This window comes from Colossoma macropomum, unplaced genomic scaffold, assembly GCF_904425465.1.
Source record: "Colossoma macropomum unplaced genomic scaffold, Colossoma_macropomum, whole genome shotgun sequence".
Taxonomy (NCBI): Eukaryota; Metazoa; Chordata; class Actinopteri; order Characiformes; family Serrasalmidae; genus Colossoma; species Colossoma macropomum.
In genome coordinates, this window is record NW_023494786.1 from 15188741 (window position 1) to 15256517 (window position 67777).

Genomic DNA, 67777 nt, shown 5'->3' on the forward strand with positions numbered 1-67777 from the left:
TCCTAAATTTGTTCTGGAGAAAGGTCCACATCAGATTAGTGACGTGTTTTTGAACCTCAGAATTTTTCACACATTTGTGCTCTTGGGTGTTCATACATTCTTTTCACACCTAACAACAAATCCCAAACACCGGCGAATGTATTTGAGAATCTTCGTGAAAACGAAGTGGGGTTTTAAGAAGAAGTTTCTTCTTAAGAATGGTGAGTGAGGCCCACTGTTAACATCTCAAAGTGTACCGTTCATTCCCAAGTCCATACAGTCCCTGGAAATAGGGGGAATTGAGTGGCAAAAACAGTCTGGTCAGAATGAATTGGTCTTTCATGCGATGTCAGAAGAACCAACAATTTCCATACATCCGCCAGTTCAGCCTAGCACTGCCTTTTCACAGTGAAGTTTCAGCCTAGACTGCTTTTTGAATGAAGCCCTGTACAGGCAGCCAATCGGAACAGAGGTCATATAGATATATCACTCTTAAACAGTGGGTTGCCCTTGTCCACTCAATCATTACAAATGTAAAAAGAATTTGTAGGAATAATTCACATCAGATGTTTATCTACATTTTCCTTGGGTTTTATTTTATCCTCTTATGACGTTTGTGTAGGTATACATAACAAGGAGGTAATGATTGCATTTTTACCATTTTCTAACCTTTAAGACTGGTATATGTGAATGTTCTCTGCTCTGATTGGCTGCCTGGTATCGTGCCTCGTTCAAAAAGCAGCACAGGCGGAAACACTCCTTATATCTTCAGTGTGAGAGGGCGGGGCTAAAATGCTGTGTATTTAAATGAGTTGGCGATTTGTGACATCACGAAAACAGTGAATTCAGAACAGTCTGTTTTAGAGGCTTAGTTTCCAAAATGTACTATATTGATCGGCAGGTGAACAGTACATCTCAAAAATGTATCAATGTTTACATCTCACTTAAAGACAATTCAGTACAATGTAACCTCACACTGTCCATCCATATATGGCTTCTGGCTTCTGGGTGAACGTTTTGTAGTCCAGAACCTTTTCAGGACTCCATCAGTGAAAGCTGATCAGGTCGCAGACAGCACGATCTCAACGGCGGAAGGAACGGCGGAGCGTCTGTGCCATTACGGCATTTTGGGCACGCCGTGTATTTTTAGCGCTTCCGGTGCCGGAATCAGCGTCACTCTCTCTGTTTAACACTTCGACAACAGAGCGGTTTCTGTCTACTGTCTTTTGTCCTTTTAGCTCCACTCGCTATGAAGACATATACTTAGACATATTACTACAACCACAGCTCAGCCCGAGTATAAACAGGATTTAATGTAAACTCGTCTTTCGACACACTGGTGTCAATTTTCAAGAGATGTCGGAGTGAGTGGGCGGGGCTGCCGCAGCCAATAAGGAACGCCGTGGCCGCTACTCGCTCGGGCTCAGCTGCAGCAGCCAATCAGAAGCGGCACTCGTTGTAGTCGACCAGCTGCAGCAGCCAATCAGGTGCGTCGCATCGTCCCGCAGCTGAGCGGTGAGTCATCGGAGCTGCCGGAGAAGCAGCACTTGTTGAATGAGCTCTCTGTCATTCGGCGGCTGTTTGGCGGTGCAGAAACACGAAGAGCGGGTTCATCCTTAAAGAACATGAACTGAGGGTCTGCTGGACAAACCTGCAGCTGTACAACGATTCATCACCCACCGCTACGGCGTCAGGTAAGCGGCGCTGCGCGGTCCATATTGGCCTCACTGGTCACTGAATTGAAGAGAAAGTGGCCTCATCAAAAGGCTTTTCAGCTGACCACAGTGTCTGGATAACTCTGGAAGTAGGCAGAGCAGCAGGATTCATACAATGTATGCCTTCATTTTTCCATACGTGTTTAATTTTTCTGATTTTTTTTCCACACATATTTCATTTTTCATTTGATTCTGTTGTTTGTCCGTTTCATTTATTGCTTATTCGACTTGCTGTTCCACCTTAAATGTACCGCAGATCTACTCTGCGCCTGTAGCAGCAGAACGAAACTGCTACACCATTTGAGATGAAACAGAAAGTCGATAAGAAGCCAATTTCGGTCTCGTTGTTTCCTTCCATTACGTTGTTTTGTTTGTTTTTTTTTCCATACGTCTTTAATACGGAATCGTATTCGTGTCAAAGTTTAATTCTGCGATTATTGCTATTATTGATATTATTGTTTTTCCCACGTCGTTGTTCATGTTGATAATGATGGACTGCATTACTACGTGTGTTCTCACCTGTTCACTCAGCAGAGACCAAAGTACAGCAACAAGCTTGTGTTTTTGTTTTTGTTACTAATTCACCTCGGAACATGTGTGTTGTTGTGGATTCCAACACGTGACCTTAATTACATTCTTAATAAGTGTTCTTTGCGAGCACAGCCAAGCCAAATTTGCCTGACTGCAGAGCAGAGCAGAGCAGTGTCATCCCCACATGTCACATCAGTGACTACCTCATTTATGCACAGTTGTGGTCTTGCTCACTCATTATCCATCATTATTAGCCTGACTAATAGTCCGGTTGGGGTGGACGATATGGCAAAAATACAATATGGTACTTTTGTGACATTTCATTTGCTGAGGTTTGATACATTTGAACAGTCAAAAAGCAGTTATGTTTTTACAAAATGGCATCACAAACTATGAGTACAATGATTACTATTAACAATGTCTCATACTGTGCAAATGCAGTTAAACAGGACTAATTGTTCCCTCTTTTAATGCAGGTAGTCAGTGTTTCTTAAGTACTGACGCATTTTGTCACTGTCAGAACAAAACCTCATATCTTTAAATTAGTAACTACAAGAAAAGGAAAAATCACTAACATCACTAATTTGGTCTATTCATCATGAAACTCACACAATGTAAAGGGCAGCTGGCCTTTTCAAATTCCGTAAAAAAAAGTAATAAATGACAAAACTGGAGGTTTATCTGACGGCACATTTTGACGTAATGTGATGTAATTCATCACAACGTGATAAAATATTCTCAGATTACTCCCCACTGTTGTCAGGTTGCAGCAAGCACTCAAGTATTTGTTTGCATCACACGACTCATGCCTGCAGTTTTGTTTATCTGCCAATTTGTGCCTTTGTCCACGGCTGATTTCTCTGTTATTTACTAACAGTGATAGGAGTTCAGTGGCCACAAAGCTTTTGATGCTTGCTGTGCTTGTTAATTTTTATACTATGTTTCAAGATGTAGATGCCAGCCACCCACGTTGTGGTCTGGCATGCACTTTGTCTGTGTGAGAATGCCACACAACCTAAGAGACCTTCCCTGAGGACTACATAGATGATTGCATCTTGGCATTTGGCCTGGCATGTCAAAAGCTAGCCTGCCGTGTTTATATTTTTGTTAACCTTTCTGTATTACTTTCAGAAGGCTGTGCAGGAAGTTGTGGCATAGCGACTAGTCATTTCAGCAGTAGACTTCAACTGCAGTGTGTGCGCTCTCACACCAAGCTATTTAATGACCTCTTTTTTCACGGATGAGCCGCGCTCAGCCGGCTTGTCAGGTTCTCTTTCTCTATGGTCAGGGTTTGGGTGTGGTGTTAACCAGCTGTTGCAACTGCAGCTGTACACAGGACCCCTCCTGTTTCAGTAAAACCAGACCGTGTGTGGTTCACAGGTCCAAAGCACTTCCTCAGGCCTTTGTAAGAATGATGCTGAATCTTTATCTTCTTTCTGCGTCTTTAACAGATGGTTGAGATAAGACACGTGTGAACAGACACTGTTTAGAGTGTTAGTTATCTGATTTTAGTGTTCTCTCAAAATCTCACTCTCTCCTGCTGTGGGGTGATTTTTGGTCTTGTGTACATTATGTCATGTCAGTATCCACTGTGTTTAATGACTCAGTGTGTTTGTTTTGCCACCAGGACAAGTGTTTTTGATGTCTGCACGGCGACTGTCACTTTGGCCATGTTTGCACGCTGCCCTGAGCTATGGGGTCTTCTTCCTGACGACGCTGCCAGACATAACCGCAGGTTTGGGCCCCCATGACTCATTTTGAACATAAATGGCACCTCAGTTAAAGACGATAAATCCACGATTGAATGAAAATCTTTGTTTTTCTCAGCTATGATTCAGCATTCTGTTTGTAACCTTCTGTTTTCATTTTTTTCTGATTAATATATATTTACAGCTCATTTTGTGACACATACAAGTAGATACCACCTATGTTTTCTTATCAGAAAGTTTACACCACACAAGGGTAAATGTCTGATAGTTAACTCTGCTTATTTCTTCTCATTCCTCTGGGTCTTTTAGGTCAAAACTGCTCTTACCCGATTATGCCAGAGCACGTCGGCTTCTCCTGCAAGCCCTCGCCGTGCAGAGGGTTCCCTCCAAGGAGCTACATCTACTACTTCTGTGAGCCGGGCTACGCCCTGCAAAAAGTCCACCGCTCCAGGTGCCACAAAGGGCACTGGAGCCCCGGTGTGCCCTTATGTGTGGCTAACTCAGGTAAGAGCACCTGTGATTAAAGTTTCCTTGCACGACCAAGCAGTATCTTGGTATCATTGGGAAAGCAGGCTTCAGACTGACTTTCTAGAGCGTCAGCCCCGACGTCGCTGTCGGAACAGAACTTCGTAAAACACACCCTAACTTAGAATGAAAGTTCATGTAAAACCATTACTTTTGGTCTGTTCTTCATGACATTCTCACACAATGTGAAGGGCAGCTGTTGTTTTCAAATTATGTAAAAAAAGTAATAAACACCAAAAATGGAGATACATGGTTTTCCACAAAGGGCCGGTGTGAGCGTTTTCTTTTCAAACAAGCAAGAGTTCTAAACAACCTGATTCTACCTGTTTAATCAGTTAATCTGGGTCTTCAAACAGTCAATCACATGCTCTTCTGCTTTGCTGTGCCGGCCCTTTACGAATGATATTTGACATTCTTGATTCACAGCCTGGTTTGCGTTTGATAACAGAGGGTTATATGTGAATGAAAGCAAATGACCCTAGCAAACACAATCCTATTTCCTTTTTGCTTTGGTGAAGTTATAGTTCCACATTCTCATAGAGGAAGCATTCTATAGGCAAGACCTGCACAAGCAGAAACGCTAAAGTGATTGACCTACATCAGCTTTATAAGGCATAAGAGCGAAGTGCAAACCAGCTAGGCTCTTCTCTCACAGAGAATACACTTGCTTCCTCTTTCAAACTAAGCCACATAGAGGCAGGAAACCAACAGTGTGAACGGGAAGTGAGCGAAGTCACCATACTAACCAATACTTCTTGTTCTGTGAGGCATTTAAAGCCCTCGGAAAACTACTGCGTCATATAATTCAAAGGCTATAATCATCCGCTTTTGCAGACACTTTTCCTAAAGTTATGTTAACTTCCTGCCTTGATGACAATTATAGTCCAAATATAGCACAGAATCAGGGTCCGGCCACCAATGATGCTTCTTAGATTAGGGCATACTTTGTGTGTGGAATAAATGGCACAACTGTAAAATGTAGAGATAGAAGTAATGCCATTTTCTGCTGATATTTGGCTGGAAGCCGTGCCAGCAGAAAATGCTGGATCAGATATTGAAGGGAAAGAAATAATTAATCTGATTTTACAATATGGGTAACAGATCTTGTCTGAAATGCCACACGTTCACATTGTGTGATATCATACTGAGCATGATGGTCTACTTTTAGATGCTCATCTTAAAGGACCCTTTAAGATCCTGTATTTTTGTATTTCAGTTTTTCCTGTGGTCCACTTATAATGTTACGTTTACGTGACCATTTCCACCTTCTTTATCCCCATAGAACTAAACTTGTTTCTACTACTGTTATTACTTTAATACTGACATATGTAAATGAGCTCTGCTTTGATTGGCTGTACTGTATTGTGCCTCATTCAAAAAGCAGTTTAAGGTGAAACACTGCTTTTCAGTGGGAGTGGGCCGTGCTATACTGCTGAAGGCTGAATAGATGGATACATGTTGATGTGTTAGTTTTCTTGGCACCACAAAACCAGTCATTTTGAAACTGATTTAGTTTCTATATATGACCTATATGGACTGGGGAGTGAACAGTGTATTTTAAACCTTTAACAGTGTTTACATCCTACAGCAAACGTTTTTATTTAAAAACATGTGGCCCTTTAAGTGAAGTGCTTAAATTAAAAATAGTGCATTTTAAAGCTCAGTAGTTTTTAAAGAAGAAATATCAGATCAGTATCAGTATTGGCCAATACTCCAGGTTTCAATATTGATATTAGAAAGAAAAAGTGGAATTGTTTTAGCTCTGAACTCATATTCTGCTCTTCTTACAGCAGGGCATGCTAAAAATGAAGACAGAGTGACCAATTCCATTCCAAGTGTGGCTACGACTGCTGTTGGAGTGTCCATATTCCTTCTCACCACCACGGCCTGCATGGTTGTCAAGTCCCGACTGTACCCCTGCCAGTCCCAAAGGTATGCTGCCTTTGCTAAGTTACTTTACAGTGACAGTACCAGTCAGCCAAGACATGTTTGGTGTCTAAAGTTTCCTTCTTTGATTTTGTGCTGCAGCTACGAGGCTAATGTAGCTAATAAGTAATGGAAGCTTATATGTGGTTTCTGACACTGTGTGCTATTTACAAAAACATCTGCCATTGTCTACTAATCTGCTGCTACTAATTTTAGCCAAACAGTGTAGTTTTGTCTGTTTTTATATTAACAGTATACAGATACCGTGTCTGAAACCACATAAGCAAGGCTGTTTGAGATTACTTATAAACTCGACACAGTTCGGGAGTACGTGTGTGACGCTTGAGGGATGTAGTTTGCATGATTTCTAAAATTAACATTTGTGAATGATTTTTTCGTTGAACTATTCTTTTTTTCTCAGTCAATAATTAAGCAAACTGGCTGCTTATTTATAAAATACACTAATAATTCATCATTTGTGCTCAGTGTAGTCACGTTTTCCTCTCTTTCAGTAGGCGATCCTCTGATCAGCTGGACTTGGTGGTGGACGGTTTGCCCGTGTCTCTGCCAACCTATGAGGAGGCAGTGTATGGCAGTTGGGGACAGCGCCTACCACCCTTACGGGGACCCACTCAACTCCTGCTGGCCTCGTCTGAACACAGCCCCTTATCGTCCCTCATTCAGCCAGAGTCCAGTCAGTGTGCAGATGCGTCCAATCGGAGCACCGAGGCGCCGCCACCGCCTTATGAGGAGGTGCCGCTGCGGGCTGCGGATGAAGGCAACGAGGGAGAAGCGAGGGCTTCGCACATTGCACTTTCTGTGGAAAAGGACAACTAACTGACGGGCTTGTCAGCTCACCTTCAGCCTACTGATTGTCAGTCCCCTTGCACTAGAATGCCAGTGGTTTGTGCCTATCAGCCTAGGTTCACCCTCAGCTTCAAAAGATTTTTGAGTAATTGAAGTTTGTAACTTTTTTCTTGATCTTAATGAAATCGTGGAGCTGAGAGGGTGAAGATATTTAGCAAAATAGTGACAGTGTTTGCATGATGGCTGTTTTTTTTATATACATATATATCTATATATATATATATAAAAGTTTTTTTTTTTTTTAAGTGATGTGCACAGCGATGTTGATTGTGTCGATGTTTTCAGTAGAGCTGAAGACGTTCATTGTTGACCTCAGTGAGGAGACTTGACCACAGTGGTCTTATGGACTTATTTAATAACAGGCATATTAGGGGACTATGACTTTCTGCTGTATGACTGCAAATGCAGCTGTAAACGATCATTATTCTACAGGTGACACTGGAATTTGGGATTTAAATCCCATAAATGCACATATTAGTCAAAAAAATTGCCTTGCCCACTTGAGACCCTGTAGCCTGGGTGCTGATTTGTGATCACTTGGGATGTTTCTGCCCCAACAGACCTGCGACAAGCTTTTACTTTGCACCAAACCTCCCTTGGATCTCTCTCTTTAAATCCCTTCACTCTTATCATTTCAGGTTTGCCGAGACATTTAAGGCTTTTGTTTAACAGGTGGATTATTGTAAATAGCATTACAGTTGTATAAACTCATGCCTTCCACCCAAATCCTTTCTATCTGTTCCCTGATGCTGGTTAATAGGAGGATGGAGTGAGCGTAAACTTGAAGCACACTTACTGTTAAGGACATTCTAATTTTTCCCTTTTCTCTTTAACTGAAAACATTAATCTATAATATATAGATCTAATCTATGATATGTTGCGATTAAATTTACATTTTTTTAAATTGTATATAACATTTCTCAAGATATATATATATCTATACATAAATATAAAAGTATTAATGGTAAAATTGCTAAACCTTTTTGAACTGAATGTTATTAAATCTGTAATTTTTAAACTGATCTGAGTGCCTTGATTAATACATTTTAATGGTTTGTCTTTTTCTCCTCAAGCTTTTAAGCTTTACAAATGAATAAACCTTTTTGTAAAGGACAGAAGGAGTTGGCAAAAGCAAAAGAGAGTTGAGTTCTGTGGGAACATGAGCATACAGGCTTATAATGGAAGAGGATGGAGATACAATCACACCAGTGTGACAAGCCAGGCCAGTTGACCTTCAGTTTAAAGGGAACCCTACCTGTAAAGACTTGTATGCTTTAAAACAGTGTACATGTCCAATACTATTACAGTATGACATATGACCTGTTAAAAAAACACATTACAAATAGGTGAAATTCCTCTACTATTAGGCCACCATTGGCCACAGTGATGTCATATGGTTGCAGTGGAGTCAATCCTATGGAAAATAAAAAACAGTAATATTAAAAATAAAATCAAAACAGTTTTTCCTCTTGAATGATGCTATGCTCTAGCCAAAGTTGGAAAGGCTGAATGCTGGCCTATATTAAATGAGATACTTTGCTCACTGTTCCTCACCCAGTGGACAAGAGAGAGAGCAGTCATTTGATGTGGCAACCTGCTAGTAAAATGATTGTCTTTTTTTTAAATAATATTAAATAATAAAAAGTATTTTGCTTGGTTTATAAAATTGATTTAAATGGTATTGGACATGTCCATCATACTGGGGCCTTTGTATATATGTCTTAACAGTCAGGGTTCCTTTCTATAAACACTTTGGCCACGTTTATTAATGCAGTGGAAGAGTTCACATCAAAAAAGAAAGTTAGGGGATAGGGTCATGTCCAGAGGAATATTTCATATTTTTTTTTAACCATTTTCCATCTCTAGTGAGACTTCCATACAGTCTGTCATTTAGGCTTGTTCTTCAGAAGATACAGTTTTCAGTACAAAGTGATTAATTTAGCACCAAGTTCACAGAAAGCCTTCAAAAGGGTTTCCAATGACACAGCTCTCATGAATACATTTAAACCGTTTTTATTGTATTTCTGTTAACACAGTGAATACAAGACATGGTTGAAAAACTTGGAAAAACTGAAGACATACTAGGTTTTTAGATAGAAATGCAAGAAAAGTGTAAAAGCAAGGCAAGTCTAACAGTGTCTACTGTCTAACAATGTAGCATTTAGGCTCTTCAACCTGGATCTTCAATAGGGGAAGGAAAAAAAAAAAATAAAAAATAGGGAAATCTTTGAATCTTCATTTCTTTTTACCACACCCCTCCCAAAACAAACGCATGACACTGAGAACAAACCCATGAAGTAACATTTACCAAACGTGAGAACTAATTCTGTATTATTACAATCTGATCCATTAGATCAAGATCCGATGCTCTGATTAAATATGAAAAAATGATTAAATGTAAATCCTTCCCCTAATGTTCTTAAGAATTACACTAACTTAGGACTCCTCCATACGTGAGGTTCTAGCAACACAACAGCTACAGTAAAAGCACATATACTTCAAAATGCTAAGAGATAAGGCTCAATTATTAAGCTTATCTTTCAAAAGACAGAAAAGGAAAACAAAGATACAAGAGAAACTGAACATTAGATTCTGTAGTTCAACAAACAAACAAAAAAAAGACAATTGGTATATTCACTTATGTTGTATATGCAAAAGTATATAAAAAGCTATTATAAAAAGATGCCACTGATAAAGGAGAGTATTTGTTGCGTTTTTTGTCTATGGCATTGCTCAGTAATGTGTAAGTAAATTACAAAAGCTGTTTAAAGTAAGGCTCAAATATTAACCTAGATCACCAATTTCATTTCAGATGGACCAACCACAAAAATGTTTGTAGTCACAAAAGCACAGCAAAGCTGAGGCTGCCTAACAATGCTGCTAAAGTTTCATAAAGTGATGAAATGTGGTGGGATATTACGCTAAGGCTCATACAACACCAGTGTGAAAAGCCAGGCCAGTTGACCTTCATTTCAAGAAACGCTTTGGCCATGTTCACTAATGCAACAGAAGAGTTCACATAAAAAAAGCAGAAGACAGTGGTTGTCCAGAGCAAGATTGTTTAATCTTTTACCATTTTCATCTCTAGTGAGACTGAGGTCTGTGTTGTGTGAAGTAGGTTTGAGTAGGTTGTCTGTTAGGAAGGTACAAGGTTTTATACTTATCGGCCAGCTCTTTCTGAGTTTGAGGCGCAAGAACACAGTGGAAGATGTTTAGGAAGAAGTCCCCCTCGACACAAAATCTGATATTACAACCCATGATCAAGGTAAGGAGCCTTATGAAAGTCTGGTCAGATCACTCTGGTCACTCAACTGGGCCCTGGCTAACCACTCTGCTGTTTCTCAGTCTTTAGTTGGAGACAAGAAATGGGCAAGGATTTCTTCTTTCAGGTCACTTGTACACTTATTTTCAAAGTAGCTTTAACTCACTGGTGATGGATAACGGGGTTTTCTTGAACTGCATTTTGATCATTCTTATTATCTGTGCTGCAGACTTCTGGTTTGATTCTCATGCACAAGTGTTACATCACTTTGAATGTTCGGTGTTCACATCAGGGCAGAAAAGGCATGGTCAGGTCTGTGAATTCATAATAGAAAGACAGCCAAACAGGGTCACCCATAAAGCCAAGCACCATAGTTGTGGTTTAAAATGATCCACTTTTTCTTCCTCAGGTGAGGGATGAAATAGTCCCAGATATTTGAGCCCTTAAATCAGGTTTTTGCGATGTGAAAGGGTCCCTCATCAGAGCTGTTGGGAACAAAAGTATGGAAAGTATTCAGTCAAATATGCAGCATTTATAAATAAATGTCTTTGATCAAATACAAACAAGAGCTGTGCAATGAATTTTGTTAATTGTTATCAACATATTGACTTTTGCAATGTTGTTACTGCAAAAGACTGCAAATATGCAAATAAACCACCTAATCACTCCACCTATTTCATTGTGTTGTGACCATCCTGATTGAGTGTTAAATATACTGCAAAGCATATTGCAGTTGCAATATCTGACAACATAAAAGGCATTACAGTATAAACTAATGCTTATCCTGCATTATGTATCTTCCATATGGTATCAGATGAGGTGGATGTCAAACAGTAGGAATTTATCTGAAAGTGCTTACAGCTGGTTTGAAAGATCATTTGCACTTGTATGTGGCAAACAGTGCCCTCTAGTATGTACCTGATGTATTGCCAAGGGCCTGCGTCCCTCCCAGCACTGGGTCCCGGTCTGTCAGGAGCTGACTTCTTTTCCAAGGTGGAGGGTCGATCTCCTCTGATTCTGTAACCAGCAGGCCCGTCTGTTCCAAAACACACACATATCAAACACTGAGCCTACAGACATCCATCTCTTGCTTATATTGCCAAGTGTCCTTTGCGCTACTGTCAAAAATAGCATGTAGTTCTTTCCTTACCAGGGAAGCATGGCTGAGCAGAAGCTCCTCCTCTAAGGGGCTGTCTTTATGTCTCTTCTCCCGGTTGGTGGTTAAAGAAGGCAAGTCGTCATCTTCCTCCAGGCCTCTGTATAAGCACAGGGCAGGTCAATGCACAATGTTTCTCCAGTTTAACATAACTGACCATCCAGGTCTGAGTTTAAATAATAAATTACAGCTCACTATAATCAGTGGGAGCATGCACCATTTCAAAACCTTACCTTTTCCTAGAAGGTGTGGTTAGCACGTCTGCAGATGATGACTCTGCCTCAGGGAACTGGGGCAGGAAGGTGAGCTGGAAGTCATCATCCATAGAGATATACGGAGCAAGCATGTCCAGATCCATCTCATCCAAGTCCTGCAAGATCATATCATAAGCCTTTCAGTTTCTTTTTGTCTCCAGCTATGAAACCAGGATCCTGCTAACTTTACTGATGCTAGTAATTGACAAAACAGGCTACCTCTGTCAGTCCTTTCTGAGCAGTGCTCTCCTCAGGCTTGAGGGCGAAAAACTTCTCGACATCACCGGTGTCCATGGGCAACTCCTCGACTGAGCCCTGAGGGGCAGATCAACAAGCAATAATTAAAAAGGGAAGATTTTGTCATTACTCAGTCATTGAGATGTAAACAAGGTAATTCAGAATGGCTTGGTGTGAAATGACTGATAATGAAATCAACTCAGATTGATTTAGACAAGTACAGCCATTTTAGTTATTTCCTAAAACTACCAGTGAACCTACACGTGTCAGCTGAGTTTTATATGCAAATGTTGAAAATGGTAAAATGGAAAGAGGTTTCAGTCATTAAATGCTTCAAAATCAATGGTTCTCATCACCACCACTGTAAACAATTCTAAACTCAGTTTCTCCAGAAGACAGCATTTCAAATTAAATTACTCCGAAACAAACACTTTCTTTACATCTCAACCATTTAATTATGTAAAAATCTTGAGCAAATAACAGAATTCCCCTTTAAAAGACCTTTTTTTTTTTTTTTAAAAGAGAAAGCAAGACAAGTGACACAATTAAGAATATACAACTCACGGGTGAGCCAGGAGAAGGGCTGTCGAATATGGGTGAGAGAAGCTGGCGGAGCTTGGGGGTGCAAAGGTCCTTAGGACATTCGGGGACACTATCAGGGCTAGATGGTGGGCAAAAAGACAAGTCCATGTGCTCTGCATGGAGAGAAAAAAGCAAAAACAAACAGACAAAAAAGTAAGAAAGGCTTTTTATGTAACCCAAGCGTAGTTGATAAACCATGACTGGGTTTAAGGTTCACACAAGACTTCTGTAGTTACACCCAAAAAGTTAATATTGCTAACAACATGTGAAAGTCCAACAGTTAAAAAGCTGCAAATTACATAAACTTATCTTAGAATTTAATATTATTTTGTTAATTAATTGCATCTAAACAAATGTGACACATTTAAGTTGGCACTTGGCTATGACACTGATCAGTAATATGAAAGTAAATTACAAAAGCTGTTTAAAGTAAGGCTTAATCAAAATCACCAATTTCTTTTCGGAGAGACCAACCACGAAAATGTCTGCAGTCACAAAAGTTGTGGGTTAATGGTTTAAAGCCCTTAAATCAGGCACAGTTAAGTTGGCATTTTTAATAGGATTTTAATTACAGAAATTTTAAAAACTACATAGCATACTGCCACTATTCTGCTCCCTTACTCTTATTAGAGGGGGTGTTCTGGCCTTTGGAAAGCCTAAGTGTCCTGCTTGGCTCATTATCAAACAGAACTTGAGAACCTATCCGGACTACTGGGGTGAAATGACAATTCCATTCATACTTTAGGTGTTATTGCGTGATTAGAACTCAAAGGAGGGTGTGTTAATGCGCCACCTGTCAGGGGTATGATGGTATCTCCAGCAGCTGGTGCCAGCTGTAGCAGATCCTCAGGGTTGTCCTTCAGCTTGTTGAAGAGATCAGAGCTGCTGCTGCTACTCAGCTCATCCTCAGAGTCCTCCACCTCCATCACAGTCAGATTCAGCCTGTCTGGCTTCACGTCATTACGAGTCTGCTCTACAGAGAACACAGTGTCTGCATGCTCCACTCCGCTAGAAGAAAAATCAACAGATATTTAAACCTTAACTCAATACATAGAGGAGTTCACCAGTTAGCATTTGTGGTTCTTGATCTAGTGAGATGATCTCCCAACAGAGGCCAAGCAAGCAGTTGTGAGGAACATATGGGTGTAACAATGCCTCGTGACTGGGCTGAACAATGTGGGGAAAATTTTTGCAAATTTTCTGATCAATCTTGCAATTACTATCAATTCCTATAAACTGAGATCCAAGGCTACATGTGTGGTCTTCATAGACAAACATCTACCAGGTATCTTATTCTTACATTTAAAAATAAATAAATAAAAGAAAAATATTAATCACATGCACAGCACAGAACACACTGTAAAAGGCAACTGTCAACATAAAAGCAAAGTCAAATCTTGGATGTTTTAGACAATTTGAAAATCATGGCCGGATATGTTTATGTACAATCATCCTACATTATTAGATATACTATCTGTATACTATCTAATGCAACTGCATTGTCTGAACACAAGTTTGCAAACAACCATCACCAATCAACAATTCACTCCAGCACTCCTTCTGCCTCCCACCTTTAGTGTCATCAGTAAGTTGTGTAACATGATTACAGTCACGATTTTTCTTCATTTGAATTTTGTTCAAAATATTATGAGAATACTGTATCTTGAACTCAGTATCGCAAACAATCATCAAATCACCTCTGGGTTGAGTGTATTGTTATATCCCTAGAAAAAAATGCAATGAGGAAAGGCACAAGTACCTAAGGATGAAGTTGAGGCACACCACAGCCTCTGGCTGGGAAGTCTTTCCATTGTAAAGGACAGTGGCCTGGGTCTCAGACCAGACAAAGCCTCCATTTTTAGCAAGGAAGCGGTACTGGCCGGTGCACACCTGACCTTTGGAGAACACTGTAGGCAAAAAACAAAAAAACAAAAAAAACATTCATACTACCATTCAAGCTCTCAGTATGGTCTATGCTGATTCTCAGATGTAGTAAATGTATCATTGTAAGGGTCACAGTCATTAGCATTCATTGCCAATACATAGACATTGTTACTTACAGATGTGTAAGCTCTTTGTTACATGATCAAAATCCAAGGCATGGAAAAACTCATAGGCTGATCGGCCAACCAGGTCCTCAGGCTGGTATCCAACAAGTTCAGTCACCCTGTGGACACAGATGTTGGTAAAATATAGCTTTGGGCACAACTCTCATAGTCCTCTATAAAAAGATGAGTTCTATATAAAGCTGTAACTTTCAGCATGTGCAAGCATGACTGAGGTGTGTTTTAACCTTTGGGATCACTGTGTGTGTGTATCACACAGATCAAATGTGTTCCAGCACAATTTATAGCACGCCTGTCATGAGCCTCCCTGTTTGAAAAGAGCTGCTAATTGTCTGTCTCCACTTTAACCACAAGAGGGCGATGCTGAGCAGAGACAAGGGCACATGACAATGCATGTATTTCCATCCTAGGTTATAACTTTTTTGCCTGACTAATGAAAGAATCATACAGCCACCCATTTACCTAAACACTAGCATGGCAGATCTTTTATGAAAGAATTCATGAGATTGAACAGAATGAAAATCCTAAGTAAATAAATTAAAAATTAACATAATAGTATTAAAGAATCTCATTCATCTTCTTAAACCCCTTCATCCAGCTAGGGTTGCAGATTTTTAAAAAACCTGAATAATAAAATTCTCTTTCTCTGTTTCATGCTAGCATTTGGCTTTTGAAAAAAGAGCAGCAGCAAAAAATTTATCCTTTACACACAACAGATCTTACTACAATGTTTATTGTGCTGCCTTTAGAAATCATTCAGATGAAACACTAGTGGCAAATTTGGTAAATCGTCAGCTGCCTCACAATAACACACAGTGGCCATGTTCCATGAGGAAAAACATGGCTTCTGCACGTAGGCTTAGCATAGTTATTCTTAGTGCGGAGCATGTGTACAGTGCACGCACGCGCACGCGCACACCCACACACAGCCTTGCCAAGGGGTGAACTGAGTGCGTTCCTTCAGACAAACTCAGTTGACCTTCCAAACAAGGCGTACTCGTATCCAGGAATCTTACTCACTGCGTATAGGCACAGTTCATACCGCAGCACGGATTTCTCCAGCACCATTCACATGTACTTTTATGCATTGATCCAACAGGAATTAATCCTGAAGGAACTAAGCGTGAAGCAATGAACTAAGTTACACTTACTGGGAAATTTTTGGGAGGATTCATGTGCGAACAGAAGCCAGTACATTACATAAGGAAAAACCTCCCCCTTCCCTATATTCCTTTGAAAAAAATCTGGGTCAACTTAAAGGAAAATTCCATCGATTTCACAATGTCTGTACAACTGAGTGTTTGAGATGTAAACCAAGTCATTCAAAGTGGTTTGATGTGAAATGCCCTATTCTAGAGATACTTATCCAGTAAGATTTGTCCACAGGGGTGGTGATAGGAACCAGAAGTCTGAAGTATTTAACAGCTCTAAAAGCTCTCTCACAGAAAGTTATTACATGAAATGGTTACAAATGTGTTGCATAACACCTGAGTCATTGTTTCATGATATTTCTGAGATAAGGTTTTGGCCTAAAATGTATATTTTTTAAGAGCTCTTTATGGCGGGAGGTATATGGAAGGAGTTACAAAAACGAGCAGGTTCAATCACTGGATCGTTATAGGAAAGGCATATTCAATTCTTCACCACAATCTTTAAAATCTGGGACTTTGTTTTGTTTTTGTGGGATATGCGACAGACCTTTTTTCAGGACTATAGAGTAAAACATGGAACAGGTGGTCACTAGAGGAGTGCTTCAGAAACAAAGGAGACATTGGTCATTTGTGTTGAGGACGTCACATCACATGGCAAAGGAACTTCAAGTAATTTTTAAAATGTGAATGTGTACACCCCAGTAAAGTGCCATTTGATGGCAGTTGGCATGAAGCATGTCCTAAACACATAACGTCGGTAACGTTGCAGGTTTTGAATGTGAAAACTCAAAATGTTCTCACCGGCCGTCACACTGTGTGAAGCTCATGTCCATGTTGTGGCGGGAGAGGAAGGTGCTGCTGTCCAGTGGGAACTCTACACAGCCTGGGTGGGGGATGGGCTCACAGAGCAGAGTCAGGTAGCTCCCAATAGGGGACGAACTCTCCAGTTCACTGCTAAAGGTCTGCATGTGACCTGTGCAGTGAAGCACCTGAGAATTTGAAAGGAACAGGGGGAAAAAAAGAAAAAAAAACATGGTCATTAAAATTTAATGAAACAAAACACACTATCAGAGTGACTAAAACTCAAAGCAATTCCGTGAAATATTACATATAAGCATTTCAATTAGTTCTGACTTGGTTCTGACTTGATCATCACAACTGACCCCACAAACATGGACAACTTAAGCCCTTCTAACTTGACAAATCAAGACAAAGGAACATAGGTAGTCCTTCTTTGTCAGGTCAGCTGGAATCATTTGATCGTAATCAGTTGTAATGACGCTGCTGCAATCAGCATATCAAGTGTTCTGGAACATCGATGCTATCAAGACACTCAGTTAATATTGTACTGAGCCAGCATGTGACTACCTTCCAAGTGGCGGACTTGATGTTCACTGTTCTTCCTCGGTTGGTGAGGGTGCTCTTCATTCGAAGGAAGAAGTTGCGCTCAATAAACCTTTCTGTCTTCTTCTTACAAAGTCCTGTACAAGACAAAACACACGTAAATGAAGCCGTTCAACTAGTAATGGATGAAATAAGTGGGTTGTGGCAGGCTGCATTACACTATACAAGCATAACTTTACCTGACTTAGTGGTGAGGAGATCTCTCAGCTCCTCTTGATCACAAGGGTGAACAAAGTCATACACACTCTGTCCAAGCAGCTCCAGCTAGAAAATGAAAGATCAGTAAATAGTCAGAAACAGTCAGGAAGCCCTAATTTTTACAAGACAAGTCAAAGGGTATGCTTAATCTGTGAGTAATTGTTGTCTGTCATTACAACACCACCAACCAACTTTTTAGTCCTTCATAGCAACAGATACGATCAGTCTGTTTATAGTTCAGATTATCGCAGATGGGCTTGGCATGAATGTAGGCCACGCTCTTGGATTTCACATCCTATCACGTTCTACCACAAATCTTACAGTGACATGCAAAAGTCTGGGGACCCCGGTCAAAATTTCTTTTACTGCGAGTAGATGAGCAAGTAAAAGATGGCCTGATTCCAAAAGGCATAAAGATGGTACATTTCTTTAATATTTCAAGCAAGATTACTTTTTCTCCTTCCATCTTTTCTGTTATTTTAAAATTTATTTAAAAGCCAGAAGCAAATGTTTGGGGACTGATAGTCAGTACTTAGTAACACCCCCTTTGGCAAGCATCACAGCATGCAAACGCTTTTTGTAGCCAGCTAAGAGTCTTTTAGTTCTTGTTTGGTTGATTTTCACCCACTCTGCCTTACAAAAGACGTCTAATTCTGTGTGATTCTCAGGCCGCTTTGCATGCACTGCTCTTTTGAGGTCTATCCAAAGATTTTCTAGGTCGGGGGGGCTGTGGGGTGCGTCTAGGATTATTATCTTGCTGTAGAAGCCATCCTCTTTTCATCTTCAGTTTTTTAAAAGACGGAATAATGCTTGCTTCCAGTATTTGCTAGTATTTAGATGATCCATTCTTCCCTCTACCAGTAAAAAGTTTCCTGTACCACTGGCTGCAACATAAGCCAAAAACACCATCGATCCAGCCGTGAGCTTAAAACTTGGAGGTGTTCTTTTCATGAAATTCTGCAAACTTTTTTTTCCAAAAATATCTTCTCATTGCAGCCAAAAAGTTCTATTCTAACCTTGTCAGTCCACAGGATATGTTTCCAAAATGCATCAGGCTTGTTTAGATGTTCCTGTGCAAACCTCTGATGCTGAATTTTGCAGTGAGCACGCAGGAATTTTTTTCTTCTGACGGCTCTTCCATGAAGGTCATATTTATGCAGAGGTCACTGCATAGCAGAACAGTACATCACCACTCTAGAGTCTGCTAGATCTTTCTGAAAGTCTTTAGCAGTCAAACAAGGGTTTTGATCTGCCTTTCTAGTAATTCTATGAGCAGTTCTTTTGGAAAGCTTTCGTGGTCTTCCAACCTCAAGTTTCTGTTAACTGCCATTTCGTAATTACATTATGAACTGAAGAAACCGCCATGTGAAAACGCTTTGCTATTTTCTCATAGCTTTCTCCAGCTTTGTGGGAAGTCAGAGTACTTATAAAGAATTGAAATTTGCATCACCTGGCCTTTCCCAAGAATTATGCATAAGCTATAGCCCTAACAAGCTAATTAAGGTCTGAGATCTTCGTAAAAGAAGATCTCAGCTCAAATCTCTTGGGTTGCCCAAACTTCTGCATGGTGCTCCTTCACTTTTTTCACACTCTAAACTTGTACAAAACAAAAATAATATATTAATCTTGCTTAAAATGTTGACAAGAATGTTCCCTCTTTAACTTTCTACTCATTACCTTGCGTGTCCCTGTAAGCAGGAGATCCACTGTAATGACTAATGTGTCACTCTAGCTGTCACATTCACTTTACTCTGAAGGCCAGTTAATTTCATTCAATACATCCTTTTGGACAGCAGCAGGGTTGCAGCCAAACCTCTTTACAAAATGTCCTTGCCTCAGAGAGCTGACGATGTGATCTCAGTGAAGCCTGGGAAGTATTCCAAGCCTCTTTGCACGCAAAGTAATGTGATCCATTCAAGGCACAGAAGGGCAGGCCTCATGCTGCCTCTGTGTTTACTTTATGTATTTATATAAGTGGGATAACAAACAGCTCTAATTTCAGCACTACTACCATACATTGCTCCCTATACAGAATACATTACATTGAGGAGAGAGCTGCCACTTTAAGGCCTGCTCTAACCTGTGTGATGCCGATGTACTTGCTGACATTGTCAGAGAGAAAGATCATGTCTCCTTCTTCAGTCATCACCAGAACGAAACCAGCCAGCGCCTGCTGGTAGAATGCATCTGTAGGATCCTCCTCTTCCTCAGTGCCTGGCTCCACCTTGGTTGTTGCTGCAGAAAGTGACAGAAACCAAAGATCAACACTAAAGTTAAGACTGCTAATTTAATTTTTTTAAAATGGTAGAATCACTAGATATAATTCCACAACACTTCTCAGCGCCATCTTGTGGACCAAAAGAATGGGCCTTAATTTATTAACAAATTTTCACTTAAACTATCAGTGTGGTACATTGCATTCTCCAAACCCCTATTAATTGTTAGCCCCTTCATTATAGATTACTGCTCTGCCCTGGTCCCTTAAAACAATATCATGGTTTAAAGGTGAGCATGTTTAGGAGCTTACTGGAGCGGAGGAGCTGACGCATGCGCAGGTAGCTGAGGGTCACTCTCATGATGGCAGCTTTGTCCAAGTGGGATGTGACACGCCTTGCAAGCGGCAAGGAATGGGCAAGCTCGTAAAACACCTCCGTCTCCTGACTTCTTCTACAGCGGGCCGCATCACGCGAGCGCAGCTTCCGCATGTCCGAGTTCGGCCTGCCAGGGAAAGGGACAGATTAAACATAGACAAGACAAAAAGTTAGGACCAAGAGGTTATTTACTAGAACACAATACAGTTACAGACCTGGGGGTACTTCACAAAGCAGGGTGTGTCTGGTCAACAGATAACTAAGGCCCAAAGTGAAGCCTGCCCAATCTGACTTTTTATACTGGATACCTTTCAGTTTTGTGAACTAACAGAATGAAATTATTTAGTATTCCAAATTATTTAAAATTACTTTCAAGTCAAAACTGTAACATTTTGTTCACAAAAATAAGCAGCCAGCTTACAACCATTTAAGTGCCACAGACCCAGTCCAACCCATCCCCAAGGGAAGAGTTTTCTTCTAGCTCATTCTCCACAGCAGGAGCAGAAATAAAGAAAATAAGCAAAATACCACACAAGCACTAAGCCACAACCACTTTTACTACACGTTTTTCTGTTTCAGTGGACACAATGCTAGAGCTTGACTGAATGAAATGAAAGAAGGCCAAATAACTTACTGAGGAAAACAACTCCCTTTAACTCCTGCCTCCCCTCCCCCACATGCCTCAAGTACTCTGGTGGGACTCTGTGTCCTTCACGTCAGAGCCCATCCTCCAGCCTTCTTGTTCAACTCTGACCCAAACAACCCACCCTGGAATTCAAGCTCAACTTTAAAAAGGTCCCAAGGCTCAATACAGACCCTTTTAAGGAATTTTCCTTTTATGATGAATATGTATTTGGGGCTGAAGTAACTTTTCCAAATAGATACATATTCCAATGAGAGGAAACACTGAGAATTTACTGTCTAGTCATATTTCACCAAATGTGCCAGCATTAATGTCTAGCAGGTCAGCCATATGCACAACATGTTTCCATTTGCTGCCAGGAAGCCTCACGTTTTAGGCGGTGTGCAAACCACAGCCAAAACTAAAACAAGTCCAAAGGGGAACAAGTTTTACATAATGATCTACAGATGAATCTCTCTTCATTCTGAGCGTCATGAAGAATCTGACATCTGACATTTCTGAGTTGTGAACTTTTTTTCAGTGACCTTTAGACTACTTGGTGTGCTAGGAATCGGGAGATGTCGTAGGACTTGTGAAAAAGACCATGATGATACAAACTCGTGTATAGTTCATTTGCACTGACTTGCCATAAACCTACAAAGCAAAGCAACATTAAACCATTAAATGCCCCTCAAGCTTGACCAAACAAGCATTACAAAATTCCAGAAGCCAGCAGCCCAGAGGTCACTTGTCACAGGAGGGGCTCAAAACTACCCCATCACCCATCTTGGAGAAGTATAAGCCTACAAAAGTAAACCAAATACCATTAGATTCAAGTGTGATTTAAATAGGAGTCAAATTTGCTGGCTCCTTCTTCTATCAAAACAAAAAACAAACACATCAGTTATATTCTCTGTCAACTGACCTGATAAGGAGCGAACCTCCACACACGAGCACTACACAACCTTTTACACAAACGTGTTTATTTTCTTCTTGGTTTTACTGGTTACAGCACTCAGTCTCATCTTTAAGGACTTGACATCCAGTTTTAGAATGTTTAGAAATACTGCAATCCACTTATCCATTTATCATATAATTAGAGTACAACAACAACAACAACAACAACAACAACAACAACAACAACAAAAATTATTACATTAAATCAGAACAGGAGACTGGAAACAGAAGCCCAAAGAACAGTTCAAATGCATTAAGCTCGCCTGCTCACTAGTTCCCCTTTCATTTAATTCCCAAACAGGAACTGCAGGAACTGCAGAACCAGCAGCAAAGGTCTCAGCTCTGGGCTTAATAATTAAGATTACAGTAGATGGAAAGACTCATTAACAGGGGAAGAATCCCAAACCAAAAGTAACACTCCAACACACCACAAGATGCCACAAGTCATGAGTGGTTAACTGGCCAAGAAAACCAGAACAATCAGATAAAGGAAAGGAACAGACTAAACAAAGTTTAACAGACGTCACCAGCGAGTTGGTGAAATGCACTGAGGAAAAAACAAAAAAAACCAAAACAAAAAAAACAAAAAAAACAATTTGATTAACAATAAGGCTGAGTTAATCATTTTAGCTTAATCAAGTCTACACTTCCCAGCAGAGTTGCCGATGTTCAAACAACCTACTTTTGTTATTACAAACCAAAACTTTGCCTGCCAACTGCTGCAGTTCCTGTGTGATCTCTTGTGTACAGATCTTACTGAGAGGGTTCATAAACAAAATTTCACAAGACCTCATTTTGTGCACGGAAAGAATATGTTGTGCCCATATCAATGGATTACACAAGCAAATATTACATGCTACAGCTAAAGCCAGAAGACATGCACAAAACATCGCTGCGATTACAACATCACTTGGCAACGTATTCAAATCCCCAGGAACATACTAGAAGTTTCAACTACACATCATTTGCCATTAGGTGACCAAAAAACAACCAATGAACACTGATGAGAAGCATCTGATTTTAGCTAAGATGCTCACAAACCACAGTAAATAGTTTAGTGATTTATTACATCGCAGAGGCCAACATTTCAATAATGATTAACTAACAGTGTATTGCGCTGCCCCAACTGGGATCCTCAGCATAAAAGTTAACAGCATTCTGAAATAGTTCAGGACGTACAGGGAGCTGACTGAGGGGATACAGACGACTACAAATTAAAGTAGGTCAAACCCCTTTGACCTAGTCCTCTGCGAAACTAAGCAAGGCTCAAGCAACCACAAGGGAGAGTGGAGGAGGAAAAAAGATTTTACGAGACCATTTACACAGTTAATCAGCAGTATTTTAAAAAACTACTAAAATTAACTACAGAACAACAGAGCTGCAAACTACAGAGCTGTGAAGGCCTTCACTTCACTCAAATAATAACAGTTCTGTCAACACAAAATGTTCAGACATATAAAAGCAAATACCATAAAATGATATGAACTACCATGCACATTTCATAAGATACAGAACTGGATTTGGAGAGAAATGTGGATTTCTTTTCTGAACGTTGCCAGCAGGGGGGGGGAGAAAATATGGGAAAGAGGGGAAAAAAATGTCCTCAAATTGTTTTGCCAATATGGAGACTAACAGAGCCAAAACAGATGCAAAAGTAAAGGCTTCAAATAGGTTAAAAAGTAAAGGGGGCCAAATCAGTGAAAAACTAAAGAGCCAAGTAAAAAGGGGGAAAACAAGGGTGAAAAAGAGCAAAAATGTGAAAAACAAATTGATTCAAACAGACGAAAAACAAGAGGCACCAAAATGGGTAGAAACTATTTTATATATATATATATATATATATATATATATATATATATATATATATATATATATATATAAATAAATAATAATAAATAAATAAATAAAAGGACAAACTAAAAGGATTCAAATTGGTGAAAAATAATGGATTCAAGCAGGTGATGGACTCAAGGGTTAAAATGAGTGAAAAGCTAAAAGGGACCATATCAATGAAAATACTGGTGGAGAAAAAGAATAAAGGGCTCAAAGGGAAATCAAAAGGATTCAAATAAGTGACAAACAAATGGGCCAAAGGGGTTAAAAACTACAGAGGATAAAAACTAAAACAGCTGAAAGCCTAAAGAATTCAAACATACGAAAAAATAAATGATTCAAATAAGTGAAAAACTGAAGGGCCCGAGCATATAGGTGAAAAACTGAATGACTCATGTAGGTGAAAAAGCGAGGAACTGCTGTCTTTAGAGCTCAGTTGTTCACGTGCCCAGTAAGCTCGCGCAGGGGGAGCGGCCACAGTTTAGGAACACGGTGTCCAAAGCCTTCATCTGGCAGCCCGCTCTGCTGTGCGTTTCCCTCTGTGGGAGAGAATAATCTCCACAAACAGTCAAGACTCAATCTGCGTCTCGTGCCCGATTGTTCTCTGTATACACACTCATTTGCGCTGAACACTTCTTGGACCCGAGCCCCATGTCGTGCAAAGGTTGACGGGCTGGATTGCGCGCGTGTGTGTGTGTGTGTGTGTGTGTGTGGGGGTGGGGGTGTGAGAGGTTCAACTAAGTTCGTGTTTGCAGCCAGAAGTCCGCTCCGCTCTGCGCATAACAAAAAAATCGCAGCGGTGTGTATCAAAGAACACAATGTACTCTGGCACAGTTTCGCTACTGGATCATACAGAGGGGCCGGATCTCAACCAGTGACGATCAGACGAGACACACACACACACACACACACACAAAAGACAAAATGAAAGCGAAGCATGGCATCTATCAACATGCTCAAACATTTGTGACCCTCATTTTTGCTCAGTTTCCGTTAAATGCTCAATTTAGCTGTTCTCATCGTAACAAAAAGAAACTCATAACAGTGCAGAACGAAGAAAGATAACTAATCAAATTCGCTGTTCAAATGGTTAAAACAACTACACGTCGTATTCAAGCAGCGCATTTCAGCACTTTATTCCTTCTGAAAAGGCTGAAAGACGAGGCGGCCGAGGCCCTGCTGGTGGGGGCGGTGGGCTCTTAAACGCTGCCCGAACTCAAAAGCTAACAGCACGGCTAAGCTAGCTTCAGCCGCCCCTTCCATGGTGTACACGGTCTCCTCCGAAGACAGGCCTCCTCCTCACTGCAGCTTTGTCTTATACTTTGCATGAAATAATCATTTACTCTATTTTTAGCCTTATACCGACAACAATAAGCAAGAAAAACAATTCTGCGAAAATACACTTAAATAAGCTGTGAAGTCTGGACCTGGTTCTCCTGCGTCAGATCAAAAGACAAATACACAGAATAAGTCTGAGCTAAACGGTTCACTGTAAGACTGAGGAAGACGGAATAACTAAGTTAGCCTGTTAGCTGCAGGGAGCTAACGTTATGTCTTTTAATACCATTGCGCATTTCCTCTCTCCATCGTTTCAAATGAGCACATTTAACGCAATTCTGCAATGAACTGCAAGCTCGAGTTCTCACCTTTTAGGCACAGAGTCCATCCTAAACCTCTTTATTGTCGCCGTTTCAGCCGTCTGTGTTTTCGCAAATTCTGCGAGCGGTACGTAGCCGTTAGCTCCAGCTGGGTCTGAGAGGACTTCGCCTTCGAGTTGTTTATGTCGATCGCTGGAGGAGGCGTGTAAGGAGACTGCATACGCTTAGGACGGATATCAAAATAAAAGTCAGACAGCGAAAAGAAAAATCAACGCAGGATTTCCGAATAGAACGACGCATACAAATTGACAGTATTTCAATAACATTTATTTAAAAGCTGGTATGTAGGAAATACGCTGGGCAATAAATTCATTATAAATACGTTTACATGAATAGGAATGTAATAAAACATTGTACATTGTCATGTTATTTACTGTAAATATTCAAAGTATTTTCATGTTGTGATGGTTTTAACCATAAACACATTTTAAAGACTTTTCCAATTCCATATTGTATGGTGTGAGTCATGTAATGAGACTTGTTATCTCTACAGATTTACGGAAACTGTTTGCTGCATGAGATCCCAAGAAAACAAAATACAATCTAGATGTTACAAAATGAGAAAACATCAATAAGTGATATATAAGTGATCCATAAGAAGGGCTGAACAATCAGTTGTGTTTTATGTTGAAATAGTAATTCGCAATTTTCAAATCATAAAAGTTGTAATTAAAATTATACAATATATTATTCAAGCTGCCTTAACTCGTTTTAAGAAGGGAAGTTTAACATAATAACTCTGAGCTTGTGATCTGGCAGCCTGGTACAGTATCTTCAAGCCTGTCTGCAAGCCTAAAGCTGCCGAAACTAGATTAACTAGTGCTAGTCTTCTTGGCCAGTTAAATTGCAATCACAACATTGATCAGAAAACCCCAATCGTTTAGCTCTAGTGACATATGTGCCATGTAGATATGAGGCCTGAAATTGTTTGCTGAGCAAACTTATGTGGCCTGCAGGAGAAAATTCAGTCATCATAACCATAGACAATGGTGTCTTCTCATGGAATAGGAATCCTGTTTTCAGTCCTATTTTCAACAGAATTTTCGCAAGGGTGAAAGTTTCCCAGTAAAAAAATTCTGCAAGCATATTTATTTATGGCAAAATGCAGCTCCTGTAATAACATCACTTCCGGCTGATAATATAGTGGCATTTTATCAAAATGCATGAACAGTAATTGAGTTACTAATGGATATCACAGTCGTGAAACTGCACTGATATTAACAAAGAACTCAAACACTATTTTTTTTTAAATGTTCTTTTTTATTGCTAGAGGAATAAGTAATCATCAGAGACAGGGTATCAGTATAACAATAATTCACAATGAGAATTCAGAAGTTTAAATAAAGGATACAAGAAAGAATAATATCAAAAATAATAATGATATATAAAAAATGTACATACATAAACTGAAAAGCATCATACCAAAAATTCTTAGACTGGAAACAGTTGAAAAAGATAAAGTTCAAGATATTCATTTTTTTCACCACAAAAGTTACATATATTCTCTACTTGTGAGTTATATTTTGAGACTATACTGTTTCAGGGGTGATATTTATGAAGGATTAACAAACACTATCCTGAAACTTCTGAACGCTCTAAAAACCGGAAAAACTACATTTCCCTTCTCTTTACGGTTGTGCAGACGACAATATCCGGGTGAGCGAAGCCTTTCCGCGCCTTTTCGCTTTATGGACTCTTCGAGTCGACTCGCTATTTTTGCGATAATTAAACAGTAAAATGTCGTTTTGTACTAATTTCGTTCATAAAACTCGTGTCTATAAAGTATTCGTCCTTGTGAGATAATACATAACACACCATAGATACATAACCAGCACATAAACATGTTGCTGCCATCAGATGTGGCGAGACTTGTACTTGGTGAGTTCAGTCAGACATTTCTGAACTACGTTGTTTATGTGGTCGCCGTAAGCAAGAAAACGGATGTAAACGACGGATATGATTCTTTGGGTTGGCTTTGAGGGTTTTGTATTGTTTTAAGCCGGTTCTTGCTGGACAGCGATCTCTGAATTTGCAGGTTGCTGCTCTGAAGCGGTCTCTGTGCAGCCTGCCAGACTGTCTGTTCTACTCTGTATAGGTTAGCTAGCTTAGTTAGGTTAGTGATGTGTCCTTGTTTTTTGTAGGGTATCTCCAGCAGGAAGGGCTGACTGCCACTTGTCGAGCATTTATCCTTGAAAGTCCTAACCTGAGGGAGTATGCTGAACACACTTCTGAGGATGGAGCGATCCCCGCCTGTGTTTTTGTACGTGCTTTTGTTTATCAGTTCTTTCTATCTGCCAAACATACTAAACTCATGAGAACTTCTGTAAAATTATCATCCTGGGTCAGGTTGGAGAAATACAGTCCTAAGCTTTGCTTAAGTGCTGCTCTTAATCGGTCTTGTAAAGTACATGTAAGATACCCCTTGTGGAACTGGCTATTTTCATTATTATCTGCCAATCTTGTTTTTGCAGTCTCTTTTTGGGAAGAACCTGACCACGATTTTAAACGAATATGTTGCTGTCAAAGCAAAAGGTACGCATCTTACAGAAGATAATATATGATAGTTTTATCTATTTGTGAGAATTCAATTTAGATGCATCTTTTGCAGAAACGTGTCAGGAGAATCAAATACCAGCCATGATGACATCATTGTGGAAAAGGTTGGATTTCACACTCAATCAGATCAAGTAAGGCAGAAGCAGTTGGTTTATTTTTGGTTTAAATTTATTATATTTATTTGTGTTCAGTTTAGGTTCTTCAGTAAAAGGATCTAAATTCCTGCTTTTTTCTTCACAGATCTATGCAAAACTCTCCCGCTGTTCAACAAATCCAGCGACGTAAGTTGCATAGTTGTGTTCCCTCTAGAAAATTGATTGTGATTAAGTGGTTTATCTGCTGTACAGGCAAAATAGGTACCGTGTGTTTTGTGTTATCTGTTTAAAGAAAATATTCAAAATCTGTGATACAAAGGTCTTCTTTCTTGTGTTGTTAACAGTCCGCACCCAGAAACAGCATTCAGAATATGCGGCGTCAGAGGGCCCTGTCCGCATCTCTGTCTTCTAGCACTGTGTGCCTGTCTGTATCTACTCCTGGAAACTGTGTCTCCAGTCCTATCCCAGCTCCTCAGGGCATGCTTGGACACTCCACGCCAGTGTGTTACACCTCCCAGCAGACCAGACCCTCTACCGTCAGCCTCTCTCAGCCAGGTGAAGCATAACAATAAAGGTTTTTGAGATTTTGATAGGTTTGAGACTTAGCAAGGCATTATATTGTCTGTACCACTAAACAGTGATACTGACATACCATACGATTGCATTTCCAGTTGCAGCAGTATGCAGATAGATTTGATAGACAAACAAGAATCGTCTCTGTTGCCAAGCACTTTTCTAGGTTTTGTTAATTCTTTTTGTGCACTTTACCCATGGCTTCCATTTGCTTCCATTTGCTTGTTTGTGAAGGAGTATAAAATTCATAAAAAAAAAGTCAATATTTTCTTTCGTGAAATTTGCTTTCTTTCTGGATTGTCAGGTTTCTTTTAATTTTAATAGAATTAGAATAGCATAATTTAAGCATGTAACCCAGCATAACTCAGGAAGCATAGGCTCATTATCTTATGTTATCTTATATTAATGTAGTGATATTAACATTGTTAAATGTTATTAGTGCTATTTTTTATCTTTATTGATGGTAACTAAAAGATCATATAATATTATGATATATTTTAAATATGTCATAACATTGAATTTTGTCAATACTGCCCAGAACTACTTTGTGAGCTGTCTCTTTTTGTGTATTAAAGGCGCACCTTATGATTCTGGAGAACAACTATTAATATTGTAACTCAATAGCAGAACATATACACCCCTCCCTTTCAGAGGCTCCGCTCCCCAGACTCATGGACGTGCATTGCCAGAGTGAACAACACAGGACTAGCAAACTTGTTTTTTAGATCTTCGTGGCTATAAAACCGTTTACAAACGTTGTACAGACAAATACCATGATAGAGCTAGAGGGAACAAAGACACAGCAAGTAATGTAACTAACATTAGCGAGGTTGTGGGTCAGCAAACTGTCGCTACAGTTGCTGCTGTGAAGCTAAGCTGATGCTATGACAAACATTAGTACATGTCACAAAACAATACTGACTTATTGGTTCTGTAAAGCAGCAAAAATAAGTAAATGTCATCCACCTGTCAGGCAGAAACAGAGCAACCTCCTCATCCCTTTTCATGCTGTTCAACTCTCACGATGAAGCCGAAGTCAGTTTCTTTTCGCCAGCTTCTTGTTTGAATTTTTCTGTTTGACCTTAAATAGTGCAGCAGTTACATTCAGGCGAAGGATGGAACTGCTGCACGACTTAGTGAAATGAGAAAATGCAAAATAGGAAGCCAACTTCCAACTCTTGATATGGAGGAATATTCGAAAGCCTTGTCAACATTGAAGAATATTCAGTGGAAGAATATTTGGAGGGTCGCTGTCACCTGAACGTTTGCTACTGCACCCCGCTATCTTGCATACACAATGCTGTGTGGGTGGTCACTGTCTTTGTCTGTTGGGGAGGGCAAAACAAAACGTTGGGAGGGACTAACATGCATGTGCGGCTGGACTGGCTATGAAAACAAAAAACAAAGAAGCTTGGATTACACAGAGGGGGTGCGACCTCGTTCTCTGCTTGGGACGCCATTACTCCACTATATCTTGACATAGAAAATAGTTGTTTGCTGCTATATATATATGTTTAAAATGTCATATGTAGAATCTTTGAACTATTCTATCCCAGCTGTATTTTTGGTGTCCATATTATGTACATTATTATTTATTATTATTATTATTATTGTTATTATTTTTTTATTTTACTATTATTTTTTTTTAAACAGGAGATTCAACTTTGCAAATTATACTACCTGATCATAGATTTACTCCAGGACCACTTTCTCCAGCCCGCAGGAAATGGTAAGACAAAGCTGTTGATGTCAGTAACTCTTAATTATAGTTTTGAAAATGGATACTGGAGTCTGCATAACAAGCTCTGAATAATTTCAGTCACTCTCACTGTGTTATTAAGCCTCACATGAAAAAGTATTCTTCTTGTGTGTTATTACAGTGACTCTCCTAGACGAAGGAGTGGAGGCCAGTTTGGAACTAGCAGAGGCACTGTGGTGTCCAGCACTCTCAATGTAGAATCCCAGAGCCAGGAGACTGTGACGGAAAACTTATCTGTGAGCCCAGATAAAGTTTTTAAATTCACATTATTGCTTTAGAATGACAAACTTGACGAACCAGTAGTTAGTAACTTGGAAAAACATTGTAAATCTCTGTCCTTGTTTATGCTGTTCTTATCAGTGAGTCATAAATTTCAACAGAGTCATAAGAACAGGCTTGAAATAGTCTGCCTGTCTATGGATGCAAACAAAATAACAGGAAATTACTGTGTGCTTTCTTTGTTTAATTTCCAGCGTACACCTTTATGTGATTGAGCGTGTCATTTTTTTCATAGCAAATGGTGATCGAGAATGCACGAGAAAAGATTCTGAATGACAGATCCTTACAAGAAAAGCTTGCTGAAAATATCAACAAAATTTTGGCAAGGTAAATAATTTCACCAACATGCAAACATTGTTACAGGCACTTATTATAATTATTGTCTGTGCTGTGCTGGTAAGACATTTCAATTTCACATTATCATGCTGTCAGTGCTCAAAAAAGAGTTTCTGAAATCTGCATTCTTCCGTTAACAGTGATAACAGCCCGCAGATATCAAAGGCTGCGTGCAGCACAGTGGAGCAGGAGCAGTCTATAGATGAAATACTGGGTCTGCAGGTGAGCTATTCATATGTTCATTTATTTGTTTCTCTGTAGTATTAATGTAATGGAGCCATCATTTATACTTGAGCCACAGATTTAAACCTTTCTGCATGTGTGTAAAATACTTAATAGGAACAAAATAGAATGCACAGTGATGAATTTCTACTACTTTGTAATTAGGGAGAAATTCATATGACTGATGATGCCATCCAGGACATCCTCGAGCAGACAGAGTCAGACCCAGCATTTCAGGCTCTCTTTGATCTCTTCGATTATGGTAAGATACAACCTTCTAAGTTCTGTAAATATCTATTATAATACTAGTGCTATTATGATGACTTTATCCAGTTTTGATCTTAAATAGTTTTCAACTACATTAAATATATTTAGTATATAAAAGTTCAGACACCTCTGTTCAAATGACATTTCGTTGCGTTTTGTTGAAAACACGCTTTTGCCTGTTTCAATGCAGTTACTGTCTATTTATTGAATTATTATTAAAAAAATATTCCATAAATAATAATAACTCCTTAAAATTTGGCCTTTGCGAAAGTGAAATATTGTATTTTAGACGTAACATGCAAATAAATAGAAAGTGTGCTCTAAAATTTGCAGAAAATCTTTGTTCTCTGTTGAGGATGTTATTAATATTATTATTACTGTGGATGTTATGTGTGTTCACTTAGAAAATCAACAAAACATGTAATATGACCAAGAGTCTTCAAACTCTTGCACAGCTGTATGTAATATGTAAATATTGATTAGTTATTCATGCTTTCGTTTTAAAGGAAAAAGTAAGACAGCTGAGGGCAGTGAGCAGACTGATGGTAATCTCAGCAACAGTGCACAGGAGAGTGATGAGACTGGCCATGCAGACAGTGCTACAGGTACAGGTAAACTGTGGAACTGCAGTCAGATAGAGGAGTCATTGTGGTGAATGTATAGTTGTTGGGATTTGCCATGGCAATTTTAGATCATGGAACCAATCAACAGCATTTAAAAAAAACGAAAAAAAACAAGCCTATCTGGCACAAAGTTAAAAATACTTGTTTTCACAAATTTCTCATATTTGAGATCCAGATTAATGTAAGAAGGTCAATTCCACGTTAAGAGAGTTAAGCATCAGCCATCAGTCGTGGAGTCCAAGTGAGACTAATCGGCTCTCCCTCTGTCCCATCATTCAGCATGATGCTAGTCAGCATGGTCGTCCTGATGTAGCAGAGCTGGCAGTTAGTATACTCCTTCAATCATGTTGAGCTGTCCACTGACGTTGCTTTAGTGACTGTTAGGACAGCTGCGGGGGCTGGCTTCATGTGACTCAGAGGAAGCACATGCTAGCCTTTACCCTGCCAGCTTTGCAGCATCATGTGATGGAGAGAGCCCTAGCTAGAAGCTGGAAATGGTCATAACTAGATTCTGAGGAAAAGTGGAAAATAATCAAAAAAGACAGTTGCTAGTTAGATGTAACTATGTAAGTACTGGGTCTGATGCACAAAATCTCTCAGCATCAGATGAATGACATTGTTTTTTGTTTTCCTGCTCTTAAGGCACTGGACATGAAGATTCCACATCAGGTGCAGAAAGCACTACAAGGAAACTAAGGAGCAAAACCATTCAGGAAACAAAAAGCAAAAGGAAGTCAAGCCTTCCTCTTAGCACAGGCAGGCCAGTTCCGGAAGCTTCTCAGTCACATCTACTTACTAAGCGAACAACATGTGCAAAAAAAGGAACCAGCAGGAACAAAGTTTCAGTCAGCAGTAAACAGGCAAAGGCCACTAGTTTGACCCCAAGGGGGCAGGTGAACAAGAAAGCAGACTCAGAATCCTCTGATCAAAATACATCAAGCTGCTCTCTGTCTGAAGAGGGAATGAGCATGGAGGTGGATGAACCAACTAGAGAGAAGTCAGTTGCATCAAGTCCTCAGAAGATTACACAACCAGTGCTTCAGGAGAGCTCTCAGACCACTGAGGTCACCAGTGATAGGAGTAGAAAAAAGGTCTCAGTATCTAACAACCAAGGAGAACCTACTCCCAGTGTTGGAGCAGATGCCTCTGGACTGCAGAAGGAGAAGGCAGCAGAAAAAGCTGCAAAACAGAATACTGGTACACAAGGAGGTCTTGAAGCTTCAGGTCAAAGCACAGATGAGCCATCCCACCACAGATTGACGCACATTACAAATGTTCCTAGCAAGACATCATCTCAGCAGCCTGCGACAAATAAGGTTCCTGTACTAGGCACACAGGAAAAAGACGCCAAGCCCAGCAGTCCACGAGGCACTTCCTCCGAACCGTTGACTTTAGTTACTCCTTGTTCTGCAGTCACCTCCACTCCATCTGCTACAGTCCATGTTTCTCAGTCCCAAACCACAGAGCCTGACCCCAATAAGATAGTGGCTTTGAAGATCATCATCAGCGATGAACACGAAGAGCAGAACAGTGACTCTGCTCTAAACCAGGCAGTCTCCAGCATCAGCGGTGACTGCATCCCTACCATCTTCCTCTCCTCTCCAGCCAAATCTCCAGCTAAGATTCTGCCTGTGCCAACCTCTTCCATAACTCCAGAGGAGACCGCGCAGGCAGTGAGCAGCTTACAGGGGGCTGAAGCTGCTGGAGCACCGACGATAAACAGCTCACAGCTGTCACAGGCCAGACTACAGAACGTGGCTGGTCAGGAGGCCGGATTCATCCAGCTGTTACCTGCTAGCGCAACATTTGGAGGACAAAGCAGCTATTTTGTTGTTACAGATCCAGCAGCTACAGTTGATCAGCACTCTGGTATGATGCTACTTCCAAGTAGTGCAGCACAAGGAGCAACAACATGTGCATCACAGTTGGTGGCAACGCCACCTCGATCACGGGCTGTTGTTACCATGGCAGCCAATGCACCTCAAACCTTTTCACCTGGTAAGTCAAAAAAACTGCTCTTTAGGCCTGTCACAATGATGAAATTTTAGCTGATGATTGCCATATAAACAATTGCGATTAACAATTTGTTTGTTTCTTTTTTCATTGTATGCCTCTACTAAAATACAAGTCTAAAGTGGCTAGATGGATTGATTGGCTATCTTATGTCCTAGCTGTTAATACTTAGTAGCTCCCAACTGAAGACTGACAGAGTGTGAGCTCAAATAAACAAATATTACTCACCACTGCACTTTAAAGATGTTATAGCACCGGTCAGAACATAGAACTGTCATTGTTTTTGTAAGACCCATGATGGTCTCAATAAATGTATTTTCTTTTACAACCAACTGATAATAATGCACCAGTTTACATAATGACAGTTTATGATGTAAACATATGAATGTGAAAGCTAAGAACAGTGGAAAACAATTGTGTCTGTTCAAATAACTGCAGTCAGTTCAAATATTTGTGATCAGGCAATAATCTTATAATGGTGACAGGCATATTGCTCATACACACAATTGCCTACCTGCAGTCTATTTTTGCCATCATTGTGATTGTATGTCTTTATTGTGCTCTTTATATATATATATATATATATATATATATATATGAATGTATTAGGGGTGTAATGATTTACAAGATTAGTAATTCAGTTTGAAATACAGTAATGTCTTGATTCAGTACCTTTTTAGATGCAGCAAAAAGTCTGCCTTAAGTCAACATGTTGATGTTTCTTTCAGTTTATTACAACATTCAACATTATAAAGGCACAATATTTTAGAATAATGTGCTAGCCCCAAGCTAATGTATGCTTACAGGCAGTGTGCCTTTCCTCACTTTTCTCAATTTTAAGATAAAGAGGAAGCAATAATGTTGGAGGAAGGAGGGTCTGTCCTCATTGTGGGTGTTTTTGTTTAATTTTTATCTCCTTCATGAAATATAATCAGAATTTAACTGAATACTTTATTTGACCCAGTGTGTTCAATTGAGAGGCTTGTATTGAACAGTAGAGTATTGAAATACATATATCTGTTTATTTCTTTAGCATCCGCCATCATCATTTCTTCACCAGTTCAACCTATGATACAAAATATGGCGGTTCCTGTGTCTGTCTTTGGACAGAACAACACGGGAAAATTCACTGTACTGTCCAATCAGGTATGTTATTCTGGTAGACTTGAGGGTATTTTTGGTGAAAATTAAGCATCTTTCCTGCTTGAGGGAGTAAAAAGGAAGTGAACTGGATTAACGTTTTGTTTTACAGATGTTGGCTTTGCCTGGTCCGACACTTATGAACCAGCCTGCAAAAGTTGTATCAAAATCTAAACTTTTGCCTAAGGACAATGTGGAGCTAGGTAAGGCATTTAGAGATTTCCAAAACAAGAAATAGAGAAATGTACCATGTTAAAGCAAGCATATTTGTTTTCTAACATAGATGCTTAAGACAATAATGCTTTTCTGAAGTATACACCCCCCCATCCCCCAATTACTCTAATGTATAGAAGGTATTAAAAGGTAGAACCTTCATACTTTTCAGGCAAGGTTGTAACACCTGGATCTGGGCAAGTTTCAAACCCCTCTCAAAGCTTAGAGCAGCTAAAGAGCAGTACTGGAGTGAGCCCTGGACATCGGAGAATACTTTGCTTTGATGAGAACACTGACCAGACTAATAAAACAAGCAATACCACTACTGCTACAGCTTCCCCTGGAGTAAAAGAGCGCACAAGGACAGATCGGATCCAGCCTTCTCTTTTGGCCAGCAGTGGTGCCAAGAAGAGGGTAGAGACAGTAAGATCACCAGAGCCAAGTCACAGTTTGGGGACAAAGGAGAAGGCTTCTGTACATCAGCAGCAAACAGAGCCTAAAAAAAGTGCGGAGAAAGAAATGGGAACTGATATGGCTGCTAATATCAGCACTTCCTCAACCAGTGCCACTCAGCAAGATCCATCTGTTAGATCAGAGTCAAGACAAAGATCACAGCTCACATCAAATACAGAAGATGGTCCGACTGTATCAGCAGACACGGCACAGAGTTTAAAGTCTTCACCTCAGTCTATAAGGCACAAGTCAAGTACAGTCATGAAAAACACTTCACAAGAGGAATCACATGAAAGAAGGCCCCCAAATACCCCAGAGGTACCTTCTGAGAGCAGCTCCTCACAGGACTCACCCGGCATCACTGCGAACAAGGAAAACGAAGTAGGAAGGCGAGAGCTGCATCAGGCAACAGCGGAAAATTTTGTGTCTTCTACAGTAAGACCCTCTACACCTGCATCTCAGGGTGTGTCTGGTAAACCTATTTGCAAGACCAGCCCACTTACCAAGCAGGCAGCAGAGATGCTGCAGGACATTCAGAGCCAAAGTCCTACTGCCACCACGCCCAGGAGAAAAGGAGTTGGCTGCTCGGACCTTCCACTTCCAAGAACGCCTGGATTAGGTCGCCTCCAGGAGGACTACCTGGATGGTTTGAGGACTCCCTCAAAGCAGAGGCTCGGACGGGAAGCAGAAGGCACCCCGAAACATCTGGTTCCTCCTGCCACACCTGATATTCCATCATGCAGCCCAGCCAGTGAGGCAGGGAGTGAGAACAGCATCAACATGGCCGCCCATACCCTCATGATACTGTCTCGTGCAGCCAGAACAGGAGGGCCTTTAAAAGACAGCTTGCGCCAGGAGGAGGCTGCCGCAGCTAAATCCAGTGCTTTCAAAGGGAAGAAACGCAAACACACAGAACCAAGCCCTACAACAAAGAAAGAACTACCGCTTTCAGGATCATCCGGCAGCAAGAAGAAAGCTAAGGTAAGTGGAATTTGTGTTTGTTTGCTGCAAAAGAATCAGTTCCAGAGGTCCAACTATCACCCACCACACAATCCATGTTCTTGTGTGATGAATTGGGTATTGGATGCAGAATACTTATAGAATATTGAGAATGCAACAAATTTAACATATATGTGTTATGGACTTGACAACATATTGGAGTTGCCAACATGATGTCTTCATAATTCTGCAGTTCAGATTTCAGAAATCTTTGTTCTCATCACATATTTTCTCACAATTGAAAAAAAAACCCTGTGTATCACTGTGCGGGTGTATGTATTTACTTTCAACTAAGAAGTTATGTTACCAAGTGTAATTTTAAGGAAAATGCATTATAACATTTTATACAATTTCAGATTTTATAGTTCCGACCATCTGGTTAAGAAGCATTCTACGTGCTCTATTATTTGTGATAACAGCTCTTTTTTTCCCCACAATTACTGTATCGTTCTGCTGAGCACCAGTTGGTGTAGCAACTCAAGTAGCAACTCACTTCACACTGCAGACAACGTTTACGAATTTTCTACTTTAGCACTTAAGAAAATTCTAAACCTGTTGTTGAATCTTTTCGATCAGTAGCTGTGATGTCACAACAACTAAACAAACCAGCAAAATACGATCTTGCGTACAAGACGGTCTGTGAAATGTTTTACAGACTGGCAGGAACAAAAACAACATTCAAGTTAATCTGGTAAATACTGAAAAAGCGCAGCACTGTCTTTATCTGTAATGCAAAAGGAAGCTAGTTTTTGATGGAAGAAATTGTCCATACAAAAGCATATTTGATATAATGTTCAGGGCTTTTGTTTTACTTTTTCCTTTATTTTGCAGAAGTGTTGTATAAAACAATGGAACATCTCAAGATTGTGTGTTATTGCAAATAATATCACGGCTGTGATCTACTGTGACCGTATTGCAGCTGTGATGTTGTTCATGATAACACACTCCCCCCTTGTGTTCTACTACCTAAACAACTGAATTACTAGAAATTTTGTTTATCCTTATAGTTGCATAAACTTTCAAAGATGCAAAGGGTGATGAGAATAAATGGATTTACTGGGTATCACTTCTGATCTAATTTATTACACCAACAATAGGCAGCTATCATTCACACATTCCACCATTCTTATTAAATATTAATAATTATTTTTTTCCTCTTTCCGACTTGGATAATGACCCTATTTGATGTAATTGTCCTTAACAATGAGTAAATTACGCGTTACTGAAAAAATAGGCATCGTTGTTTGTGCATTGGCAAAGGACTGCAAACCCAGAAATCATGCAGACTTGTTTTTAAGGGACAGTACTCTAAAAATGTCTCCGGAAATGTCTCTTTATCTTGTAGAAGCAGAAGAAGCTGCTCGACTCCTTTCCACATGACCTAGATGTTGACAAGTTCCTGTCGTCCCTCCATTACGATGAATGAGAAGTAGAGGCTCAGCACTGCACTCAAAACTGTCTGCCGAGGAGGCAACTGAAAAGATAATTCCAACAGGAAAACTGACCGGCAGGACTTTGTCTTATATTTCAGGCCTCACATCATAGTTGTGTATAGTTGTTGTATATGTATATGCCTTACTATCCCAGGGAAAGTTATTGTACAGATCAGTTATTGTATAGTCGTTTTGCCATAATGCTGTACCTCAATTGAAAGTTCATATCAGTGTAGAATCTCTAAAATGTATTTATGTCCAACATAAAGTTTCACTGACAGTTTTGTGATGTTCTGATGTAGTTCAAATGTATTTGAAACAAAATTTTGTTTTAATTAAAACAAACCTGACAAACAAATGTGACTGTGCACCCCCCTTTTTGAAGGTTAGAAGTAATTTGACAGCATTGCCACAAGGGGGCATCATTGTATGAAAGTGCACTTGGACTGGAAGCTGAAGTTAGATGTTTTTATTTGTTTAACATTTTGCATAGGTGATGGAAATGGTATTTGACCAGAGGGGCAAGCGCTATTTTTGGATGTCCAGAGGATGGTCAGAAACAGCTTTACTGGAAAAGTTAATGTAATCAAATCACTAGATTTCTTGCATATTAATGGACAAATTAAGGAATCATCTTTTGCAAAATTTAATGTCAAAGATCTTAATTTGTAACTCATTTGGTAAAACTGGGAACAACATAAACTGTCCAGGACAGTTTATGACATACAAAACATACCACTGTAGATTAGTTAACCCATTAATGTCTATATAGTATGTGAAGATGAGGACTGGCATGAGGAGAAGTGTTAAGCCTTTTTATTTTTTATTTTTTAAATCTTCACCAACATAAAGCAAAACATATCTAAGTAAGCCCCATCTTACACTTATGTTGTGTGGGTGGTTTATATGGGGCAAGTGAGGCTCTGTTAGAACCTAAAAACAAAAAAATAAAAGAATGCACTGAACTCAATGGTAATTCCTCCACTCATAAATCTTCTAATGCCTGAGGCCAGGTTTTCCCTTGAAATTTACCAGAGTGCGAATCAGTCTTTTACCATCTGATTAGGGATTGTGCAACATTCCAGTGCCAGACTTTATGTGTAACAGACTTTGCAGAGATTGCCTTCTTTTCTCAGTATACTGCAGATAGCTTGGAAATTGAGCACACACAGACATAATATTAAATAACTGGCTGATTTAGAATTACTTTTGTATTTTCAGAAGGGAGGATTACCTTCAACAAAGAATGCTGGCTCTTTCTTTTCAGCAGTGGAGTGCACATGCGGAGCTTCTGACCACAGAGGTTTTTTCACAGTGGAAGTTGTGTAATTGTGTCCTCTCTTTCTCCACTGGCATCTGAACAGCACTGCACACAGGCCTCTGAAAAGTGATCTACATGGCTCTTAGTTGAGATGCTGAACAAGTTTCCAAATACTAATTCTTGATGAAAAGGTCAAAATTATAAATGTGACTACACCAAGTCTCAGGTCAGGGTTAGGTTTCTCATCTTTTGGTGTGGGTACGCAATAAACTGAACAGGATATATTGATTGTATTCATTTTATTCCACAGTAAAAACAAGCTTGAAAAAAGTATTCAAAAACAGACACAATATACTCCATTTAATAACAAATAAAAACACAATTCTCTTTAAAGACTTAGAATTCATGCAGTTAAATCCTTAATTTTATGTCTCATTTGAAGTCCCATATTTATTCCAAACACATGAGAAAACAATAATATTAGAGAAGAAAAGTTACACTTATACTTTAAAGTTACAGTTACTCATTAAATGTTATATAAGGCAGCCATTTTCCATTAAGTATAATAATATATTGTAAATAAACATGTATCAGGTCACTTTCGATGGTACTGTGGATATAAGAAATGACATGCAGATTATTCAAGCAACACAAAGCATACACATTTCACATTTGCTTGAACTGGCATGCTGCTGATCAGAACCAGCTGTACTGTTTGTCTTATGCAAGAAAAAGTGACTTGTATTGTCTCCCTGATCTCATAACTGATGTACTACAAAGAACCTTGTAAATGTTTTAAAGAAAAATTCCAGGAGTTGTACATCTTGAACAGTCACATTGCAGATCCTTATAAATGGTTGAACAATTATATAATAATTTTTTTGTTTTTTTAAACAATAAATCTTAGATGTCATTATCATGGCAATACAAAGACATGCTCTTTGGCATAAAGCTTCATCAAGTGCATGACAACACTGTTAACTAGCATATGCTTAATCCTGATATTTCAGAGTTGAAGTGGAAATAAATTTCATCCGTATCTTTATTGTCCTTCCTGAACTTCCAGAGGTCACAGTTGATTTCTGTCCCTTGTCTTTTTACACTTAACACCCGAGCCAAACATTAGCTCTCACAACGTACAGGACGCGGCCCTTTGTGTAATCAAAGACAAACGCCTTTGATCCACTGAAGAAGTGAACAGCACCTGTTGAGTAAACATGGTTACATGTTTCTGAAGAAAGTGTAGAACAAAACTCTAGAACAAAAGAATCTAACTCTTCACCCACCCCTCAGTTCAAAAGCAGCATCGATTCTCCCTACAACGCCTGGCCAGTCTGTGTGGATTTTCCTTGGAAAGCCAGGATCCATCCTTCTTCTGAGTTCATCATATCTACAGTACAGAGCAGAGCACTGAGCAGACATAAGACAGACTTCTCCTGCATTTTCAGGTCTACACGTGAAATGCACTAAAGATATTAATAGCTGTGATTCCATTGGAGGCTTAATAGGATTTATACAGGTTGTATAGCCTACAATAACACTAAAAAACATACATTACATAATGTATTTAGCATTAATAATAATGTATGTAGCATTTCACAGAATATGTAAAGCTACACTATGTCAGTTTTGGGGATTTGGCGACCTCGCTGGTGGAAATATATAATTGCATGCCATGTGTGGAAGAACATTTTGCAGCATCAGTTGTGCTGTGGACCTCTTTCCCAAGCAGATGAATCTTATTATTGCGAATATATTAAAAGAGTGTTCATAGAGAACTCAAAAACTTGGTGAAGGATGTGTCTTGTCTACTATGGTCAACATATCAGCATCAGTATAATGTTGATTTTGCATGTGAGACCTAAACATTAAGCTGACCTTCTTTCTGAGCCTGTGTGTGTGACATAAAGATGTATGACGTGGTCTAAGAAACTCCCACAAATTCCGACTCAACACCTCTGACTTTTAAATTACTTTCAGGCTTTACAAGGTGACCCACAGCAGCGCATGCACATCATATTTTAACTTGTTTTTTTTTTCCTGAGTAATGCTACTTCTTTCAATTATAACAAAAAAAACTCTTACATAGTGCTGCTCTAAACAAAATAGTAAAGTGTAAACAAAACAGTGAATGGAAAAAATAGCATACAATTGAAAGAACATGTCACAACATCAGTTTAGAGCAGAGGTGTCCAGTCTTATCCGCAGATTATCCACAGACTCCAAACAAGCTGAAGCACACCTGATTCTACTTGTTTAATCAGTTGGTCTCAGTCTTCAAACATTTCATCAAGTGAGCTCCTGCTTTGTTGGAGTGAAAACCAGCAGCCACACCGGCCCTTTGCGGATAAGATTGGACACCCCTGGTTTAGAGTTTAGACGGTGTGAATATCTTCATCAGGTTTTAACAGACCAAATTTTCTAGCATTTGAAGGAATTCAGCACCTGTAATACATGTCTCTTGTGAAGAAGTATGTTTTGCCATATTTGCTGATGTGAACAGCAGCATCGATTCGCCTCACTCTCACTGGGAAGCCGTATTCATAGATGGAGCCATAGTAACTCTTGATTCCTAACTGCTGGACCACCCAGTATTTAGGACCTGATGCATCCATAAAACATTAGCACATTAGTACAATAGTACAGTAGTAAAATGCAGTGTAAATGCAGTTAACCAAGGGACCTAGCAGCTCTAAGTGAGGGTTTGGCCTGGTGAGTTATAAAGCAGAATGTCCTTTACCTGTGAACATAAAAGTCACTCCTTTGGCTGGAAGCTCATATGCTGCATCCACAGGTGATATGATGCTTGGGAGAAATTTACTTATAGGACCCTCTCTCAGCCTGTTCCAGTATGATCTCCTCATTGTCCTCAGCCATAAGTGACTAAACAGGTTAGAGACACATCAGGGATCATCAGTTTCAGTTTCTAAGGGCCAGAATCTGACACAGTTTGGTGTTTTCTCTACATCTGATTCAACTCGGCAGTTAATAACCAGTTTCAGTTGGTGCATGAGAGCAGGGAAATCACCAAACTGTGTTGGATTCCAGCCCTCCAAGAGCAGAGTCTGAGACCCCTGCATTATATGAATGTGTCTCAAAAGATGTTATAGCATAAAAAATCTGAGTAGTTAAACATACAGGGGCCACTTTATTAGGTACACATATCGTGGACCATTTAGGACCCTCGGTTGCCTCCAGAACAGCCTGGATTCAATAAGGTGGGAACATTCTTTTTTGGGGACGTTTGGTCTGTGCAGTCTTGATAGCATCATGCGGTTCCTGCATTCATGCTTTGGAGCTCTGCTCTGCTCTTATCTCTTGTCGGTTTATTTTCTTCTTAATTCTGAATGTATAGTGAGACTTATACCAATGCTGAAATGAATTCAAAATGTACCTGTTTTTAAAGAAAAGTGTCTCATCTCCAACCACTGCCACAGCGTCGACCGAAAAATTGGGATGACACTTCTTGGAGATCAGCGTGTCCACGTATTTAGTGCTCTTTCCTTTAAAAGACATCTTACAATAAAACACTGACCACAGTTTCCTTAGAATATGAATATTAAGCAATGTTATGTTAGAGTGTCTACTCACCATACAGTGACTGGATCCCTAGAGTATCGTCCTCTGGGAGTTTGTACTTGGCTGAACTGAGGTATTTGTATTTGGGGAACATAAGAGCAGATGGGTCTTTGGAGTGTTGAAGGCCCAGGGAATGACCAAGCTCATGGGCAGCCACCGTGAACAGATCATAGCCTACGGCAGCCAATGAAAAGTACTGATTTAAAAAAAGCATAATAACCAAATCGAACCCATGAGTTTGGAATACATATTACTGGCCATTCATTTGCATTGTATTTAACGATATGTTTGCTGTATAATATGAAAAACATTTATGTATCATCTATGATGGTGTTCTACATTACTTTTGGAAATCTACCAACCCACAGAGGTTATTTCCAACTGTAATCAAACCTCTTAGCCAAACCTCTGGAACTCTAACATTGGAACTACTAGAACAAATTTCGAACATTTAAACTAAACACCGACAGACTCTAACAGTCGAACTAAAGTGTAATATTTCAACTTTCAACTTTGGAACTGAACTCTAAACATTTGATGTTCATTTGGTTTGGTTTGTTCCTGTTGCCAAGTACTGTTTTTATTTTCTTTTCTATCTTGTGCACTTAAACAAATGGCCCATATTTAACTATTGTCATTTACTTTTTTCAGATTAATTTTATAAAAACACTTTAAATTCCATTAAGAACAAAAAAGTATGTGGCCTTTCTGGAAATGTTCTTTTTTCTAGTTAACAATTACAGTTTTGTGTAAGATTCATTTTCGTTTCATTTTATTTCACAGTTTTGTGAGACATACTTTTGCCACACAAGATGGTTCCTTAAGGGTTCTTTAGTAAAGAAAATGGTTCTATAGAACCCTTTGCAAAGGTTCTCTGCATCATTAAAAGGTTATTCAGATTGATGGAGAATGTGCTATAGATGATTCTGCATAGAACCTTTTTGAAAAGGGTTCTATATAGCACCAAAAAAGGTTTTTCTATTGTTACAGGCTTAACACTGCAAAATTGGTGATATATAGAGCCCTTTTCAAAAAAGGTTCTATATAGAACCCTCTACAGCACATTCTCCATCAATCTAAGGAGCCCTTTAACAAAGCAAAGAACCCTTTAGTCATGCAAATACTAAATATTATTAATATAAAATCATACTATAAATACTGATGTATTAACTTAATTAAAGCTAACTTAACTATCACCTGATACCACAATATATTTGTAAAATATCATGATATTGAATTTTATCAATATCGCCCCACCCTAACTGAAACTACAGAAACTAAATTCTAAATTGGACCTGAACTTTGGAATTAGTACTAGTACCAAAAGTAGTTAGTGAACAATGAGTGCTAAGATTAATAACCAAACAATAAGCCTAGAATTTAAAGATAATATAGTCTAATATTGGAACTAAACTCTGTAGGGTAGTAGATTTTCAGGAGCTGACTGGGCATCCCTCATCTAAGAATATGGAAAGAAGAGTAAACAGGAAAGAAAAAACTTTTGTTTGTGATTTTTGATAAGTGTAACCTGACTCATGTTAGTCCATACATCCCAGCTAATGATTAATTGACACCTTTTCTTCATGTTATACCTGCCTGCCTGCGGCCCACCGTCCACAGCTCATCGTCATCAAAGTGCACGTCTCCTCCTACACCCTCTCCAGGCTCAAAGGCATGAGCCAGCACTCCCCTCGGACCATCAAAGGGGAAGAAGTCTCCATGAGCTTTAAAAGGACATGTACCAGTTTAAAGGTGGTCTGTTTGTACTGACACGAGTGTTGAAAAGATTTTTGCACTACAAAAACTACAAATAGTAAAAGATACTAATTCAAGCATGTTTTCATGAACTGATTTAGAAAACGTAACAGTGATCTACCCTTTCTGGTGAAGGTGATGATGATGTCCGCCTGGCCATGGCTTACTCTGACGAACTTCAGAGGAACTACATCACTCCATAATTTAAATGCCAAATGAAAAGAGGTCTCCACCTCTTTCCTCGTCAGGTCTGTGGTGTACTTTGCGATCCTGCATTACAAACACATTTAGCAATCTGAGAGAGCAAAGACGCTCTGAGACTAATCATACTAATCACCTGACAATATAAACAAAGTTCTCTAAAATTCCATTAAAAAAATATTACAAGTATTATAATGCTTAATAACAAAGTATAAAGCTTAAAATGACACTGTTGCATAAAAGATCTGTCAGGAAATGACAAAGCCTGCTATATAGCTTCTTCAGAAACAAGACAAAACGTTAAACCGGTATGTGACGGTGTGATTCTTCCATTTGGGTCGCCCTGGATAGAAGCTGAAATTCTCAACGTCAGGTACTCCACATCTGGCCTTTTTCATAATGGCAAGGGTCTGACCATCCAGATGACCACTGTCTGCCAGTCCAAAAAACCTCTGCATTTCTTTCACTTTCTCCTCCATGGCCTCGGAATGCCTTTTCCTGCGAAGGCTTCCATTTAAGTGATAGAACTGCTTCAAGTATTCCTGCAATCAACAACCTACTGTTCAGTCATAGGCAGAGGTCATAAGTGAAGCAGTTAGTTATGTGACAAGATACAGGATAGTGTAATCAATAATTCACTAATTTATTACTGAACTTCTAAAATTTAAATTGCCCTCTGTTAACTAGATTTTTTTTCCAAATTTCAACATAATTGACTTAAACAATCAAGCAGAAGAAAAAGAAGAAAATGGCCCGTTTAAGAGAAACATACCAACTTTTTAATGTTGCAACATCAACAATGGCAAGAATTTTAATTTTTTGTTTGTTACATAAACAAGCAGTGAAGCTACAATGTTTTTTGTCTGCATGTGACGTTAATGCTGAAATGATAGTAAAGATAGTATGTTTTCTTTAGGTACAGTCTTTCCTTACAATACCCTGGTTTTCTAAAAGTTTGCACAAAAAATAGGTTAAAGGCGAAAAACTTTATGGTAAAACATTCGTTATGGCATCAGGAAATGTATTTATAGACATTTTGTCTAATAACTTTCTATAAGGTACGTCTAAGAGGCTTTAAACACTTCAGACCCCCGGTTCCCATCACTGACATTATACACGGCAAATTTTCTCTAGAATGGTGCATTTTTCATCAAAACAACCAGAATGATTTTGGTGAATTTTCAATGAATTAATGATACTGAACTTTTGAGGGAAAAAAGGTGAAATTTAACCCTTTAAAGGCACAGTCATGTCTATGTAATTATAACAGTAGCTTTGATGCCTCATTTGACAAGCACAACTTAGATTTCCAGAGAGGAGCCTCTGATTTTGACTTTTTAAAAGTTAGTACTGTATTATCAACTGTTAGGAACTTATTTAGAGAAGGTATCACATCAAAAAAAAAACTTGTGTTCAGGAAAAACACATTCAGCGAGCAGATGTGACTCACACACTTAGCACACTGAGCTTTAGAAAATCCCCGTCACTGCAAATAAAAGATGGAGGAGAAATAATTTTAATCGAAAAGAATCAATTCCGACTAACCTCTGCATGCTGGATGTCCTCTGAGCTCGGCCTGGACTCTGGAGGAACAGGTGAGCTCCACATAATGTCCACAATCACTAGCCAACTCAGCAAAGAGATCCAAGACCTTAGCCTACCCATTTTAACCCAGCACCATAATATTCTCAAAAACAGACTCTCTATGGCTTTAAAAAAGGCACCGTAGCTCAGGATAGAAAGATCACGTGGGCTCCAAGCCCTCAAACCAGCGTTTACCTGAAGGACTTAGTGGTTACTGTCATCACACCTCTAAAACAAGAGCTCACATGAGATCACATCTTGTTTGCTTCATCAGAAGGTTTAATGATCAGAGTGTGATTAAAATGATTTGAGATTTTACACCCTGTCAAGATGTTATACTGCTTAAGCAAATTTATATTTGGAACAGTGAGGAATTTACACCTCTACCGCATGTGAAATGCACTTGTCTGTGTGTATGTGTGTCATATTATCTAAGACCACAACCATTATTCATACTGACGTTCCTTTCTTGGCCTCAGAAAAAATATGTTTCATCATCCATGATAAACAAACATGCAGTTACAGGTAAATAATGAACTGTTGGCTTTATCTGATTGAATGTCTTTATTTCATTTTGAGAGCTCACTAATAAACATTTGAAAATCTTGCCTGACGTATAACAGTATGTGACACTGTTTTATTTAGAGGGGAATTCCACTGATTTTTCATAATTGCTGCATTATTCAATCGTTGAGATGTAAACAAAGTCATTCAGAGTTGTTTGATGTGAAACGGTTCACTGTAGAGAAACTTACTGAGTCTGATTTCTTTATGATGGTGGTGATGAGAACCAGGGGTCACAATGTTTGTAACACTAATGCAGCCATTTTATTTACTATCCAAAATGACCAGTGAACCTACATATGCCTTTTTATATGTTTTCAGATTCAAATATGTAGTTTATATATGTAATGTTAATAATGAAAAAAAATGAGGGGGGCTATTTTTCCATACAGCACCATGCATGTACACATGTGCCATAAATGCATTGCAAAAAAATGTTAGACAAAACTTACTGCACAAATATCATAAATGATAATAATCATTTAAATCATAATTTTGGGATAAATATAATAAAATAATTTCTCAGGTCTCAGTCAGTGCATCCATAACCACTTCATGTAATAGCTTTCTGTGAGGGAGCTTTTAGAGGCATTAAACAGTTCAGATGTCTAGTTCCTATCACAACCACTGTGAACAGGTCTGACTTTGTAAGTTTCTCTAGAACGGAGCATTTCACATCAAACCACTCTGACTGACTGTTTACATCTTGACTATTTAATTATGCAAAAAAAAAAAAAACATTTGAAACAATTTTGAAAAAATCTGTGGAATTCTCCCTAATAATGATGGTCAATGAACTTCAGATACAGTAGACATTCTAAATGATTATTAAACAGTTTTTGATGTTGAGGGCTTGGAACCAGAGGGGCATAAGTGATACTTCACAATTTTTACAGGAAAGCAAAAACAATTTTCAGTCATACTTTGGTGCTTCTGTGTTCATTAACATTCATCCTTCCCCTAAAACTGCATTCGTATTTTAGTATAGAAAAGTTTTTGTCATTATACAGATATCTTTAATTTAATATAAAACTATTTTTTATCCGAAATGTTACTCCCCTCTGGTTCCTAACTCTCGATGTGTTCTGTTTAGAACTCAGGCTACTGAAACTTATATGCAGAATGTGTTTAAGTGTAAATGATTACACCAGGGGACGTACAAACTATAAAGATTTTCATTTTACATTTATAAATTCATAGAACAGACATCCAGAGTAGAGAATGGTGTTATTCAAGCAGTGGTGAAGCTTCAGCCAATCACAGGCAGAGTTGGGGGGTCACTTTAAAAATGTATTCCAGTGCAGATTACTAATTTCCTGTTCAAGAAATGCAATGCAGCATAAACTGATTACTATCTGTTATGTTTGGATTACTTGTCTCTTTAGAGTTACATAATTAAATAGAAAATAGAAAAACTACTCAAGCAAAATTACTTAAACGGACATAAACATGAAAACTGCACTGCTGAAATAAAAATTACACGTGAAGTATAACTCTCTGTGCTTTATGTGTGCTAGTCGTATGCAAATGTTTGGGTGCTGCTCAAATGACATGTTTTGTTGCTTTTCTAAGTGAAAAATGTAATTTGAAATCCTAATACAAAAAATCCTAATTGTACAGAAAGCCAATACCAGGGGTGTAATTTGATGATTTCTCCACTCTAATATGGCTACTAAGGCTGGTAACTAATGCGGAGTTGAATCAGGGGTTTTTGAGCAGGAAAATCACCAAACTGTGCAGGAATCCATCTTTCCAGCAGCAGAGTTCCCCACCCTGACCTACACAATGTACAATTAGCACTAACACAGTGGTACAATTTCTTTTCAAAGTGCTTTTCACAAGCATTATCAATAAAAACAAACTGCATGATTGAGCATGATTATAATACCCTTTTAACCCCTTGTGACGTTCTCATTTATTATCACACTTTTCTACTAGTGTGGTAATCATTTGCAACTAAGGGACACCATAAAGCACAACCTTTCATTTCGGTTCACCTATTAATATAGGCTCATTTAAAGGGCCCAGGGAAAAATGAATTTCCCTCATGTTTTTATAGTAAAGGAGTTTGAAATAATGTGTAAGCATGATTAATGTTTCAAAACGTACCACTAACTACCCAGTTCAGTCCATACATTAAAACTAAGCTGCAAAAACAAATTTTTTAATTAATTGTTTCTAGGATGTCAAATGTACAAACTCATTTACATATATCCACCTAATCAGCCTACAGCAATTTAGCCCCGCCCACTCACACTGAAGTTATAAGGAGTGTTTCAGCTCTTTGCTTTTTGAATGAGGCAGCCAGTCTGAACAGAGCTCATTTATCTTATATCAGTCTCAAAGGCACAACAACTAAAACAGCCTGTTTAATTCTAAGGGATGAAGAGAAGTGGGAAAATGGTCTTGTAAAAATGAATTGTGATCTGTTTTTGTACATAAAGGAAACATATTTTAGGTGGACATCAGGGGATAAAATGCAAGAACAATGTAGTATTTTTTCTTTTGTATCTATCCCTTATGAGTCCCCCTTTTTTCTCAAAACATGTCCAAGATATCACTGATCAGCTGGGTGTTGTACAGCACAATGAAATAATATTGAAATGAGTTTCAGTATTCAGTATCTGATGTGATGCAAGATGTTTTCAAAGAAACTTTAACTTCAGCTCCAACTTTTGTAGCACCCACTCTCTTTCCTTCTCAAATAGTCCAAAGTGTCCCTCCCATTTATGAGCATTTCTCAAAGCTGATCTGAGGGTGGAGTTGTCTGAAACTATGAGGCATCTTTATTCATTAACACCCAAGCCAGGAATTTGCCTTGCTAACTCCAATAACTTTCTTCAGTTTCATGTCATATTTGTACACCTCTGGTCCCAGAAAGAAATGCAGGAAACCTGAGAATGTAAAACAAAGCATATACCAAAAAACATGAACGTGAACTGTGTGAAATAAATTTAGGACAAACACTACTGTTGAAAAGTTTAGAATCAATGTTTTCTACAATACGAAACCAATATAGTTTTAGATGAATGTGTAAAATTAATTCAGTATGCTAGTCCAGTGCAACTGCAGAGCTTTCAAACATTAGTAGGACAAATTCAGAAATTGTAGACATGTGCAGAATGAGATATGGAGCTGTAGCTGATTAAAAATGACAGAGAAAGCTGTAAAGAATGACATTTTAATAAAAATGATGTTAAGAATGCCTCATATTTTAAAAGTAATCATCAAATCTTGAGATTGAGCAGCTTAAAATGATTATAAACAGATAATAACAGTATATAATTTACAGAATAGAATTACTTAAGATCCTTGAAATATTGAATAAAACATCTAAAAATACAATTGGGCTCTAGTTTCTAAAATTTACATCTACATTACATAAGTTATTATTGCATATGAAATGGCACAAATTAATATTTAAGTGACCAGAAACTTTAGGATGGTAGTGGGAAAAAAAGCAGAATACACAAACATATTATATCAGTCCATCAAAAATTGAAATACATAATTAACATGAGAATAAATCACAAATACAAACACTTACCATATTTATGAACAGCTGCACTTATGGTCTTGTTAATGCCTGGGAAATCATCTGAGATGCTGCGTGGGTAAGAGTCCTCCATGACCTTTTGGCTCTCATTGTATCTGAGGTAACACCAACTCAGAATGAATATTGTATGACATATGAATATGATACGAATGTGACATATGATAATGTAAGGCCCTTAGGTTACCTCCAGTACAGGTTCTGAGTGAAGAATAAGGTGTAGACAGTTTTGTGAACATGCAATGCAGCATCTATTCGCTCCACCCAAGCTGGGAATCCGAGGCTGCTGATGTTTTTACGTCGGCCTTTCACCTGAGACCCTTTCACTGTCCAGAAGTCGGACCCTGTATTGAAACAGATCAAGTGAAAAAGGTTAACATGATAACATCTTGACGGCAGTACAAACAGTACTGTGCAAAAGTCAGAGACCACTCTGTCATTTCTTCAATTTTAGCCAAAACGGTCAGTAAGTTATTCCTTTTTCAGTATAAGGAAAAAAGTACATAACATAATATTTAACAGAAAGTTACAGAAAAGTCTCAACAACCAAATATATTATTCATTTTTTCAGTATATAGTGTGTCCATCCTTTTTTCTTTATTACAGCTTTCATTCGTTTTTTTAAGAGACTTCCTTTCAGTTTTTCAAAGAAATCTGCAGGGATACTATTTCACACCTCCAAAGTTCAGTCTTAGAAGTTGGTTGCATTTTCTGCTTTTCATGATCCAATTAAACCCAATTACAAATTTAGACTTATCAGTCTTCATCAGTTACTTTTCTCAGTAATGACTTTTTGATAGCTGCACATCCTTTCAGACCCATTGTGTTATCTTCTTACAGTGGAAGAGTGGACTTATATTGAACCTCCCCAGAAATATCTTCTTTAGTCATTTTAGATGCACATGAGAAAGGCAGTTAAGGTGTGGTTGGGTAGTTGTTGTGTGAATATTAAGGTGAACATAATGTCAATAACACCTTTAGCAATAGCTTTCATTGGGAGGACACAGCTGTAATTCACTGGTTTTAAGATGAATGGAGGAGGTAAATTGGCAGTAAAGTGCACAAATATAAAGAGGAGATTAAATAAACAGTCATAGATATGATATTAATATTAGGGGCTTTTGTGTAATTTTCCAATTTTCTGCTTTTTCCTGATGCTTTTTAATAATTATTTATTCATGAGTACCACTAAAGAGGTAGGCTGTTGAACGTTGTGGAACCCAGTAGGCAGCATCAATCTTCGAATTGATGTTTGGCATGAAGTTGTTGATGGGGCCCTCCTTTATGTCATTTTTGTTATTGTGCTTGATCCATAGATACCTTAATGGATAAAGAATAAGAGGAATTATGTAAGGGTCAGTAAACTACTGGGACTTAAAGTCCATTTGGTACAGTATAAGACATCATAAAAGTAGCCACTAGGGGTGGGAATCACTACAGATACCATGATACTTGCACCTGGACATGATTCTCTTGCGATTTTTAATGATTCGTAAAATGCTAAGCATTACAATATGAATGATATTTTTCTTTTGATTGCAAATTATGCCTCCAAAAGAAAATGTTCTCTGTTTTACCTATTGAAGCTTATATGTTGTCGCAGGTGAATGCAGAGTTAAAAGGCTCAAGCTTATTTTGGAATAAAACTATCAACAGTACCACTGGAAGAAGCGCAATCCACAAATAGGCTCAATCCATGTTAAAAAAGTTAATAATTAAATGATACAGTATCGATCCTTGAGCCTCCATCTATTGATATGCATTTTTACCACCTAAAATATCACGATATTACGTTACACTGATTTTTTTCACCCCTGGAGGCCACAGTTATGTGTTGCGAAATGACTCAAACTCCATATATTCTAAGCTTTTTACTTATTGCACTATATGTGTCTCTTACCTGCCTTTAAAAAAGAGAATGGCATCACCCAAAGTAGTAACAGAATCAAAAGATAGATCAGGATTACATTTATCCTTTAATCCCATGGGGAAATAAGAGCCAGTATACCATGGATTGAAGGGATAGCTCCAACTCAGCCTTGGATAATAAGGCCTTTGAATGCTTGGTCCTGTGGAGAATGCAGAACATTACTTATGATTTCATGTTTCACTGTAGAGAGAATATAAATGCCAATGACTGTCTGTTTTGGGAATGTACATTCATCTCTGAGGAGGTTGTGGAAAGTGAACGAACAGGTACCATAAAGTGTGTTGATGTTAATGATATCTTCACTGGAAAGCAGGTTGTGTGGTTTTCGGAGTTTGTAAGTGGGATACATGAGGGACTCCGGGTTTTGAGAATGCCTCAAACCCAAAGCGTGTCCAAACTCATGTGCTGCAACTAGATACAGATTAAACCCTGCAGTGGAAAGAGGCAGATGTTAAGGGAAGCCACTCTGCTACTTTCAAAATTCCTCACAGTGATACATCACTATTTCTTAAATGATAACCTCTTAATCTCTAAAAAACAGCCAGATTTGAATTTCTCACTCTTGAGACTGTATTACTTACTAATCCTGGAGTTTAATCAGGAGTTTAACTTTTTTTATATTTTTATATGTTGAAAACATTGATTCCAAACTTTTGAATGCTACTGTACATCTGGCAATAATTGAGTTGATGTGCACATTTAAACCAAATAATTCTGTACACCAACTTGCATACCATTAGAACCTGCGGTCCAAAGTTCATCATCATCAAAATGAACATCTCCTCCAATGCCCTCTCCTGGGTCAAAAGCATGGGCCAGTGTGCCTCTGGGTCCATCAAAGGGGAACGAATCACCATGGTCTAGGTTGTATTGGAGGAAGGCAGGAGCAGAGAAAAACAGATTGCTCAACAAGAGGGACTGTACAACTCATATTTACAACGGTTAATCTCACAGAATCCTGAGGGACACCATATTCTCTTCGCTCTTAATCCACCGGTAAATAATACACCAACTTGACTTTATGTTTTTCATATACCAGAATGCATTCACTGGAGGGCTGTAGGCTTATGTGACCCTGGGCCTACTTACTCCTGGTGGCAAACTCCACCACGATGTCTGCCTGCTGAGAATGTGACCTGAAGAACCTTAAAGGACTGGCCTTCGCCCACACATCCAGAGCTGAAGCAATCAAGGAGTCTACTGTTGTTACGGGTAAGTCACTGGTATACCTCCCAACCCTGAAATATCCATAAAAGTCACACTTCACCTAAAACAGAAACATTTAACCTCAACAGAAACATATAACCTTAACTTGGAGTCCATCGGCTTCTGAAGCTGTTTACCTGTAAGAGATTACAGTCTTTTTCCACCTGTTGCCTCGGTTGGAAACATAATCCTGAATGTCAGGGACACCACACCTGGGTGTCTTCATTACAGCCAGTGTTTCAGGATTCAGGCTGCCAGTCTGATTAAGCCTGAAAAAGCTCTGCATGTCCTTAAGTTTGGAGGAGAACGAGGGGTGACTTCTCTTCCTACGGCTGGTTGGTCCTGCCTGAAAACTGTAGAAGAGTTGAAGGTATTTCTGGGAGAGAAGAATAACAAGATGTTTCAACCAACTATAGGTGAGGTGCACCCAAAATTAAAGGCCCATGATACAGCAAAAAACTGACTTTATTAAGTTACTTTCTTTACATGACGTTTCGTCAGACTCTTCATATTCTGATGAAAGCCTTGAATATGGGTGGAAATGTCAAATGTTTAACTTAACTAAGTTAGGAAATTCTGACTTCTACCCCCAAATAGTGCACTATGGAATTGTGCACATACGGCTGAATCCCAAATGGTTAGTTGCTAGACATATTATGTACTGTTTGGGAACAGGATTTTTTAGAATTCCTATTCAGTGCATTTTGTTAGGAACCATTTGAAATTCAGCCTGAATGTTAAACTGTCTTGTTCTGCTATCTGCACTTATCTACATGTATAACCACATAACCAAAGATACATCACTGCTGTAAAATTTTTGTTGATTCCCTTCATCTGGTTGGTACATGATTGGTCTCTGTTTTGGCGAGCAAAAAGGTATTAGCATTTTTTGCATTAACGCAAAGCAAGGCCCAAAACCAAGGGGGCAAACTACATGCAAGGTAAAAAATAAACACAAATTATGTCACAGATCTCTAATAGTATTAATAACAACATTCCATTAAGCACCACAGAAATGATTTCATTGTGTGTTGTACAGAAGGCAGTGCAGTAATATCAATACTTGGTAAAAGAAAAACAAGAAATGAAAAAACTTACATCTGCTAGAATCAAGTCATTTTGGGTTTTTCCATCCTCACGTGATATTACGTTTTCTCCCTTGAGCTGCAGTAGAGGTGCGGCAAGACACTGGAGAGCAATCACAGCGCAAGCACAAGCTAAGCCAACCCAAATCCCCATCCTCAAGCTCTGAGACACAGAGGCACTGAAGCTGGCCAGCTGGAGCAGACAGGGTGAAAGATGTAGGTAGCTGGGAATGCCTTTTAACATGTTGTTATGACTCAGTCAGTGCTAAAGCTGGGAAAACCATATGCCTTGGGAGGAGTTTGCTAAGGTCACAGAGGGAAAGACAGATTCTGTAGAGATGTATCAGATTATAGGCATCAAGGGCACGTTCCTCAGCAATTAGTGGATACATTGCAATAGAACACCTTCTAATCTCCTATTTCCTCAGTCCTTCAAAAGGAAAAAAAACTGAATTACTTTGTCTGTTCTTTCAGCTGAATCTAGGCCACAACAATCGCTTAGTGTCCCTTTTCTTTGCTCCTGCAGACCATTTGTGTAAGTCAAGAATGAATTTGTATAAGTAAAAGTTTTCATATAGCTTTTACAGAATATGACTCCTTGGCACATTCAATTTAAAGATGAATCCACTTCAGTCAGTCCTAAACTGTAGTTAAAGTACTATCACTGCCATGTTCATGGGAAAAATACAATTTAGTGAAGTGACTAAAGCTGGGAAAGTTATTAATTAAACAGTCTGCTATAGGGGCAGAAAAATATCAATAATCCAATTATTTGACAGAAAAATCTAGAAGGATGATGCATTTCACTGTTATAACAGTATTACAGACCACACGTGTGTTTGTTAGCATATCACAGTCCAAAAAGAAATCTCCAAAATAATGACTACAGGACAGTGCAAAAACCGCGATGTGAAAAATGTGAATTTTTTTCAACTAATTTTGGAGCATTTCTATTGGTCCATCATGACATTTTCAGTCCATGAAAAGGGCAGCAGCTGTGTTCGAATGATAAAAAAAAGTAGATATATGTGTTTTTTTTTACATGACAATATATTTCATCATTTAACATTTGTTTTGTCCCTAAACTAAATTATACTCTATAAGACCCACTAATGTCTGAAACGTGATTTCACAGAGTTCAACATTGTGCTGTTCTGAACAAGCAGAAAATTCACTTTCCACTTTTAAAGAGGCTGTTTTTCTTTAACTATTATAACTTGTATTCCTGAAAATAGTCTACATGTCTAATACCATTAAAATATGACTCCCTTAGTGTCAGAAAAGGTTCTGCAGGTACATTTTTTGTTAATTCATTCATGGTACACACAATGTACAACAGTGGGTTTAAGGTCCAATTGTGCACCTTAAACACAATTTTCCCAGTGGAAAAGTATGTATTTTTACCTTTTCATCACCTAATGTTTGAAACAGAACAGTAAAATAAAAAGGATGAAGACGAGACGGGGTGAGTGAAGTCAGTACAACTTAGAAAATGTAATTCCAATGTATTGCAGTTTAATTATGTTCCCCCCATTAAAGGTACTGAAGATGAACCCTTGAGGGTACCACCCCAGTGACAAGAGGGGTAGTGCTGAGGTGACAGTTCGGTACCTGTTCATCCTATAGTGTGTATACCAAACAGAAATGTTTTGTTTATTATAAAAAAACATCACAAATAGACAAAATCTCTGCACTAGATCGACACTCTCACACTTTGATGATGATGGTTGCAATGGAATCAGTCTATAGTAAATGAGACAAAACATTTATCTCTTGGATAATTATACACTTAGCTACTGCTGGAAAGGCTGAATGATATATTTGAGTTAAATTAGATAATCAGTCCTCTGTTCCTCACTTAGTGGTTGTATTTTATACAACATATTTCAACAGTACCATACATGTACACCTCACTAAAACCTACATGGCTTAACAGTCAGGCTTCCCTTTAAGAATCAAGTCTAATATAACAAATATAATTCTTATAACTATTTTTATAACTATTTAAGTTTTGTTTAAGAACTTTTGACTCTGCAGTCGGTGTCTGTTCACCTCCATCGCAGCTATGAAAAACGTCTCAAATTATCCCACGTCTTAAAATTTCTTGGCTTTTCCATGACAGAGCTATAATTGTGTTTTTGATGGCCCATCAGCTAAGTCTACATCTAAAAAGAGACATCTTAAATGAGTGGATTTTCCTGTGAACATACACATACATGTATTCAAAATACATATAATTTAAAATATACAGCTCAAAGAATGTTCCCAAAGGAATGCTGAAATGAGATGTAATTGTGGGCTTGCTTTTTTCAAACTGTAAAACTCTGTCAGAGGGGCTAACTGGAAGATTAGTGGTAGCAGGGTAAATTCCATGCAATTTGGCGTGATTTGGAGCATGTAAGGTATGCACTGCGAACACACAGTTGACATGTAGAAAGTCCACAAAGACGTACAGCTTTCACCAATAAAACACTGTTTGTGCATGAGTGTAATACAGTAACTGATGATTTAGAGACACTATGATGCAGAAGGTTGACTACACAACACTAAAACTTGCAAAATCGTTTACATGAAGCTTCCATGCATGCCAAAAGCCTTGCCAGAGTCGCTTTGAGCAAAGTGAAATTAGAGCTTGTGTAATTGTATATGGTCTGTTCTTTGCCTCAGAGAGACCACGAGGGTCATTAATCTACCTTCAAGCGTCACCTGCTTGAACACATCTCTAGTAGAACTATCGGAGTCCTGAGATCACTCTAATACCTCAAAATTCTCTCTGAACTGCAACACAGCAGGGCCAGAATCAGAACAACAACTGAGATTGTGCAAAGCATACTGCCAATGTGCAATCCTAGCAGCGTGCCTTACTATCCTCACATGTGTCTTATTTACTGCTATGATTTCACAATGTACAGCTTTAGGCCAGTGATCCATAATTGGTGCTGTGTTTATTATTTTGCTCCCATTGCACAACACACACACATCTTACAAGCACTTTTTGTGTACAAAAAAAACACACACCCAGTCAAACTTGCGTAAGCGGACAGAGATTAGTTTGTTTGGAATGGAGGATGTTGTCAGTAGGGGATGGACACCTAATAAGAACTAAAGGAACAGTTTGTTGGAGAAAAATGAAATGGTGACAGTCTTCTATTACTTTTAAGCTACACTAGCTTCATAGCTCCAGAGCAAAACTAAAGAAGCCAAACGCACCAAATGTGTTTTGGCATATCAACTATGAGGAAAACTGTATAAATCAAACTTTTGGTGAATCATTTCTTTAAAGTCAACCTGAAATCAAAACAGACTTTTTTGCCTTGTCAGTTTATGTCTGTGCTCATATTAAGCATGATTCATCATATCCCATTTAAAAGACTAAATTATTGTTTTCCTGTAATTTTAGATTGTTTCAGAATGTAATGACTTTTTGTTGCCTTGCCTCAAAGGAAGTCTTGATTTTCGGTTACATGACCGTGCGCCAGTGGGCAGGAAAAATACGTATATGACCAATAATATCACATTTCACCTCCCCCTTCCACCAACCCCACCGATAATCGAAGGAAAATGCTCAGCTAGCTCAGAGACCCTCTGTAATCATTCACTCAGAAATACATCACAATATGTCTGGAGAATGTGTTACGATTTCCGGTTATGTTAAGTATCATTATCATGAGAGGACCAAATTGCCACATGACTGAAGTTAAAAAAATCAATACTTCATGAAGGAACACTAATCATGAGAAGGAAATGGATCAGGACTAAACTTTTCTAATGGTAACTGCACAGGAGCAGGAAAAACAGTCCTAATGTTCAACGTAAGTTAATGGAAAAAGACTGTATTCCAGCTAATTTTAGATTATTTCTATTGGTCCATTCATCATGAAATTTTGTAACAGTTTAAAAGGTAGCTATTTTCAAACGACATCAAAGATTGAGGAAAAAAATAGAGATGAAAAGTTTTGTTCTGACAGTGATATTTTCATTTAGCTAAAGCTATGGTCCAGATGGAGTCACTTGGGGTCTAGTGTCTTGCACAAGGACATAATGGCTGTAACAAGAGCAGAGATCCAACTCAAGATAGACTTACTTTCCTCACTCTCAAAACTACAAACCTTATATACTAACTTATAGTAGCTACTGGATAATAAGCCTTAAGATTAATAGCTGAATGACAGGCTTAGAGTTTAAGTGGTCATGGCATTGCCAAGTTTTCTGTATGCTAAGCTATTACCATTTGGACACTAACATGAACCTCATAAATGCTACACTGCACAAATTCCCAGCTCAAGCAACCTTGATGCAAAGGCAAAAATCACTCCAAAAACATCTTTATTTACAGTACAAAAACTGTACTTATCAGCATAAAACACAATTGACTATGATTGCATGGTAAAGAGATCTGATCCCAGATCAGCACTCTTAATCTCGTACGGTCCCATGTTTTAAAACCTGGTGAAGAGAAATGATAATGTAAGAGAAGCTATTACACTTCAATGAAATCAATATGTGCCAAACAATATATGAAAAGCTTTTGACAAGATATTGATATTAGGCATGTACTGTACCTACCATGTGAATAGTTAATACAGCAATTGCATTACATGTACCTTTAAAAAAAGATTTAGAAATGTGTTAGAATCCTGAAATACTCCACATTTGGCATTTGCAGATGTGTCACATCGTTTAAATTATTAGTATTTGGCATATAATTCATTGTGATAGATAAACTGTGTGTCCTAAAGTATCCAGACAGCTCTTCTAATTAGTGAGGGCAGCTGCTTTAAGGTGCACTCACTGTTGACACAATAAGACACGAGAAGAAACTGTGGATAGGCAGGTGTCTGCAAACTTCTGGACATATAGTGTCTACAGTATTTCTGTCTTTGCGTATTATTCACTGAATCTGTCTATTGCAGCACTGCTGCCATCTCCTGGTGAGTCCTGTTGCTTCTCTTTACAAAGAACTCTAGATTGCTCATCCTCACCAGCAGAGAGGACCTTACAGTGCACTTTTAGTATGGACAACTTTCTACACCTTTCTTGTAAGAGAGTCTTCTAGGCTTGTTATAAAAAATCCATCCTAGCCTATCGAAGTGCAATGCCATGTATCAGTAACCGACCGTACACATGCAAAAATGCAATACCCTGTATTATGGCATACCAAACCAAAACTTTCTTCTTCACCAGGTAATAAAAAGAGTTCAAAATACACAAGAGCAAGAGCCCATTGCTTATGTTTATATGACACACTTATTTTCAGGAAAATAGATATGCATCACTTAATAATAAAACTTGTGCTTTTTTCCCTTCCTTTCTTGGCTGACATGCAAATGTGTTTTGCAAAATGTCCCAAGAACTACCTTCAACTATACCATGAAAAACAACTTTTTTAATGAGTATTCAGCGATAACTGAAATGCTTCAATAAAACTTATGCCTAAATTCAAGTCAGAATAGCATTCATGCTTAGGAATCTCCTTGGTATGGAATGAATGCACCTGTTACAGTCTCTGTGATTGAAATCCTTGTCTTGTGTATATTCCACACAAATAAGCAGTGTTGTCAACCTGTAAAGGCAGAGAGCGCTCAAGGCAGTGAGCAAATCAGTCCGACTCATTGTCAGTGCTGGAGTCAGGCAGCAGGGGGCACTCCTGTCTCCTGCTCTGGCTGGCTCTCCTCTTCCTCCTCCCCACCATTCTCAATCTCCTTCGAATGATATCTGCAACACAACACCACCTGTGTTACAGCTTTCTGCAGTAAATGGTGAAAATCATTCAATATTTATTTACAGGAATTAGAAGCTGTTAGAAGGAACGAAAACTAAAAGCTAACTTTTGTTCATAGTCAGCAAAAATCAGAATAAAATCATTTTCAACTTTAAGAGTGAAAAATAAATCCTAAAAAAAGCAGTTTTCCGGTTAATAACATTATTTTTTTTCAGTTCAATCAGGGGTGTCAAACTAGGCACCTTCTGGGACACAGCTTTGTAGAAATTAGCGTTTTTCCCTCTTTTAATGCTCTGTATATAATTCATGAAGGTCTTAGTTGAGGAGTTGAAACAAGTGTGTGTAATTAAGCAGTTAAACACTGTTGAGCTGCGGCCTGGAAGGAATTCAGTTTGACACCCCTAAACTTAAACATATTGAATAAACTCAGATTTTTGTTGTTTATTTTATTATTAGTCATTTTAATAGGCCAAATGAATATTATGCTAGGCTATATCAGAAGAACGGTATTAATTACTCTTATTTTGTACCCAGGAGTTTCCAGTCCTAGTACTGAGGACCTCAAGCTCTGCACATTTGTGTGTTTTCTCTACTCTAACACACCTGACCCTGCACATGAGAAGCTTGTTAATTTGCTAATGCATTGAATTAACTGAGCTAAATGAGGGACAGCACAAACATGTGCATTGTGTGTGTTCACCAGGAGTGGAATTGGGAACCCCTGTTTTAGCCTGAGAGGGATAACGGAATGCTGGGGGGGGTGGGGGGGGGTGGGGCTTCTCTTTAGAACGATCCAAATACATTTAATTTCTAACACTTGAATCTATAAAAATGAACCAGAACAAAATTTATTAACTGAGAAAAAAACACTTAACATTGTTGATAACTATGCTTTAAAATGTTTAATAATGTTCTTCTCTTAAAAGTTTGGACGATCCTGGTCAAAAGATGATTTGTTGATTTTCTAAGTGAAAATTAGCACACATCCTCTAACAGAATTCTGTACATGAAAAATACAACGTAGTCTGTGCAAAGGTTATGGCACATTTTGTATTTCTTTAAAAATAAACCTGAACAGAATGAGTGGAAATGATTAACCGGTGAACTACAATTTAAATGTGAAAATGACTGATTCCTACTAAAACACAGATCAATTTTAAGCGTATGCATGCATACCTGCCACGCTCTCGTAGTCTTGCTGAGTCTCGTGCCAGTACAGGCTGGGTGGCGTGCGCCAGTTGCGGTAAAGACGTGTGTGGAGCACAGAGAGTGTGAGCAGCACTAAGAGAAAGCCCAGTGCTGCGGCCGCCCACACGGCCTCATCAGTGCGCGGTGTAGGAATCCTGTGGCCTCGCAGCGGCCCACCTATTTTTGGAGATGCTGTGTCTGGAGCTCTGCACTGACCTGGCCCTCCACAGCCACCTCTAGCACCCTGTTCCTCTGTATCAGTTTTAACACGGTGCTTCTGAATTTCCAGCTCAGTCTTCTTGTAAGTCTTTACATCTGTTTTTGAAGTCCCCACCACCTCTTCCTGTCCTGTCTCACCTTTACTGTGGCTATTGGTCGGCTTTCTTTGAGCGGCTGTCGTCCTTTCATCTGTTTCTATGGCAGCGAGGAGGGCGGATGTAACATGGCTACCACGAGAGTCAGTCGAGAGTGTCTCTTTATCCTCAGCAATGTTCAGCACTTGTGTTTTTGTAGAGTTCAGCTTTTCAAACTCTGAGCTGTTAAATGCAGAATTTTCAGACAGTTTTGCTTCATCTTTCCTCTTCACTTCCCTTTTTTGGGTCTGGAGGGCTGCCCGGCTCTTCCTCGATCTCGCTGCAGTCCACTCGTATGCTGACAGAGCTTCCACGCAGCACGCTCTCAGAGACTGTACGACAGAGAGAAATAACTGAGTAAATGCTGCTGTTTGAAAATATATGACTTTTTTTTTTAGCAGTCGAATGCGCATGCAGTGTCGAACAGACTATGTTTGACTTCTTACCTTTACAGTAACACCCAGAACTCTGTCCACAGGAGCTGCCTTTGTCAAAAACAGGCTGTACTTTGGTCGTTGGCTTTCCATGGATTGATTAAGGCTGGAAAAAGCTGTGAGCAACCACTCACAAACTCCTGATGAGGTCACATGGGACATCTCTAGTGTATGACCCCAGGAGGCCAAAGCAAAAGGCTGACGGAAAATGACAACAAGGCAAAGTTAACGTAAACAGTCTGGAAAGCAGTCACGGTGTTTTAACACTGCTTACGCATAGAATAAAAACAGCATTACTGACACTGTAAAACAGGAGTGTAAAAATGCATTGTGTTGCATGGATGACCACTGATTTAGGAATGTTACAACTGATTACAATCAGGGATGCATGATGATATCACAGTCATACTGGTATCAGCAGATAATTGCTTTAAAAACATTATTCACATTGGACAGGTGTTTAAATCTGGCATATTTTAAACTGATACTTGAAGACGTGTTTATTGTACTGCGGTAAAGCTGAGAGTTTAGGTGATGTTGGGCTACTGTGCTAAAATGTCAGCATTTTAGTCGTTTTTCTCCATTTGTAACCCTATGAAGATAAATATTTTATTTCTCTGCATTGCCAATCCATGTAATTGTAGTCCCAGTTTCTACATTTTATGAATTGTTGATGCATGGACAGATATGCATGAGGGGCAGAATTAAATGATGAAAATGGGATTGATAAAAATGCATATTACTTGAAATTTAGAATTTTGTGAGGGTGGAAAACAAGTATAATAAAATGATGAAAATGCATGTAAATTGGAAAACAAAGAGGTATTTTATCAAATTGTTTGATTATCATTTATCCTTTCAGTAATTCTTGGCATCAGCCCATAGATCCAGTATTGGTGCATCCCTGATTATAATTAATAATAATATTCAATATAGTATGCACTCACTACCAAAATAATTTCTATTCTATAGACTATTCTTATTGTCTATATTTCATTACTGTTCATCGAGTCACATTTGTGTATTCACTGCGTTTTTAAAAGCAATCCTGAATAATACCAAACTAATAGGATTGAGGTGAAAGTAGAGATTCCAAGCTGCATTGTAATCGCTTCCTAAACAACTGTAATTAAATCGAGATCAGAGATTTTCAGCCCTACTCCTTACAGCATTTTCTTAACTTAATTTTTGTCTCTTAATGAGTCAGTGTGAAGGAATGACTCACTCTGCGTTGGCTGAGTTGGGGGTGAGCTGTGAGGATGTAATGAGGAAGGCAGGAGTGGGCCATCAAAGCCAGACCCCTGCGAGCATCCTCTGAGGCACAGGGGTGATACAGCAGCACTGCTGCGCCATCCTAGGGCAGAGGGACACATCACAGCTTCAGTCCATCCTAAAAGCGTGATTAGAATTTGGGCTCATCTGATCACTTGGCTGTTAAAATTGGCTCATATTAACACACCACATTTTTCAGCACTCATGGAAACCCCACCTATAAAACACACCTCACTCACTCTAACAGTCAACATCTGCCAAATAAACAAACACATTCAGGGAACAATTTGGACTGGCAAACACCTGCTTCAAGCAAACTGTTACTGATAAGCATTTCCTTACAGAGCTCTTAAGGCATGTCCAAACATGCTAATCTTCAGTTTGAACTAAAGAGACATGACTGTGTGCTGGATTAGCTGGGCTTCACCTAAGTGTGGGTTACCTTCAGGTTGTTTAGCCAGCGCTGAGGGGGGCAGTACAGGTACTCGCCGCTCATTGCTCCCACAGGCCTGTGAGCTCCACTGGGGACAAATCAATACCAACAACATAAAGTCCTGCATATGTACATCAGCCGTTCTTTGCAAATAATGTTCAATATTTAGTATTCACTAATAATGTGACTTAAAAGCAGCATGAATCATATTGTACTGTATTTTCCTTTGATACCACAGCATATTTCCAGGTGAAATGTGGTCTCTGAGCTAGCTGAGCATTTTAGCTCAGTGATATGTGAGAATGGCAAAACATGATATTATTGGTTAATCTTGCTCTCCCACCTGCTGGTACACACTGTTTTTAAGGTGGGAAACAGTCATTACAATTTGCTGAAAGATTACAGAAAAACAACAGTTCTGTCCTTTAAATGGTATGGTATGATGATCATGCTTAACACAACCAGACGCATTAACTACCATGTTAAAAAAAGTCCATTTTTAGGTTAACTTTAAAGGAAATGCAGTGTAGGTAAGTATAAGGCTTACCTGTTTGGAATGGTGTGATTGTATTTGATGGGCATATTCATGCAGATGTGCTCAGCTGGCTAAGGATAAAAACACCAATAAGAACTCATTATGTATGACAGACACATTTTCATAGCCTATTTGTTTCCCTTTGCAAGTACTTGATCTTTTGGAAAAGCTGTGAAACAGTGCCGTTCTCTGAGTTGTTTTGTTTTTATCCAGCATTATTAGTGTCAAGATATTATTTAAGAACAACAGCCATTGATTTCAACTGTAAAGTCAATCACTCATTTAGGGGAAAAACAGACAAGAGGCTGGGAAACCACTGTTATAATCAGCAGGTTATTTAAGGCTGGAGGGATGAATATGTAATGTTTTTACCTGAAGGGGGTGCTTGACAGAAATATCAGCAAGCCTCTGCAACAACAGGGGAGAGATAAACAATTAGGTCAAATTCTCTTAGAGGACAAGGTTCATACAGACAAAAATATCAGCACTCCTCCATTATAACTCACCTATAAATGCCCTAAGGGCTCAATAACTGAAAACTTAATTTTAGAAAGTTTATGCTGCTCCCCCTACATTCACTGTGTATGATCAGAAGAGTTACCAGAGTTGAGTGTGGCCACGGCTCCGGGCACGTGAGCTCATCAGACTGAGGAAGATCTGTCTCCAGCTTTGTCTTTGGAAAACATTTGACAACAGTAAGTCAGGAAAGATGCTATGCAGCATCATTTAACCCATTAATGTCCTTCTTTACATGTCAGTCATTACATATTTTGTTCATTTTCTAAGAGAAAATACTCATATTTAGTTTTTTTTTGTTAATTTTAGTGCACAATTTCTATTTTTTTTGCATTTAACATAATAAATAGGTCAACATAAACCCCCCCCCGGTGTTAAATTCAGCAGAAATAAACAATAATTGTGTATTAAAATGTGCAAAGTGTGTTCTCTTTAGAGGATGCGTTAACTTATTTTTACTTTTTCAAATTAATGAGTTTTTAACTTAACTCACACTGTTAAATGTTATATTGCATAATGGTATGTTAATAATGTCACATTACATTCAGTCTTTTTGGTCATATGGAAATATTGATTCTTAATACAATAGAAAATTCAAACATGCCTGTGAATAAAACAATGAAAATTACATGCAAACATAAAAATGTAATGTGTACTGACAGATTTAACTATACGAGTATACAACTGTACAAAAGTTATCACTTAAGACTTAGATAAGTCGGAATAATTACTGTTTGGGCACGAATGGGTTAATGAGATGTTACAACACGTAAATATGTATAACAGTAAAAAATTCACTATCAAACAGAATCACTAGTAATACTATGTTCCAATACACAGCTGCATCAGTAAAACAGACAAGACTAAACTCCGTATGTTTCAGTGGGTAAATGTGGTTTAGATGAACCGTAAGCTCAGACCTGGCCGGTGTCGCAGTCCTGACTCGGTCTGGAGTTGCAGCATTTCATCAGAAAGAGCCATGTAAGTCCATACAACAACAAAGTCACTGCCTTGAGCCTCATAACTGTAGATTAACATCCACAAACAGCTGCTGGAGCCACTCAGGAGTAATGAAACTATCTCATGAAGCTCGGCCTGCTGCTCTGAGCTCCACCAGCTGCTACTCGCAGCTCAGTTCTTCTTCTCCTTCCTCTCAGGCACTTCTTCGCGGTCTCTCTGTGTGCACAGACATGGAAACCATGGACATCCATACTCCGCTCAGTCCCTCAGCTCCGCAAAGGTATTTAAGAGGACTTTCACAGTTTTTACAGCTCTGGAAAGCTCAGCGTGTGTTCCCACTGTAAGGGCCCAGTAACGGTAACAGTAAATGTGGCTCACTGGCTGGTGAAAGAGAGAGAGAGTGAACAGACGGCAGCTCTAACCTCCACTTTAAGTCAGTCGACTTAAAACATAGTTTGAAATATCACGAAGCAGACTGATACAGCTGTTCATCATCCGCCAGAGCGCTGCTGAACTTTCGGAAAGCTGTAAATCTACAACATGTCCGATCCGCAGGTCCACTCGTTACGTCATTGATAAATAAAGCCACTTTTTGAAGCCTCCGGACCGACGGATCTACAAATCATCTCACCAGCAAACTGGCAGTAGACATGCTGTGGAGATCGTGCGATCGCCTCAGGTCCGCGCCCTTAAAGCAACATGACTACACTTTTGCCGTACGGTGGCCTACAAGGGCCTCGAGGCTTTTTCTCGCGAACTTCCACTCTAAATAGTGCTTAGAATTGATTCAAAATATGGTTCTTCAAGGGTTCTTTAGTAAAGGCAATGGCTCTGTTAAAAATCTATTCATAACGAGTTCTATATAGAACTATTTCATGCTTAAATATTTTTTTGCATGGTAACGTAGACTGATGGAGGATATGTTGCATATGGTTTTGACTGTAACATACCACCAAAAAGGGTTCTTCTATTGTTATAACCATGACAACATATTCTCCATCAGTCTAAAACCTGCTGAAAAGAGACAATTAAAACCATTAGGATTAAAATCTGATGTTTTTTTTGCTTCGTATAGACCTTCCTGTAGCACACCCAGGAAACCAACAAACGCATCTGGATTCAATCCCAGAACACCTGTTAAACCAAGAGACTCCCTAACACTGTGATATCAGGAAAAAACAAAACACATTATAAAACCACCAGGAACCACCAAAAATATATAATCATTCCTATGCTTTTTCAAAAGGGAAGAACCAATGATGCAAAGAACCAATTAAGCATGAAATGGTTCTATATTACGGTGGCCCGCCGTATCACAACATATCACAACATTTATGAAGCAAACAAAAGGTCAGAACACAACAGCATTAAGGCAGAACGCAAATACAACAGAGAGCTTTAGACAATACATTTATCATTATAATAATTGTGTATTAATAATTGCCTTAATGTTGTTGTGTTC

General features: G+C 38.9%; 6 protein-coding genes across 10 annotated transcripts; 2 read left to right on the forward strand and 4 right to left on the reverse strand.

Annotated features, from left to right (window-relative positions):
• The first annotated feature begins 1492 nt into the window (after positions 1–1492).
• Positions 1493–8274, forward strand: zgc:152863 (uncharacterized protein LOC562658 homolog). 3 transcript variants are annotated; one of them, XM_036561954.1, is made up of 5 exons: positions 1493–1673; positions 3853–3960; positions 4244–4438; positions 6250–6391; positions 6898–8274. In XM_036561954.1, the coding sequence occupies exons 2-5, from the start codon at positions 3867–3869 to the stop codon at positions 7220–7222; spliced, it is 756 nt and encodes a 251-aa protein (XP_036417847.1). In that variant the 5' UTR covers positions 1493–1673; positions 3853–3866; the 3' UTR covers positions 7223–8274. The 3 variants fall into 3 exon arrangements, with proteins under 3 accessions (XP_036417847.1, XP_036417854.1, XP_036417861.1); XM_036561961.1 differs by having other exon boundaries at positions 6901–8274; XM_036561968.1 differs by having other exon boundaries at positions 6253–6391.
• Positions 8275–9249: 975 nt separating this feature from the next.
• hif1al (hypoxia inducible factor 1 subunit alpha, like) lies at positions 9250–25353 on the reverse strand. The gene is made up of 15 exons (XM_036561943.1): positions 25212–25353; positions 20090–20280; positions 19643–19797; positions 17544–17628; positions 17329–17441; positions 16762–16949; positions 14804–14910; positions 14503–14650; positions 13537–13751; positions 12726–12856; positions 12144–12239; positions 11904–12040; positions 11665–11770; positions 11433–11550; positions 9250–10999 (listed from the first exon to the last, which is right to left on the reverse strand). The coding sequence occupies exons 1-15, from the start codon at positions 25229–25231 to the stop codon at positions 10920–10922; spliced, it is 1890 nt and encodes a 629-aa protein (XP_036417836.1). The 5' UTR covers positions 25232–25353; the 3' UTR covers positions 9250–10919.
• Positions 25354–26879: 1526 nt separating this feature from the next.
• On the forward strand, positions 26880–38613 carry npat (nuclear protein, ataxia-telangiectasia locus). Its single transcript, XM_036561978.1, is given in 18 exon segments — positions 26880–27101; positions 27365–27483; positions 27695–27755; positions 27832–27910; positions 28020–28060; positions 28219–28229; positions 28231–28429; positions 30101–30176; positions 30328–30442; positions 30721–30812; positions 30962–31043; positions 31209–31305; positions 31817–31921; positions 32576–33931; positions 34980–35092; positions 35199–35289; positions 35472–36733; positions 38097–38613. Coding segments are annotated over 18 exon segments (4017 nt in total). The 5' UTR covers positions 26880–27064; the 3' UTR covers positions 38178–38613.
• A 1550-nt stretch (positions 38614–40163) lies between these two features.
• mmp20a (matrix metallopeptidase 20a (enamelysin)) lies at positions 40164–46961 on the reverse strand. Its single transcript, XM_036562000.1, has 10 exons — positions 46526–46961; positions 45287–45522; positions 44901–45049; positions 44617–44748; positions 43037–43198; positions 42840–42948; positions 42186–42328; positions 41891–42047; positions 40732–40835; positions 40164–40649 (listed from the first exon to the last, which is right to left on the reverse strand). Exons 1-10 carry the CDS (start codon positions 46643–46645, stop codon positions 40549–40551), a joined length of 1413 nt encoding a protein of 470 aa, XP_036417893.1. The 5' UTR covers positions 46646–46961; the 3' UTR covers positions 40164–40548.
• Positions 46962–49480: 2519 nt separating this feature from the next.
• mmp20b (matrix metallopeptidase 20b (enamelysin)) lies at positions 49481–55151 on the reverse strand. Its single transcript, XM_036561990.1, has 10 exons — positions 54916–55151; positions 53955–54193; positions 53701–53849; positions 53346–53471; positions 52882–53040; positions 52582–52750; positions 51868–52001; positions 50869–51025; positions 50676–50779; positions 49481–50022 (listed from the first exon to the last, which is right to left on the reverse strand). The coding sequence occupies exons 1-10, from the start codon at positions 55144–55146 to the stop codon at positions 49922–49924; spliced, it is 1569 nt and encodes a 522-aa protein (XP_036417883.1). The 5' UTR covers positions 55147–55151; the 3' UTR covers positions 49481–49921.
• Positions 55152–59211: 4060 nt separating this feature from the next.
• Positions 59212–66905, reverse strand: tp53i13 (tumor protein p53 inducible protein 13). Of its 3 annotated transcripts, XR_005006558.1 has the most exons (11): positions 66276–66905; positions 65441–65512; positions 65212–65247; positions 64852–64910; positions 64314–64392; positions 63825–63953; positions 62612–62797; positions 61801–62497; positions 60466–60617; positions 59469–59506; positions 59212–59348 (listed from the first exon to the last, which is right to left on the reverse strand). XR_005006558.1 is itself a non-coding variant. In XM_036562010.1 (9 exons), exons 1-9 carry the CDS (start codon positions 66375–66377, stop codon positions 60502–60504), a joined length of 1476 nt encoding a protein of 491 aa, XP_036417903.1. In that variant the 5' UTR covers positions 66378–66905; the 3' UTR covers positions 59212–60501. The 3 variants fall into 3 exon arrangements, 1 of the variants encoding a protein (XP_036417903.1); XR_005006557.1 differs by having other exon boundaries at positions 59469–60617; XM_036562010.1 differs by having other exon boundaries at positions 59212–60617.
• Positions 66906–67777: the final 872 nt, after the last annotated feature.

Bases quoted from the DNA above. Each gene is read 5' to 3' on its own strand.
- mmp20b (XM_036561990.1), bottom strand. From the start codon at position 55,146: ATGTTAAAAGGCATTCCCAGCTACCTACATCTTTCACCCTGTCTGCTC. The intron at 50,780-50,868 runs GTAACCTAAGGG...GTGTTACCTCAG, and splicing joins ACTCAGAACCTGTACTGGAG to ATACAATGAGAGCCAAAAGG. The intron at 50,023-50,675 runs GTAAGTGTTTGT...TTACATTCTCAG, and splicing joins TGCAGCTGTTCATAAATATG to GTTTCCTGCATTTCTTTCTG.
- tp53i13 (XM_036562010.1), bottom strand. From the start codon at position 66,377: ATGAGGCTCAAGGCAGTGACTTTGTTGTTGTATGGACTTACATGGCTC. The intron at 63,954-64,313 runs GTAACCCACACT...CCTCTGCCCTAG, and splicing joins GCTGGCTAAACAACCTGAAG to GATGGCGCAGCAGTGCTGCT. The intron at 62,798-63,824 runs GTGAGTCATTCC...ATTTTCCGTCAG, and splicing joins CCCAACTCAGCCAACGCAGA to CCTTTTGCTTTGGCCTCCTG.
- hif1al (XM_036561943.1), bottom strand. From the start codon at position 25,231: ATGGACTCTGTGCCTAAAAG. The intron at 19,798-20,089 runs GTAAGCTCCTAA...CACTTTCTGCAG, and splicing joins GCGTCAGCTCCTCCGCTCCA to CAACAACCAAGGTGGAGCCA. The intron at 14,911-16,761 runs GTGAGAACATTT...CTGTGTCCACAG, and splicing joins TTCACACAGTGTGACGGCCG to GGTGACTGAACTTGTTGGAT.
- mmp20a (XM_036562000.1), bottom strand. From the start codon at position 46,645: ATGGGTAGGCTAAGGTCTTGGATCTCTTTGCTGAGTTGGCTAGTGATT. The intron at 42,949-43,036 runs GTGAGTAGACAC...TGTCTTTTAAAG, and splicing joins AGGGATCCAGTCACTGTATG to GAAAGAGCACTAAATACGTG. The intron at 42,329-42,839 runs GTACATTTTGAA...TAACCTGTTTAG, and splicing joins ACACTTTTCTTTAAAAACAG to TCACTTATGGCTGAGGACAA.
- zgc:152863 (XM_036561954.1), top strand. From the start codon at position 3,867: ATGTCTGCACGGCGACTGTCACTTTGGCCATGTTTGCACGCTGCCCTG. The intron at 3,961-4,243 runs GTTTGGGCCCCC...TGGGTCTTTTAG, and splicing joins GCTGCCAGACATAACCGCAG to GTCAAAACTGCTCTTACCCG. The intron at 4,439-6,249 runs GTAAGAGCACCT...CTCTTCTTACAG, and splicing joins CTTATGTGTGGCTAACTCAG to CAGGGCATGCTAAAAATGAA.